This window comes from Rhinolophus hipposideros, assembly GCF_964194185.1.
Source record: "Rhinolophus hipposideros genome assembly, chromosome: 5".
In the NCBI taxonomy this organism is placed as follows: Eukaryota; Metazoa; Chordata; class Mammalia; order Chiroptera; family Rhinolophidae; genus Rhinolophus; species Rhinolophus hipposideros.
The window spans coordinates 29,984,135-30,055,139 of NC_138051.1; the positions used below are offsets into that span (position 1 = coordinate 29,984,135).

The following is a 71,005-nucleotide window of genomic DNA, read 5'->3' on the forward strand; positions in this document are numbered from 1 at the left end:
AGTGGAATATTGTTCAGGCAGGGGAGGGAATGGGTTCTTGCCATCTGCGGTGGCATGGATGGACCTGGAGAGTATTGTGCTGAGTGGAGTATATAAGACAGTGATTTTGTTATATATGGAATCTAAAGAACAAAATAAACAAACAAAACAGAAACAGTCTCATAGACACAGAGAATATTTTATCCATTTTTATTTTTATTTTTTTGAGAGCCTACTGGCCCATGTGGGAATCGAACAGGCAGCCTTCGGAGTTAGGAGCATGGAGCTCTAACCGCCTGAGCCACCAGGCCGGCCCCACAGAGAATATTTTGATGGTTGCCAGATGGAAGGGGGATTGGGATAGTGGGTGAAAAAGGGGAAAAGATTAAGTACAAGTTGGTTGTAACAAAATAGTCATGGGGATATAGGGTATAGCATCAGGATTATAGTCAATAATATTGTAATAATTACATATGGTGTCAGACGGGTACTAGATTTATCTGGGTGATAGATGGGGGGGCTTGGAAGGCAGGATGAAAAAGGGGAAGGGATTAAGAAGTACAAATTGGTGGTTACAAAATAATCATGGGAATATAGTCAATAATATGGTAATAACTATGTATAGCACCAGGTGGGTACCAGACTGGGGGATCACTTTTTAAATTATATCAATGTCTAACCATATGCTGTACACCTGAAATTCATATAAAATAATTGTGGGGACACTGTCCCAGAGAGCAGTTTCCAGGCTCAGCCTCCTGGGGAGGTGCTGGCTCTGGTAGTGAATGACCATTAACTGTGATTGGTTGGCTGTCAGCTGTAACCTGTTAGCCAATTGGCTATTGATGTAACTGCCGGGACTGCATTGATTAGTCGGTTGGTTGGCAGGCAGAAGAAGCAAATGGAGGAGTGCCAATTGTGTGGATCCTACTGCATGTGTCTTGCCCTGCCACCAGCGAGAATATAGTGGTATGACTTCCCTATTTTTCCCTTTTGGCCTCACCATATCCTGCGTTCTTATGTGGGTAGAGGGACCAGAGACCCTGCATGACTCCCTTAATATTGAATGTCAACTGAAACTGAAAAAATTAAAAAGGGGGACAGATGAAGGGCAATTGTGATCCAAATTTCCAAGTATAAAACAAGTCAAGGGGATATAATGTACAGCATAGGGAATATAGTCAACATATCATGATAGTATTGTATGCTGTCAGATGGTTGCTGGATTTATCATGGTGATCACTTCTTTAGGTATATAAATATTGAGTAACTACTGTGTACACCTGAAAGTAGTATAGTATTACATGCTAACTATATTTTTAATAAAAATCTTAAAAATACATACAACTTTTTAAGTTGACTACACCTACAGAGACGTGCACATACCAAAATGTTTGGCTCAGTTGATTTTCACCAATGACATACTCATGCAAACAGCATCCAGAGAAGAAACAATGCAACCTCAACCGCAGAAGCCCCCTTTGTCTCCCCTTATGAGGACTGTATCTCAATGTATTACACATGATACTTGTAGATGTCATATAATTAAGAAGAGTGAAAATATGTATTTGTAGACTCCTTATATTACCATTGATCCATCAGTCTTCCTTCTCTCTGAGAAGCGTGCCCACGCACACACATCCATAGAGCGGAAACGAATGTAATAGCTCTTTGCAAATGAATGCATGAAACCATAAACCCACTACACCTTCAGTGGAAAAGGTATGTATCAAACTTGGCCGAGAGGAATTAGTGATCCTTCATTTTAAATACCCGTACTACACGTGCTGCTGTACCAATGCTATTTTAAGATCAACCCTCAGGAAGCATCTCCTTATGCTCAAACACGGCCGCATGCGCGCCTATAAGCAACATGGCCTCTTTGCCGGGCACCAACATGGCAACCACAGCCTCATTGCTCCCGAAAGGACGCAAAAGGGCCAATTAAAAAATATGTCCTCCATCCTGCCAATACCTAAGATGGCTTTCGTTTCAGCTTCAAAGCGAGCGCTAAACCGGAAGTGACTTTTCCGTCTAGGGCATCTCTCGGGATCTCTTTCCGGCTCGCCTTGGGGTGTCCGCGAGAGAATTGAATATTTCCTGGAATTCCGGCTGGGAGGTGCTAGTCCGCCGCGCCTGATTCGAGACTTGTCCAGGCTGTGCGACTAGGATGTCGGACACGTGGAGCTCCATCCAGGCCCACAAAAAGCAGCTGGACTCGCTGCGGGAGAGGCTGCAGCGGAGGCGGAAGCAGGACTCGGGGCACCTGGGTGAGGCGCGGGGCTATCCTGGCCCGTGCGTAGCCGGGGTGTGCGGGAGGGATCCCTGTAGAAAAAGACCGCTCCCGAGTGAGCGCCCTTCTGCAAGCGGCTGTTTCTTTAATGCCGGGTTCATTGGTACGCTCTTTCGTCCCTCAGTAGCACAGATGCTTCGCCCCTCTGCAAGTAGTTGAGGTTCCTTCCCACCCTGGGCTTTGGTTCCTTACGTTCGCTTTCCTGGGTTTGACGCCTGGGCCCCACCCCCGTCCCCTGGCTGATTCCTCTTAAGTCTTGAAGAACGTCGCGTTTGCCAGGTCTCAGCCCCGTCTCTCGAAGTAGCAAGCCCTCTTTTTTTTGTTGCTCCTATGGCGCTTTGTTCCTGTCGGTAACAGCGACTGGTTGGTAGTGGTCGTTTATCTGTGACTGGGCACCGAGAGTGCAAGCACCGAGTCCTAATCTCCACAGTGCCCATCTCAGGGGCCCTCACAGAGTTGCACTCGGTTTTACTAAATGAGAAGAGGAACTGACATTGTTTCAGTCATTTACATACCGAGCAGGAATCTGACAACGGTTTGTTTGTTTTTAAACTTTTTCTCTCCTCCCGTTTCCCCGGTGTCAGTCCTAAAACGAAGGAGCCTCAAAAGATTTCAAGTCCTACCCATCACCCCTCCCCAGCATGAGCCCTGAATGATTTAAGGCAAATCAGTTTTGAAGATCTACAAACATAGTGACTCTACACCACGACTGTGGTAGTCTGTCCAAATGTTACCTATATATTCTAGTCCATCACTAAATCTCGTCTTGATACATATCAGGTCCACGCAGACATGCTCTTGTGCCTGGAACTAGCAAATGCCCTGGCAGGACTCTCACACCAAAATAAATAATAAACAAACATCTATTGAGTTGCTACAGTGTGCATGAGTCTAGTTAGACAAAAATAAGTATGACATTGACTTGTTACAAGCATCAATTCTTTAACCCCAACTAAATTTCAAATTCCTTGAGGGCAGTGTCAATGCCATACTTATTTTTGTCTAACTAGACTCGTGCACACTGTAGCAACTCAATAGATGTTTTTAATATAATGTTTTTATTAGAAAAATATTTTTAAACAGTATCTTAAAATTTCTAAGTAATAGCATGATGGGTTCCTTTTGCACTGTAGAAAGATGTGACAGCCTTGGGTAAGTGCATTTCTTCTAGAGATATTTATTTAATTGTAGTATGGAGTAATTTGTTTTCCCTTCAGCAGTAGCAATTTGAAGGGGACTTGAGGATTCAAGTAGTTGTATCCTTTAACAAAATGATCTATGTTTAAAAACGTAAATTTTTAATTTTTATTGGGGAATATTGGGGAACAGTGTGTTTTTCCAGGACCCATCCGCTCCAAGTCAAGTCGTCCTTCAATCTATTTGAGGGTGCAGTTCATCTCCAAGTTCAGTTGCCGTTTTCAGTCTTAGTTGCAGGGGGCGCAGTCCACCATCCCATGCGGGAATTGAATCAGCAACCTTGTTGTTGAGAGCTCCTGCTCTAACCAGCTGAGCCATCTGGCCGCCCTAAAGTACAACTTTTTAAAAATTTGTGTCAAAATACACATAATAAAGACACATAACAAGTCTTTAGGACTTTTCATCTTGCAAAACTGAAACTCTGTACCCCGTGAACAATGCCCTATTCTCCTTTACCCCCAGTTCCTGGCAACGCTTTCTGTTTCTATGAATTTGATGATTCTAGGTACCGCATGTGAATGAATCATAAATTATTTGTCTTTTTATGACTGGCCTGTTTCACTTAGTATAATGTTCTCAAGGTTCATCATGCATGTTGTAACATTTGTCAGAATTTCCTTTTTAAGACTGAATAGTATTCCATTGTGTGTCTATACCACATTTTGTTTGTCCATTTATTCATTGGTGGACACTTTTGGCCATTGTGAATAATGCTGCTGTCAGCATGGGCGTACAAATACCTCTTTGAGACTCTACTTTCAAATTTTTTAGATATATACACAGAAGTGGAAATGCTGGATCTTATGGTATATCCTCCCTCCTCCATCCAAAAGTAGAGCATTCCTGTGAAACCTTTTGTAAGCCACAGTGGCATAAAGTGAAAAAGCAATTGCCTTAGGGACACATCACGCTATATTTGCTTTTCGCCTTTTTTTCATAAAAGTGAAAATCTTCAGATTTTTTTTTGGTTAGCAAGAATAGGTACTAATGTAAATCTTTCATAAAAGCAAAGTGGCATAAAGTGAACTTTCATGAAGCTGTGGAATACCTATAATTTTCAGTTTTTTGAGGAACCACCATACTCTTTTCCATAAAGTACAGCTTTTTGAAATGAAGGCTTACTCTCAATAAATCTTTATTTTAATCGAAACAAAATTTCATGCCCAAGCTTAGCAGATGGTAAATATGTGAACTGCTCATTGTATTTCATTAGTGAGATTGAAGATGTGCATAAAGATGTTGATGTATTTTAGGGGTCAGCAAATTAGTAGACTGGACATATTTTTCTATCTTCAAGCTAACATTTTGTTTATATGCAGTGGAGCTCTTAACCAAAGAATAAACTCAAGTATTATGTATTATTTTGCTGAACCCAACACATACAATTTTCATTAGATTAGAAGTACGCGTTAAGATTGTTGCCAGCCTAGTGAAAATGGTCAGGAAATGTATTGAATTAAAAAATGAACAAATACTTTTTGAAGAAGTTGGAACCCAGCTGTTCTTAATCTTTTTTTGGATAGTAACCTATTTTAAGAATGATAAAACATTGGAATCTTTCCCCCAAATAAATAAATAAATATATGCATTTATTATTATTATTATTATTTGTATATATACACACCTACAAAAATTTGGATGTGATTTCAGGGAATTCAGAGTGATTAAAGCCCATCCATAAATAAGTTGCATTAATTAGCTATTAAAATTTTCCACAACATTAAATATGATCCACTCTCCTTCTAGTAACCTTAAAAGAGGTATTTTCAGCTCCAGTGTCCTGGTTGTCATGAAAAGAAAACTCCCAGGAAGTGTTACTAACACAAAGATTCATAACCAGAATCACATCATCAGGTTGTTGTTTTTTTAAAAGATTTTATTGGGGAAGGGGAACAGGACTTTATTGGGGAACAGTGTGTACTTCCAGGACTTTTTTCCAAGTCAAGTTGTTGTCCTTTCAAACTTAGTTGTGGAGGGCGCAGCTCAGCTCCAGGTCCAGTTGCCATTGTTAGTTGCAGGGGGCACAGCCCATCATCTCTTGGGGGAGTAGAGGAGTCAAACTGGCAGCCTTGTGGTTGAGAGCCCACTGGCCCATGTAGGAATCGAATTGGCAGCCTTTGGCTTTAGGAGCATGGAGCTCCAATGGCCTGAGCCACCGGGCCAGCCCCAGGTTGTTTTTTTTAAAAGAGCAGTATTAAAGCAAGTGATTAGTCAAATAATCAAACGGGAAAAAAAATCTAGTTCCAGAGATTGAAAATGTATGTTTAGTGGTTCCTTTTATATAGATTTCTTGCTTACTTGAAGAAACATTACTCAAAGAACATCTAAATTCTGTTACTCTATAAGACGAAATGTTCAGATGATTACATTCTTGATAGTATCAGTAGTTAATTATAAAAAGCACATTTTCTTGAGCACACAATGGAATACACAGTTGTATTATAAAGGTGTACTTCTGAAACTTACACGTTATTAACCAACGTTGCCCAATTTAATTTTAAAAACACATTTTCAGTTTATTAACACTAAAATCAGAGCAAAATTAGTGCTTTTTCTCAGAGATAATGTCTGATAGGGTGTAGAAAGTCTAGATGAAAAAAGTGTAGTCTGTTTTAGAAATAGCAAATAACATTTGCATGTAAAGTTGGTAGGAAAGAAATCAAGAGCATTATTAACATCTAATCAAATGTATATATTATTATTTTAAATATAATAGCAGATGTAATGATGTAAAGTGGAATGTTATTTTTCTTTGAACTGTTAGCTCCTGGACTTCATTAAAAATAAACTTAATAGAGAAAATGTTTATAAAAAAAATAATGTGGTATTATTGCATATTTAAACCCAGTGTCTCAAGAACAATTTTTTTTTTTTTTGGCAGTAATGAAAAAATAGAATGGTAGTGAATAAGTATGTTCCTAAACAGAATTTGGATTAGATTACATTAATAAGAATGTTTCTGAAGCACTGATTGAAAATTTGAAATCGTAGAAAATGCTCAGTAATTTGACATTTATTTTAATTACTGACAACACTCATTATTTTCTTTTGCATTCCATTGCAAGAAACAAGCAGAATATGCAAAATCAAGATGTAATATAAGTCTCTAAAGAGCACAGAGAGATGTAAGCAGGTATACAACAAGGTATTCAACATCACTAATCAGGGACATGCGCATCAAAACCATAATGAGATATTACCTCATGCTTGTTAGGATGGCTATTATTAAAAAATTGAAAGATAGCAAATGTTGGTAAAGAGAAAAGGTAACTCTGATTCACTGTTGGTGGGAATGTAAATTGGTAGAGCCATTATGGAAGACAGTATGGAGGTTCCTCAAAAAATAAACAGAGTTGCCATACGATCCAACAGTCCTACTTCTGTGTACTCAAAAGAATTGAAATCAGGATCCAGAAGAGATACCTGTACACCCATGTTCACTGCAGCGTGACGATCAATAGCCAAGATACGGAAACAACCAAATGTCCATTGATGGATGAATGGATCAAATGTGGAATATACATACAGTGGAATATTATTCAGCCATTTAAAGAAAGACATCCTGCCAGAGTGGACCTGGAGGACGTTACATTAAGTGAAATAAGTCAGTCAGACACAGAAAGACAAATATTATATGATCTCACTTAGAATATATTTGAGATGTACAATCTAAAATAGTCAAAGTCATAGAAGCAGAGAGCGAGATGGAGATTGCCAGGGACTGGGGGGCTGGGAAATGGGGAGGTGATGGTCAAAGGGTACAAAGTTTCAGTTCGCAAGATCAATAGGTTCTAGAGGTCTGTGTGGCATAGTGCCTATAGCTAACAATACTGTAGTGTAAACTTATACATTTTCGAAGAGGGTAAATCTTAGGGTAAGTGGCCTAACCCCATACAAATAATAATAATAAACGCAGCAGAAAGAAACTTGGATGTGCCTTTGGCCTCAATGGTTTTGATGGTTTCATGGTTCTGTATACTTCTCTCCAAAGTCACTGAGTTGTATACATTAAATACATACAGCTTTTTACATGTCAGTCATACCTCAATAAAGTGGTTTAAAAAAAAAGATGTAATAGGAATTGTCTTTGTGAGCTTAGGCCTTTATTAACAAAATAAAACTCATACTAATGACAACAGCATATTACAAGGTGCCTGGCACAAAGTTTGAACATAGAGTGTGTATGGGCGGTTGGATAATTTATGGCTTAAAATATTAAAAATTTCAAAACTGCATAACATAGTAAAGGATCTATATGCTAAGTATTGATTTAGGACTTACCTATATCTTCCTTTAGCCCGTTTCTATTATCAGAATCTTTATATTAATAGCTTAACATAATTTACTTCCTTTGGCATCCTTTACAAGGGTCAATATATAATGTATAAAACAATTTGTGGATGTAACGCCTGAAATCCTAATTTTTTTTTTCTTTTGAAATCCTAATTTTAAAACACCTTGTATTTCTTTTTCTTCTGCCTTAATGAAATTTATCGTTGAGTGTGCATAGTTAGGTTGCTTAATGAAATAAATTTTTGGTTACTTCAAAAAAATTTTAAACTTGACTGACACAAAACTCAGTTTGACCGTAGTGTAAATTATAATTGTGGTACTTTAACTCAAATTTATTAAACTTGTAAAATCTCTGAATTACAAGGGACTTCGGTAGTCACTGAGTCAATCCTGTACAGTGCAGGATTTTTGCCTGTAGTCTTCCAAGTAAGCTGAGTAGTAATTGTCACTTATATTTCTTACGTATTTTTAGCAGAGGTCAGTTGCTCTCAAACTCTTTCTCATCCAGACCTTCATAGTGTTTCTATGATACTTCCATGTGTACAACACCTCTTTACTAAAACATGGAGCCTTTATCTCTTCATGTGGCAAAAGTTCTAGCCTAAGATTGAGCAGAACATAAAGAGATCATAAGTAAGCAAGGTGAAGAAAGTTATGTCAATTATTTAACATTTCCAGCTAATGTGGAGTTGTGGAGTCTGTTTTCCAAATAAAATGTAAATTATTTTCATAAAATGTAATTGTTTCAGCAAGGTGTTTGGTGTAGTTCAGCTCCATTGTCCTTGGAATCTCTCAGTCAAATTTTACTAAAGTCAGTTCCTAGAGTGGAAATTTCTAAGTAACCAAAAATATTTTTGAATGTTAACTAATGGCTCACTTATATCCAGTACAAGTCCTGAGAGTTTAATATGTCACTTGTATTTTAACTGAATAATCCCAGGTATTAGGCTCTTCCAATGGTAATATTTTGTCCTAATTTTATATTCTTAAGTCTTGGCTACCCAGCTTGTGAAGTAGTCGAGTAGGTGATAAAAATGGTTAGGAAATATCATGTGACCAGGGCTTCAGCAAAGTTTTAGAAGATACTTGTGTTTGATGTTAAAGCTTACATCATTCTAACATCCAACACTGTCATTTTTGTATACCCTCTGATGTCCAGTGGCCTTAATTCATATAAATTCAAACTCCATTTCTCAAGATCTGATTACAGCTTAGGTTGTTGAAAATATTTCTGGCTTTTAAATTTAGGTTGATTTTCATCAGTTGTCATTTAGAATGACTTGAATGGAAGTGCTGTGGACATTTTTATCTACTGTGTTGCTCATTTATTTCTTTTGAAGCGTGCAAGGACAAGGAATTAGGAAAATACTTCTTATCCAGTAGAGAAAAGGTAAGCTGTTCCCAGAAAATGTGAGGATTATATTGGGAAAGCAGTGAATTCTTGAGTATGATTAAGCAAAAGTTATCTCGTTCTAAATGTGGTCAGGGGATTTCTTACATGAAATGAAAGAACTGTATCCTGTGAATGCTGGAGAATTTGACTCCTGGTGAATGTATGTAGTGACAGTGGTTGCCCTTTTTCATTTTCACTTCTCTTCACGCCTAGATCTACGGAATCCAGAGGCAGCATTGTCGCCAACCTTCCGCAGTGACAGCCCAGTGCCTGCTGCACCCACTTCTGGTGGCTCTAAGCCCAGCACAGCTTCAGCAGTTCCTGAATTAGCTACAGACCCCGAATTAGAGAAGAAGTTGCTACACCACCTCTCCGATCTAGCCCTAACATTGCCCACTGATGCTGTGTCCATCCGTCTTGCCATCTCCACGGTAATGACCTGATAAGACAGGGTTGGGTTCTAGCACATCTTTTCTTGGGTTCATGGCCAGTGTCTTACTGCTCTCCCCTCCTTCCCTAGCCAGATGCCCCTGCTACTCAAGATGGGGTGGAAAGCCTGCTACAGAAGTTTGCAGCTCAGGAGTTGATTGAGGTAAAACGAGGTCTCTTACAAGATGATGCACATCCCACTCTTGTGACCTATGCAGATCATTCCAAGCTCTCTGCCATGATGGGCGCTGTGGCAGAAAAGAAGGGCCCTGGGGAGGTCACAGGGACTATTACAGGGCAGAAGCGACGTGCAGAACAGGACTCAACCACAGCAGCTGCCTTCGCGAGCTCTTTGGCCTGTGGTCTGGCGTCTTCAGCATCAGAAGCAGCTAAGGAGCCAGCCAAGAAATCAAGAAAACATGCTGCATCAGATGTTGATCTGGAGATAGAAAGCCTTCTGAACCAACAATCTACTAAGGAACAACAGAGCAAGAAGGTAGGCGCAGATGGAATTGCTTTTACACATTCACTTTGAATTATAGCTTTGGTTGAGAGGAATTTACTCCTAGGGCAAGTAACAATTACTAGAATTGAAGGTTTAGAGCAGCGGTTCTCACCTGGGGAGGATTTTGTCCCTCTTCTTCCCCAGAGAGTTCCCCATTTTTGGTTGTCACAACATGGGAGTGCTACCGGCATCTAGTTGGTAGGTGCAAGTGAAGCATCCTACAGTCATAGTAGGGCAACCCCCACACAACAAAGAATTATCTGGCCCAAAATGTGAATAATGCCATTGTTGAGAAATTGATTTAGAGAATCTTTGTCATCTGTGTGGAAGAACCATGAGATCAAGAGAAGAGGAATCCAAATATAGAAATAGAGGGAGACGAATGGAGACGAATACTGGAGGATAGTCATATGGACCAGTAATTAGGAAATTGATTCGACAATGTGAATTGCCAGTACAGCAGGTCCTTGAATAAGGTCGTTTCGTTCAAAGTGATTTCGTCACGTTTAATGAGATGCTGTAGGAACTCTTGTTTGTATCAATTAGGCTGTGGTAAAATTGGTTTCATTATACATCATTTTGCTTAAAGTCATAGAACCTATCGATGACGTTAAGTAAGAACTTATTGTATTGTAGTTGTGAGTATAAATATTGGACCCACATGAATTCCCATCCATTTGCTACTTCTAGCTGTGTGCATTTGAACAAGTTACCTTCTCTTGAGCCTTAGTCTTCTCATCTGTAACATGAGGATAACCAGGGTACCCTCCCTTATAGAATTATTGTGTAGACTTGGAGCTAAACAGTAAAGTGCTTAGCACTGTTACTGGGTTTGGTACCTAATAAATATAAGTAGTTTTGGTGGGCATTATTGTCAAGTAGTTTATAGCGATGGCTTAGGGCTCATTTTATCTACAGACCCTTTGAAGTCTAAGGCTTCTTCTGTCACAGGTCAGTCAGGAGATCCTAGAGCTATTGAATACTACAACAGCCAAGGAACAATCCATTGTTGAAAAGTTTCGGTCACGAGGTCGGGCCCAAGTGCAAGAGTTCTGTGACTATGGAACCAAGGAGGAGTGCATGAAAGCCAGTGATGCTGATGGGCCCTGTCGCAAGCTGCACTTCAGGTCTCTTGGGAGGGGAGAGATGGGATGGGTCTCCAAGAAGTAGTCATTCCTTTTCAGCACATTCCTTCTAGTCTTTGGGGTTATGTCTTTAATCTTGTTGTTAAAAGGTTTTCATATGGTTTGTCTAACACCTCCAGACTCTGAAGGTATACTTTTAGAAGTAGTGTTCTGTGGGAGGGAATACAAGCTGTACTCCCAAATAGATGAGAGGTTTTTTGGTTTTTTTTTAAATGCCCCTTTCTTCTTGCAATAGCAAGGCATCTCTGTCTCTGAGCCACAGTGAAAGTTCTCTGGAAGGAAGATGATCCCAGGAGAAAGAGGACCCTGGGCTCTTAGGTCAGTGTTTTGGACCGCTATAACCAGTGAGCCCTCCGCCCTTCCTGTTGTAAGATACCGCAGTTATGTCTTGGCTCAGAGAGGAATCAAATCTCTTCTTTAGTGTGAATTATGGATTTCCACGTCACCTGCCTTCCTCTTCTCTGAAAACTCTTAGAGAAAGCTCTAACGATAGAGAAAATTAGGAGAAGGTTAAAAATGGGAAATTTTGAAACAATTTGGAATTTAAACTATGGGACCTAACTCTGGAACACCATCTTGATTCTGCTTCTCCCTTTTTATTTCCCCAGACGAATCATTAATAAACACACTGATGAGTCATTAGGTGACTGCTCTTTCCTTAACACATGTTTCCACATGGATACCTGCAAGTATGTTCACTATGAAATTGATGCTTGCATGGATTCTGAGGCTCCTGGGAGCAAAGACCATACACCAAGCCAAGAGCTTGCTCTTACACAGAGTGTTGGAGGTGACTCCAGTGCAGATCGACTCTTCCCACCTCAGGTACTTGTCGTCTCAGAAAATTTACCTCAGTTTATGGACTTATGTCTAAGTAGGGCAGCCATACATGTAGGAGAGCAGGGCATAATCAGTACTCTGTCTTGCTGATTGGGAATGGAGTGGGAGAGATATGCTTAGAAGGGAGTAGGAAAATCAAATGGCAAAGAGGGACTGGGGCCATGAATCTGAGAGTGGAGGAAGGGAAGATGACCAAATACCACCTCATGCAGTGGATCTGTTGTGATATCCGCTACCTGGACGTCAGTATCTTGGGCAAGTTTGCAGTTGTGATGGCTGACCCACCCTGGGATATTCACATGGAGCTGCCCTATGGGACCCTGACAGATGATGAGATGCGCAGGCTCAACATACCAGTACTGCAGGATGATGGCTTTCTCTTCCTCTGGGTCACAGGCAGGTAATGCAGTTCAAAGATACGTAGTTATGGGCAGATATAGTACAGAGTGAGTACTGGGTGGGCATAAAACCCTGGGTTTTCCTACTCATGCTATTAAATACATGATTGAGTCAGCCTTGTTTTCTACTGAGACCAAATGCCTATTTATAACATAAATTATACCTTGAATTCTATTTAATTCTCCATTCGTTCCTTGTGAAAGGTAAGACCATTGAGAATAGATATGTTTTATCTTTACATTCTTAGATCCATCCTTTGCCCTAGTGGTGTCTTGCATGTAAATGTTCACTGAATGTCTACTGAAAAGAACACTTACATATCTTGAAGGAAGGAAAAAATATGGGCATGGAAGTAGCTGTTTAACCCTTATTTCTTTCTAGGGCCATGGAACTGGGCAGAGAATGTCTGAACCTCTGGGGGTAAGTAGCAATCATCCTGTTGGTTTCTTTTGAGGGAACTAAATACATACATTGCTATAGTTGAGATATGTATATCTTCTCCCATTGATTCCTTGCCTCTGTAAATGGTATTACTCGTAAACTGAAAGCCTGATTAAAGCTCTAGTTCTCTTTCTTATGCCCCACAGTTACGAACGGGTAGATGAAATTATCTGGGTGAAGACAAATCAACTGCAACGTATCATTCGGACGGGCCGTACAGGTCACTGGTTGAATCATGGGAAGGAGCACTGCTTGGTGAGCAGCAGTCGGACCCAGTTCATTAGGTGGAGGAAAAAGAGGAATTATTTGATTTCTTATTGAGAAAAAGTTCATATACTGGGGTTTCATAAGGTAATCTTTTCTCTGTGGTGAGCAGGTTGGTGTCAAAGGAAATCCCCAAGGCTTCAACCAGGGTCTGGATTGTGATGTGATCGTAGCTGAGGTATGTGTTGTCCCAGGCATCTACAGCTTCCACATTTTAATTGGTATCAGTTATTCAGTTCAGGTGTATTCTTATCATTTGGATCATACATGATGGAAAGGGCTAGAATTGCAATTTTGGGTAACTGAAAAGTAGCTAGAGCCTTTATTTCCTAGGTTCGTTCCACCAGTCATAAACCAGATGAAATCTATGGCATGATTGAGAGACTATCCCCTGGCACTCGGAAGATTGAGTTATTTGGACGACCACACAATGTGCAACCCAACTGGTAGGTGACCAGAGAACATGCATGTCTCCAAGAGCAAAACTATTTATCGTCAAGGACAAGTTAGTAGAGCTTTGCCTCATATTGCAGTAGTCTGTAAATGGGTTTCGGAGGATTCATAAACCATTTAAGCTTATATTTCAGCTGTTTTATGGGATTCTGCAACACTCATTAGAAACCCAACTGGTTTTAGGACTCAAACCACTGCTTTCTAGGGTCTCCAGTCTCTTGCCACCTAAAGATCTTCTTCAGTTATGTTAGGGATGTTTTGAATCTGCCCCCTGGTGGTTAACTAAGAATCTATTTAATGTAGCAACAATTTTAGTATCTTTCATCGGGTAGTAGAGCTTTAAAAGACAAGCTGCTAGCATTTTACTTTTCCAAAGAATACTCACTGGCAGCAACAGCTTTGTGAAGTAGGCCTGGTTAGCCATCAATTATTAACCCTTCCGCAATACAGATCCTGCCTGTTTTAATACCAGAATCTGTGCCCAATTCCTAACCATTCTTGCTACCATATCTTAATCTAATATCAAGGTCTTTTTAAAATAATTGGCATGAATATTCAATGAAATGATAGGCAGTATTAATAAAAGGTATGCATCTTTTAACAATATTAAGCATTTTAATTCCAGTATTTTGGTTTGCTCCATCTTTCCCCTTGCTTCAGGATCACCCTTGGAAACCAACTGGATGGGATCCACCTATTAGATCCAGATGTGGTTGCCCGATTCAAGCAACGATATCCAGATGGTATCATCTCTAAACCTAAAAATCTATAGAAGCACTTCCTCACAAAGCTAAGCGTCCATAGCCATGGCTCTACAGGCTGCACCTGAAGAGCAATATTTGTACAATAGCTTTTTTCCTTATTTAAATAAAAGTTTATATTGTAGTTGGGATTTCAAGGTCAAATTTTAGCTTTGCCACTGAATAGTATGTGATCTTATGTAACTCATCTCTCTCAGTACGATTCCTGATATATGAACTGGGAATATTACCTACCTCGTGGGTTGTTGTAAGGGTTCAAACTAAATGAATGCATGGAAAGCATTAAAATGTTGATTATACAGTATATGATCAAAGTTATTAGCAATTAGTATATGAAGATGGTAATCAAGAAGGGGGTTCCCAGGACAGCATTTCTCAAGGTAAGATCTGAGTTAAGGTTATCACTAGGGCTATCATGCTCTAAACACTTGTTTATTCTGTTACAACTGTGTGGCTTTGCTAGTGTCTTACTCGTTCATTTCCAAGAAAAATGAAATAAGCACATTGTAGATTTAAATAAGTGCCATATGTGCAGAGAATTAGCCTACATGTATTATGTAAGTGAAAACACCTCTGGTCTATCTTTTAAAAGTTATTTCATCAAACACAAGTGAACACAACTTCTGTACACTTTGGTAAAACCCCTTATTAACCCCTTATTAATTTAAGGATGAAGAGTTCTGCTTGTTACACTCATAAACTGTGATAACTGAGATAAGGAGGGACACTGACTACAGAAATGCTATTTGTAAAGAGGAATTAAAAAACTGGGTGATGTTATTGTCCCTACAGCCCAGTGTGCCTACTGTGTTGAAAACCTTTGTCCTCAAAGCAATGTATAGATATGATGATAAAAACTCTGTTTAGGAGTGTATGTAACTTTTAATTCAACCTTCTAGTCCCTTTAAAATGGATGCACACAATGACAGGTTCAAAGCTGATGTGTACTCTTCCATAATTTTAATAATCTTTTAGAGAAGTCCTATGACAATTATACCAACAAGTTTCTTTAAACAACCCCACCACCACCACCCCTATGTTCTGCTTGTCCATATTCCCTTCACCCTTTCTTCTGCTATTATTACTGGCATTTCTGCTTGTACTTGAAAGTAAAAAGCAATTCCAGATTACAGCAAACTCAATGGCCCTGCTCCACAGCCCGGCCCGTTGTTGAAATAAAAAAGGGGAGAAGCACGAAGAAGCATCATGGCTTGAGATCAGGCACTACCAGAAAGCCAGACTGAGTTTTAAAAACAGGCTCTTGTACATGTTCCTAGCAGATAAATCTTCACTGGCTTGGAGAACAGGAAGGACTATTTTACAAACACCACTGTGTTTGAATTTCTAGAGGCTACCCAGGCCAAGAAGACATCCCTAAGAGAGAAAAAGACACACAAACTTAGAATTGCAGCTTAGATAGATTCTTTTTTATCTTTTTTTTCTTTCAATTTTTTAAAATTAAAGTTTATTGGGGTGACAGTTGTTAGTAAAGTTACATAAATTTCAGGTATACAATTCTGTATTTTTTTAAACTATCTTAAAGAAGTTCCCAGTTAATTTCTTGTAGCATCAAGGTCTGATGGTATCACCCAGTAGGAATATTAGGGCAATGGGCCTAAAAGTCAGAAGTATAGGCAATCCTAGTTTACTGAAGAGGATTTGGGATAGGAAATACCAATGCTTCGTTTCATGGATGTAGGTAAATCTCAGGAAAACTTGAGGAGATGGGCAAAATCTTCAGGACCTCTCCCCAACTCTTCCCACTCCTGCCATACTTTGCACCTTACTGTGCTACTTACCACTTACCCATTTCTCCTCAAATTCTAATTCCCTAAATGGTCTGATTTGCACTAAGGAGATAGCCTAATCTTCCTAGTCACTAACTGCTTAATGCATCATCATACATTTAAAGAGCATACATAAAAGTAATGTATCTGAAAAGTGGGAACGGCTCATTTTGTCATCTTTGTCTATGTGACAAATGTAAGCTTTTTTTAGGCTAGAGAACCTTTCTATAATAGCCTCTATAATCAGACATATATATAGCAACCTACTCTACCTAAGATCAGGTAACACTGATATGCTCAGGGTTATCACGTTTTCCAACAATGAATTTAGCAATACTTACATGACGAGGAGAGAAACGAACTCACCTGCAGTGCTTCACCACACACTCGTTGCTGCAGTACTCACTGTCCCAGTCCTTACTCACAACCGGAGGGTTCTCACAACCAGACCTCACACATCGTGGCTGCGGTGAGAGTGTCATAGGAGACCCGCTTACCAATTCAACATCCATTTGAGAAGGAGACTCAACCTAGGAGAGGAAGAGAGCACCAAAGATGGATTAGGTTTTCTACCTACTCGTCAGCCACTAGTCAAGTCTGGGACCCAATGGAGGAACAGGTGTTAAAATCCCTCACATATGGCGGTAACGTTCCACAAGGTGAAATCTTGGTCTCCACCTCTACATCTGGCTTTAGAACTTTGCCAAGCAGACTGATAAGATTCTTCCCATCAGGGGGATGCTGGCCATATGCTCCTACAGTTGACCCTTTAATAAGTCAGGTTTGAGCTGCGCTGGTCCACTCATACGTATGCAGATTTACCTGTGCAGTTCAAAGGTGAACTGAATTTTCAATCCACAGCTGGGAATCTGTGTAAGTGGAGGGCCGACTACTGTGTTTCCCAGAAAATAAGACCTAGCCAGACCATCAGCTCTGATGTCTTTTGGAGCAAAAATTAACATAAGACCTGGTATTTTAATATAAGACTGGGTTATTATAATAATGATATGATATAAGGTCTTGTATTAATTTTTGCTCCAAAACATGCATTAGAGCTGATGGTCCAGCTAGGTCTTATTTTCGGGGAAACACGGTAGTAGTTTTACATGTGCATGGTGGGTCACTGCACTCTTTAGTCTTACTCATCACTGACTTTATTCTACATTTGAATGACATTCCTCTTTAAATGTCAAAAGAATGTGAGTAGAGGTTGGGTCACCTCAACTAAGATCGTAGGGCTAAGAGAAGACAAAATGTGCCATTAGCAAAAGGAAAAAACAACTTGGAGATTCAGTTTCTTCCTGACGGGTATTATTTTCTTTAAAATTATTGCTTCAATTGTGATACTATTTAAAAGTATCACAAAGACCCATATTTTAAAATGACTACTGGTTATGTACAAGTTAAAACTAGGGTAATTGGCATCTGTTTATATCACTTTGGATTCACTGATATGAATCAATTGAATTTTTCTAGCTATATCCCCTATCCATCCCCCACTTTTAAAAACATCAAGCCAAGCAGTCCAGATATAGGAGAAATGGAAGGACTTGCATCCAAAGCGTAGCATTCTTGGGTAGATACCACCAAAAAATAACTCTGGGCCTCTAGTCGAACTACAGTACTCTGCTTAGTTAAGGAGTAGTCTAGGACAGGAGGCCCTTTTAATGCTTCTCACGAAGAACACTACATAGTATCATGGGTGGGACAGTCACAGTCGAGAAGCAACCCCCCTTTTATTGGATCAACCAAAAATGCTCTTAGACATTTCCACTGGTCTAAAGACTTGAAAACAGGCTCACCTCAGGAACGACGTCTGTGATCATCTCACAGATTGTCTCAGGAGAGGTTTCCTCCACTGTATGGGCCTCAGGGCTGTTGTTCATGGGCCGCTCAGGACTACTTTCCACAGCTGGTGGGACTAAAGTAGTCTGCATTTTCAGAGTGGGTCCAGGCACAATCTTGATCTGCAGAGGAGGTGGCTGTTGCTGTAAATTGATTCGAGCTTTCTGAGGTGGAGGCTGTTGCATGGCCTGGAGTGGGGGAGGCTGCTGCAGAATGGTCACTTGCTGCTGAGTGGGGGGCTGAGGCATCTGTTGCAATGGAGGGGGTTGTAGCCGGGGTGGAGGCAGTTGCATAGAAGCAGCGGCTGCTGCCGCTGCCTGCAACACTGACCGAGTGACAATCTGGGCTTGTTGACTGGGCTGGATAGTAGCTGTGCTGGTTTGGCCTAATTGGATCCCCCGGGAGGTCACCACTGTGGCTGGGATAACGGTAACCATCCCTCCTTGAGACATGGTGATAGATGAGGGCAACATCTGTTTGGTAATAATCAACTTGGTGATATTAGGCTGACCCCCAGCCCCAGAAGATGCCTGGTTTGCCACATAGGATGAAAGAGTAGAGTTAACAACAATGGAAGGGGACAAGGCAGGGGGCTCTGTTGAAGCTGGTGCTGGAGACGCTGGGTCAACGGTAGCCACAGGAGGTGGAGAAGGAGTCTGTGATGGCGGCACTGGATCCAACTCCACTGTTTCTACAGTGGCCTAAAAAACAACAACAAAACGTCACTGGGAAATTGACTGTCTTCCCTAGGACACAGTTACTCTAATCACCCTCAAAATTTACATCACTGATTTTTTTGTTTTTTGAGATGCATCACAGATTTAAAAAAAAGAAAAAAGAAAGGGAAAAAGCAGGTGTTACCCTGTAGGTGTTACCCTGGCTAAAGTAAACAATGGGATAAACTCAGAATGACTGTTTGGCAAGATTTATGATGAAAACAATGGTAAACCACATTACATACTTTTAAGCTTTTACTACACAGTATTAATAGGTTCCACAGGTTTTTGGTAGCATTCTAATAACTGCTAATAAACAGCTCAAAAAATTTTTTTTATTGGTTTAAATAAATATCCACCCACCCTAACCCTCATACCTGACACTCTTGATTGTCTTTATATGCAGCCAGAGCTTTCAGATACTCTTTCTTGGCAGCCTCAGTTTTCCTCTTATACACCTGCAGGAAAGACAGTTTAAAAAGCCCATATTCCTAGAAAAGACTGATAATTCTATTCATCAATGAATGGCAATTCATCTCAATCTAAATACTGACAACTCCTTTTAGTAAATACACTTCTGAAAGCTAGTAATCAAGACCGTCTCCATGGCAGACTTTCCAGTGACCGTGCCATCTGAAAGCCAGCCAATCAACAGGAGTCGTGGTGGAATAACTCCTCTTCCAAAGCTAGCACCAGCCAGTGCCCACATCTATTACCCAAACAAATCCTGACCCAAATCCTACCAAAACTATATGAGGAGTCTGCTTAGCCTGGGATTGTGTATAACCAGTGTACTCTCCCTTAAGGAATGTGTTAAATTCTTTGAAATGATAGCCGCAAGATTTTTCCCATCTTTCATGCCTCTTCCATTAAAAGCTGAAACCTATTTCCCCTTCCTTTGAATCTGAGTTAACTCTATCAATTATTTTGAACATTAAAATGTGAAGTGACACAAAGAGACATTGAGACATCTTTTGTTCTGTTGGCACATTGCTATATGTCTGCCATACTGTAAAGAAGCCAGTCTAGTCTATTTGGAAGATGAGAGGCCATGTGAAGGAGAACCAAGGCATCTGAGCCAACAGGTAGCACATACTGCAAGACATGGGAACAAGGTCACCTTGGCCAGCCATACCAGCTTGTCATTTGACTACAAACACAGGAATGAGCCCAGGCAAGAACACCAGGAAGACCACCCAACCAATTTACAGAATTATGAGAAGTAATACATTGCCATTGTTTTAAGCCATTAAATTTGTGGTGCTTTAAGTAGCAATAGAAAACTGATACACATTATCTATAATATATCTGTTTCTTTCAAATATTAAGTAGTATAATTATAGCCACCTTCAATTTCAATTGTATCTTTTCATTTCTTTGAAATCCAGATTAAATTCAGGGAGATTAACAATGGTTTTCAAGTTTATAAAGTAAGCCAATGAAAAAATCCTAACCTAAATTCTAAATCCAAACTTGATAGTGGATTTTAGAGTTAGCCACAGCATGCAACCTACCAAGGAATAGCCTAATTTTACAGAGGAAAAAAACAAAGCTTAGAAAAGTTAGATATAATCACTGATTAATAATTTTTATATGGGTATTCTGGACTCTATGGCTGCAGCTTCTAAGACAAAGGATAGTCCAGGAATGCCATTAATAAAGAGCAGGTATTAAATAAGACGTAAGAAAGTTAAAAGAAAACTTAGTTTTTATTCCCTTAAAAACTTTTAGAACATTCACTATCTACTAGTTCCTCATTATTTGCTCACCTGTTTTTGCTCCTCTCCAAGACTATCCCACATGGAGGCCACAATTTTGGAAACTTCCCCAAAAGTGGCATTGGGATTCTGTCCCTTGATGGCAGCCTGTGTATCACGGAAGAATAAAGCATATGCTGAAACTGGTTTCTGAGGCTCATTAGGATCTTTCTTTTTTCTCTTCTTTGGGGTCTTCTGCTTTTTCCCTGATTCTACCACAACTGTCTTCTGGCTGGGAAGTTGCTGCAGGGAAGAAAAGAGAATTACAAGAAGGAAGAGGGGAAGTATTGTATCTAGAGAACTGTAAGAAAAGGACTTTTATTTGGGGGAAGTGATCTAGCCACATGGATGGAATTTTTAGAAGTGCTAAAAATAGAGGCAATAGGATTAAGACATTAGTAAACTATGTGAAAACCAATAAGATGGAGACTGAGAGGAGCATTATAAACTGTGAATTGAGAGGCAGGACCCCATACCCAAAGAAGAGCAGAGGAGATGGTAAGGCAGGAGTGAAGATAGAGTAGCTTTGTATGCCAAGAATTTTATCCCAGAATATCATGGCAAATTTGATTTTTGGCAGGGAATGCCTCACCCTCCGGAAATCCTCAACACCATCCTCATGAAGTGAACTAGTAGGTGAAGGGGTGGTTGAAAGACGATCCTCAGGTGATTGGGCAGGTGGCAGGATGGTGCCACCCCCTAAGCTCAAACCAAGTTGAGAACTCAGTTCTGACTGATCAATGGTGGTCAACTGGCTATGCCCCATCAAGCCAGATGTCATGTCTGTCATTGGTACATCAATTGTAACAGGTGGGTTGGCGCTATACTGAGTTCCTATGGAATGGTCCAAGTCCTGAGAGAAGCAGAAGGACTCATTAAACACTAAATATAAAAAACACCACTCTTCCCCCCAACCCTGACTTCAGGACAGTTTCTAAATCCCCCGCTCACCCACACTGTATCATCGTTTAAACTCTAAACATCAAATAATTTGTCTACATATAAAACATATTAAGCTTTTAAATAAAGTATAGAAATTAGTAAAGTCATTTCTTGCACTCAAAGGCCTATTCTAAAATAACTAAAAATAACCATGGAAGTCTTAATTTTGGACAAGTTCATTTAAAGAGCAAATAAATTATTCAGTAATCTGGAGGTAGTGATGATACACAGGGTGATGAAAACCTTCCTCCTACAACCTTCCTAAAATAATGACTTTTAAAGTTACAATACACGGGCAAACAGTAAATAAGGCTAATGGTAGGGATGTTTGGTATCAAATATAATGTATGGAGACGTGCTACTGATGAGATGTGCTGGAAGCCCAATACACTGATCCGTGTAACTCATACTAATTCACAGTCAATATGTTTGGTTGAGAACGTTTCTGAATAAATCTCTCAATGTGCCAGCTCTCACACTCATATTGGAATATGGATGTGAAGGCCATATTAGAAGCGGTGGGGAAAAACCTTTTCCTTTTTCCAAAAATCACAATAAATCACTTTTCATTTCAGAGTTAACATTAGACATTTTATAATTTTAAACCATTTTTAAAGTACAATTGATTCAGATGATAAATTTCATTCATTCAGAAGAAATTAAGTCTTTGTTGATGAGCCTTTGGCCACAAGAATGAGGAACAAGTAATACCCACATGGCGCAGGGAAGGAAGAGAGAGTCACTTTTGTCCCCCTAACATCATGACAATAAGCTTGGGTAAGCCTGAAAATGTTTTGCCCCTTACCATGGTCAAGCCCCCACTCAGGAGCCCCCCGCCCTGCTCCATCAAGCCATGGGTCATGCCCACAGGCATGTCCAATGTCTGGACCCCATACTGGGCTGAAAAACTGCCATCCTGAGAGGACGAAGGGTCTGCCAGGTCATCAAAGTGGCCAACCACATCTGAGACAGCCAGTGAAGGATCAGAATCCAAGGAGATAGGCGGGATTTCAAATTCTTCATCACCCAAGCTTGGTGTATGGAATGTCTATAGAGAAGAAAAAGGAAAAAGATTTAGAGGAAAAAGGAGGACTTGCATACTGTTAAATGAACAACATGGCTAGGTACTGGAGATTCTCAGTGTACCTCTTTCCAGTTTGGATCCTGTTTTTGTCATCAATTTCTTAGGACATATTTAATTGTACAAACAAGACTCTTCTTCATACCCTTGCTCATAGGCACATACAAGGATGCCAACATTGTCACAGTTTTTAATTCTTGTATCCTTTTTCTACCTTTATCATCTTGGTTGTCTTAAACTATTATGCCTGTTGTTCTAATGAACGATTCTTTCAGCACCATTAGTAAGGACCCAGATTTTATAACCTGTTTAGTTATGATGCTTAAAATCTCTCTAAAGATTCTGATAGCAGTTATTTCATGACTACTACATCTGAGCTGTTAAACCACAGCAATTCATTGTCAACCAGACAATTATACTTTGTTGTTTTAGGTTTCTTTGAAGCAGATCCTAAAAGGTAATGTCATCAGAACCTTATCCCCCTCTAAAATGTATGCACTTATTTCCTACCTCTTTTCCATTTTAGAAATTATGATGTTAACAACAAATAAGATTCCCATTTGCACAGAATTTTCGGAAAAAACCAACAATGCCAAGATAAGGATTATAGTGAAGAGAAAAACCTTCATAATAGGTACAGCCAAAAGTCAAACTGGTTTTCTAACAGTTCCTGAGCACATTTCTAGTCTTGCTCTGACCAAGCCTTTCTGCAAGTGAGGAAGAAAAAGATTACTCCAGCTGGCTAAAGACTCAAGCACTTCTTCTCAATCCAAGTACAATAATAATATATTCATTCTTTTTCTGAATGGGGCCACCATTCAAGGAGCTAACAGACCAATGTCTGACATAAAGATAAAATGCTATGGTTCCTTTTTGACACTAAAAAACTACAATGGCATCTGAAGCAACAGAGCATTATAAATAATAGCAAGAGACATTGGTGTCAGAGATGTGGGTTCAAGTCCCAGCTCTGCCATTTACAATATGACCTTGAATGACCTTTCCTCATCTATAAAATGGGAATTGTAATGGTAATCTTATATTTTTCTTATGAGGATTAATGGGATTTAGTACACAATTGCTTATTACATTGCCTGATATATATAAGTTTAATAACGGTTATTAACCATTGTTATTAATGATAATATTAATATCCTAATTATTATTAACTTGCCATCTGTCCCAACCAATTGTAGGTATTTGAAATTTTAGAAACTTTCAATTCTATCAATCTGTCATATGGCATAGTAAATATCAAGTGATTCGATCAAATTCAATAGGCACCCACATTGAGCCTGACCGGTAGCTCGGGCAGTTAGAGCTCCGTGCTCCTAACTCCAAAGGCTGCCAGTTCGATTCCCACATGGACAAGTGGGCTCTCAACCACAAGGTTGCTGGTTCAACTCCTCTCTTCCCACAAGGGATGGTGGGCTCCGCCCCCTGCAACTAAGATTGAACACGGCACCTTGAGCTGAGCTGCCTCCCGAATAGCTCAGTTGGTTGGAGCGCGCCTATCAACCACAAGGTTGACAGTTCAATTCCTCGACTCTCGCAATTGATGGTGGGCTGTGCCCCCTGCAACTAGAAAACAGCAACTGGACCTGGAGCTGAGCTGCGCCCTCAACAACTAAGACTGAAAGGACAACTTAAAGCTGAACAGCACCCTTCACAACTAAGATTGAAAGGACAACAACTTGACTTGGAAAAAAGGCCTGGAAGTACACACTGTTTTCCAATAAAGTCCTGTTCCCCTTCCCCAATAAAATTTAAAAAAAAAAAAAAAAAAAAGAGTTCCTTGAGGTCTTTCTAGACCCAGGAAGGATCTCACTAATATCATTTTTATTTTAATGAAGATATTGCTAAAAAGAATATTTCCAGTTAATAGAAAGTAAGGGGGGATAAAGTCTATGAAATGCCCAATCTCTGAATCACATTTGCAAACAGAAATACGTTTCCTAGAATACAAAAGGATATATATATATAGCTTCATTTCTACATTTTTCTCCCCGACAAAAGGATCCTTCTATTTTACTTAGAATGGTAAAAATTTGGTAGTTGTCTGGGCTCTAACATGACAGTAGCATAAGGAACATAGGAGCAGGCAGTTCTTGATGGGAAGAAACTAAAACTCTCCCCATGAGCTGAACTTTTCTCAGCACACAAGTCATCATTTTTACTATTGTGTGGAAGTTCTTAACTTCAGATCCATGACTCTGAAATTTCAATTTAGATTCAGGTGAGCATTTTTCAGGAAAGGGGTACAACAATTTTTTTAAACCAAATTCTCATGCAAACAAACAAAAATGCTACAGGGACAGAAAAAAAGGATCAGGGAAAACATTTACTGTAACAGATTAATAGTTACATGATAGTGGTTTTCAATTCTTTTAAAAGATACAGGTTGATTGGACAAAGCAAAATGTGCCTACCCTTTTCTGCTTATCACAATAAATAAAAAAGCAACTCTGCTGAAATGTGAAAACGATACTATTTGTTAATTAGATCTGAAAGAGAATAAAAATTCGTATCCAAAACAAAAGACCAGTGTTCTACAAAGGACTACCCCTCACAAACCATCTGCAGTGCTCATTGACTAAACTGAAAAAAAAAAAAAACCAAGACATGCAGAGATTCCATTGTATGCAATCAACAAGGCATTCTTTCTGTGCACCACCCCCTGGAAACAGCTTTGTTATTCAGTATCCATGGCTTTCATGGTATTTTTGGAGGCGGATATTTGGTTTATTTGTTTCTTCCTTAAAGAAGAGTAAAATAATGACAATGATTAATTTGCTGCGACATCGACATTCGGATATGTTTTCCTGTGGCTTGCACTATCAACAACAAAGATGTTTTGTGTGCCATATTGTGTAACACTTTGTAATAAATTTTTTCATATCATCAATGGCATTAGATCCTAATTTATCTATACTTAAATCTAATTGATAACACTTAATATGTTTTGAGTATTTTTTGCTAAAATTCAATATAATGGTAAATTTATTACCATATAACAAAGGTTTAAAATAAAATAAAAATAATGTCGTTTATGTACAAAGCAGCTCAAAATGTTATTAAATGCATAAAATAGTCAAAATATCAACTTTCTATTTTTTTGTGGATTTTTGACACATTTTCAAAAAAACCGAAATCAATTAACGCAGTGAAAGAGTTACGAATACAGAAGGGCAAAGCACATGCTAGAATAAACAGAGACTGATTCTAAATCTCGTTTAATATCACAAATGATCTGTAGGATTATCGGAAGTTATTTTATTTCAGCACATCTACTACTAGAGCATACCCTAGACTGTCAAATATAAAACAAAACTGTAGCAAATATTAAAGTAAAAAGAAATGATGTGGACACAAAAGAACATAGGAACATGATGTAGCTACCTTCTCACTCAGCTTTCTTTTCCTTCTCTGCTAAATTCCTGGGCCTTGGGGGGGGGGGACAAAGCAATTCGGGAATTACAGTTTATAAACAAAGGTGCTTACATATTGAGAGAACCAAAAAACAAAAAATTCGGCCGGTCCAGTGGCTCAGATGGTTAGAGCTCCATGCTCCTAACTCCAAAGGCTGCCGGTTCGATTCTCACATGGGCCAGTGGGCTCTCAACCACAAGGTTGCCTGTTCAATTCCTCGAGTCCCGCAAGGGATGGTGGGCAGTGCCCCCTGCAACTAAGATTGGGATGGTGGGCAGCGCCCCCTGCAACTAAGATTGAACACGGCACCTTGAGCTGCAGCTGAGCTCCTGGACGGCTCAGTTGGTTGGAGCGCGGTCTCTCAACCACAAGGTTGCCGGTTCGACTCCCGCAAGGGATGGTGGGCTATGCCCCCTGCAACTAGCAACAGCAACTGGCCCTGGACCTGAGCTGCGCCCTCCACAACTAAGACTGAAAGGACAACAACTTGACTTGGAAAGAAGTCCTGGAAGTACACACTGTTCCCCCAAAAGTTCTGTTCCCCTTCCCCAATAAAATCTTAAATAAATAAAATAAAAAATTCTATTTCCCTCCTATTTCACATTGCCCCATATCAAAACACACATTTCAGTATTTCTTTAAATAGTTTCTTGTGTAGATTATTCATTTAAAAATTTGTTCTAATCCAACACCTATTTATTCAACAGTACACTGATATGGTGGGTTATTAAAATAATTGCTCTTGGGGCAGCTGGATGGCTCACCTGGTTAGAGCTCGAGCTCTCAACAATAGGGTTGCCGGTTCAATTCCTGCATGGGATGGTGGGCTGTGCCCCCTGCAACTAAAGATTGAAAATGGCAACTGGACTTGGAGCTGAGCTGTGCCCTCCACAACTAGATTGACAGACGACGACTTGAAACTGATGGGCCCTGGAGAAACACACTGTTCCCCAATATGCCCCAATAAAATAATAATAATAATAATAGCTCTTACAGACTGTTATGGTAGTGAAATTTTTAATAATTCAGCCTAAAATCATTACGTGCTTCTAATGTTATAAATACTTTTTCTACTTAAGGATAGGTGTATTTATGACATTATTTCCCCAAAGTGCTCAAAGCACAGCATCATTATATAAAAGTCAAGACGAATGAAACAGAAAGATTAAACTCCCGTCAAATTATACAGCTTTCCTATTTCAAGCAGTGCTGTAACAAATGCTAAGCATGCCTCTCTGGACACCTACACTTTAAAAATTATTATTCCTTATTTTATTGAGGTATAACTTATGTATACAAATTTTAAGTGTATAGCTCAATGAATTTTTAACATATGTAAACAACCCAGATCAAAGGTACAGGACATTTCCATCACTCTAAAACACTTTTCTCCTACTCCTTCCCAGTCAATACTCCTTCCCTTCTGGAACAGACACAACTATTTTAATTTCTATTACCATAGTTTAGCATTGTATATTCTTTTTTTTTAAGGTCTTTTAAAAAATTATTAGTTTCAGATGTACAAAACAACATAGTTGTCATTAGACATTTACACCCCTCACAAAGGGGTGTAAGTCTACTACCGCTCTGACATCGTACATAGCTGTTACAGTACCATTGACTATATTTCCTATGCTGTACTTTACATAGTGTAACTACATATTTTTAAAAATTATAGTTGACATTCAATATTATTTTGTTAGATTCAGGTGTACAGCGCAGCGTTAGACATTGATATAATTTATGAAGTGATCCCCCTGATAAGTCTAGTAACCATTTGAGACTCTAGTTTTTATACTACTATGACTATATTCCCCATACTGTATTTCACGTCCCATGACTATTTTGTATCTACCAATTTGTACTTGCTATCCCTTCACCTTTCTCACCTACCCGCCACCTCGTTCCTATCTAGCAACCATCAGTTTGTTCTATCTCTGAGTCTATTTCTGTTTCAATTGGTCGTTTATTCTGTTCTTTAGATTCCACTTGTAAGTGAGATCATATGGTATTTGTCTTTCTCTGTGACTTATTTCACTTAGCATAATACTCTCTAGGTCCATCCATGTTGTTGCAAATGGTAAGATTTCATTCTTTTTTATGACAGAGTAAGATTCCATTGAATAAATATACCACAATTTCTTTATCCACTCATCTGTTGATGGACATTTCAGTTGTTTCCACATCTTGGCTATTGTGGGTAGTGTGTAGTAAACATAGGGGTGCATATATCATTTCAAATTAGTGTTTTGGATTTCCTAGATAAATACCCAGGAGGGAAATGCTGGGTCATAAGGTAGTTCTATTTTTAAGTTTTTTGAGGAAACTCCATAGTATTTTGCGTAGTGGCTGCACCAATTTTCAATCCCACCAACAGTGCACAAAGGTTCCCTTTTCTCTACATCCTCGCCAACTCTTGTTTGTTTAGTGTTGTATATATTTTTTTTAATTTTTATTATGTTTTTTGTTGGGAAACAGTGTGTTTTTCCAGGGCCCGCCAGCTCCAAGTCAAGTCGTTGTCTTTCAATCTAGTTGTGGAGAGCGCAGCTCAGCTCCAAGTCCAGTTGCTGTTTTCAATCTTAATTGCAGGGGGCGCAGCCCACCGTCCTGCTCGTGCTCTAACCAACTGAGCCGTCTGGCCGCCCCCTAGTGCTGCATATTCCTCGCCTTCACTACAAAATGAACTCATATAGTGTCTACTTTTATGTCTGGCTTCTGTTATTCAACAATATATTTTTGAGATCACCCAAGCTGCATTTATTAGTAGTTCATTCTTTTTTATTGCTGTGTAGTATTCCTAGATATCTGGGTTGTTTCCAGTGTTCGGCTACTATGAATAAAGTTGCTGTGAATACACATATTTGTGTGTGTGTATATGTGTGTGTGTATATATGTGTGTGTATATATATATATATATATATATATATATATATATATATATATATATATGTCAAGGAGTGGAATTATTGGGTCACAGGGTAGATGAGGTAGGTTTATCTTTTTCTTTTTTATAAGGAGGGCGCAGCTCACAGTGGCCCACGCGAGGATCAAACCGGTAACCTTGGTGTTATTAGCACCACACTAACCAACTGAGCTAACCGGCCACCCCTAGATATGTTTATCTTTAGTAGATACTGCCAGTTTTCAAAAGTGGTTGAAATCAATTTACACTCTCACCAGCAATGATTAAGACTTATCCAACATCCTTTTCAACTCTTTAATTCTCTTGGAATTGTCAGTATTTTTAATTTTAACCATTCTGGTGGCTGTGCAATGGTATCTCATTATGATTTTATTTCTCTGGTGAGTGATGACACTTTTTCATATGCCTAATGGCAATCTGGATAACCTCTTTTATGAAGTACGTGTTCAAATCTTTTGTCCTTACTAAGACTTATCAGGGTGATCACTTCATAAGTTATATAAATGTGTAATCACTATGTTGTACACGTGAAACATATAATATGTAGCTCTAACTGAAAAAAGAACAACTCTAGTGATAACCAAAAAAAAAAGTTAATAAGAAACAGAGATAGGATTTGAACAGAAGTCTTTCCATCACTGTGCACTGCCTCCCATCGTGACATTGCAAAGAATTCAGCACTTAGAAAGTATTCAATAAATATATCCCTAACATTAACCAAAAAAAATTTCTTGTGCCCATTTTAAAATTGGATTCTTTCTTTTATTGTGCAGAAGTATTTGATATATTCTGAATATAAGTTAGATACATGCATTAAACTATCTTCTTGCAGTCTGTGGAGTGCCTATTTAGTTTCTTAATGATATCTTTCGATGAAAAGAAGCTACTAATTTCAAAGAAATACTATTTTTCAATTTTTTTAAGGTCAATACTTTTCTGGACATCTTTTTCTTGCAAGAAAACTCTAAAAATCACTCTTCTTCTAAAAGAAAAATTTTTAAATATTACCTTTACCTACTTCTATGAGTCTCACAGTAAGACCAGATACAACAAAAACCACAAACCAATTAAAATAAAGGTTAAAAAAAACCCACAAAAAACGGGAAGGGAAGGTGAAGAAATTGTAATGAGGAGAACTGTTAACAATGACAGAGTCCTAGGCTAAAGGAAGCCACTGAAATTTAGTTATGAGCTTGGCAAAAGTTTTGTTTTTTTAAATTGCTCAAAGTCATAAAAGCAAAAACAAAGGATAGACTCAAACCTGGAAAATTTCTTGATGAGGCCAATGTGAAATTTACAAACACTCTAAATAAAAAATTTAAATTCGGGAGACCTGATTTAGAAGAAATTGGCAATGATGGACTTTTCATGTGGATATGGCCAATGTGAGATTTACAATACTCCTAATAATGAAATTAAACCATGGAGATATCACTCAGAAGAAACTGGCAATGAGACTATAAAGCATCAGACAGATTTCAGTTTTATATCGTTTCTAAATTTGCTGCTCATTTGATTCACCCTTTCCTCTGCTTAGTTAAATAATAATAATAGCAATAAAGAAGTTTAAAACTAGCAATTGCCCCATGCCGATTTAATTCTCATCCATGAAACCGTTAAGATTTATTACAGGATAAGCCCATTCAACAGCAATTGAGAATTCTTGGTACAAAAAAACAGAAAACTGATGCAAATGGTTCACACCACTTTTGGGGGGAAAAAATTAAAGTCCTCAAAAGACAGTAGAAAGCTCAAGATTTCAGAGTTTCTCAAAGAACAGGAAATTTATTCTTGTCTATTTCGTCTTTCTCTTTGCCTTGCCTAAGTCAACGACACATATCTATATTATGACAATTATTTCAACCAAAACTTTTCCACAAATACTGAAGGACCTCACTATAATCATCACCTCTACTTCACAACATCGTAATTATTATTATAGCTATTTGACAGCTGGGGAAACTGACATACAAAGGTGACCTAACCTCCCACAATGAGTCACTGGCAAACAGAAACACGTTCCACTTCCTTCATGTTTTCTGGCAACTACGTATTTCCTTTCATCCTTCACTAGCAAAACAAGCTAATACCATGTACGTTAACATAACTATTAACTTTTTTTTTTCTCTCATTGAGTAGGAAATTAATATGAAACAAAGACCCCTAACGAAGTTTGGTTCAAGAATGAACAATGCTCACAGTTAACTCCTGCTGGGTAAACTCCTCTCATCCCAATTTCTTTACCTAAAATATTCTCCTCCTTCTCCAAACCCCCAAGATTGTCGTAGTTATTTCTCCCCAACGTAAAGAGACAGACAATTCCACTCAGTCTTCAAATCCAGAATCATTCTGAAATACGCTAGCGCTTTCCGACGTCCTGCTTTTCTGATGACAGCAGCTTCCTGGGTCTACCCCTTAGTCCTCATAGGCTCTAGAAGCAGCTGCCACTTTTCTCTAAACACCAATCGCGGCCCCTGGTTCCCATCCCCCGGTCCCTGGCGCCCTCTCCTCCCCACCGCCCTCCCCCCCACCCCCAGCATCGGCACCTCGTGCTCACCTCGGCCCCTGACAGGAAGGGGTGCGAGGGCCCTGTGATCGTCAGGTAATTGTCATTTCCTCCGGGAAACTGGAAACCAAAAGAAAGCCGCGGGGATAAGTTAGGGGGAGCAGGGAGTTAGCTTGTAGCGACGGATTCTGACCCCGACATTCTGACAACACTCCCCAAATCCCGCTCTCTCCCGCCCTGTCAGCCGCCTCTCCGCCCAGCTTCCCGCCTCTGCTTCAACCCGGTCCGTCGCACTCTCTTGTCAGCCTTCTTAGCGCTCAGCTTCCTACCTCCATTTTCACACAACGGCTCTCACCGTCTCAGTCCCCTCATCGCTCCCACCGCCCCCACAAGACTCGGAACTGCCGTCACTTCCGCAAGGCCATGCGTCGCTCTTCGCTGATTGGAAGGGGCGCGGTAGGGCTGTTACGAGTCAGACCCGGGAAGGCTAGCTATCGCCCCCTGGAGCTTGGTGGTATAATGGCACATAAGAGTGTTACAGGCGTCCCTGGAATGGGTGTCTGGGTATTACCGTTGCTCCGACCAAGAGAGGATTTCTGGGGAGAGCAATAGAGATGTGATCTGGGCTAGAGGGGCTGGAGGTCGGCGGATTGAGTGGCTAGACCGGCCGGAGGTAAGTGGCTGTAGAAGTCGGGCGGACCCGGAATCCAGAGGAAACGGGACCATGACTTACGCTTATCTTTTCAAATATATCATTATCGGGGACACAGGTAAACAGCGGGCGAGTGCCCTCATAGCTGGGGCGGGGACTCGAAGTTCCCAATTCGGGTCGTGGGGGCGGGGCTCAGTGGGCTGGGCGGTTAGGTGAAGAGGGGGCGGGGGCAGGGCGGCCGGGGGCGGGGCTCGGGGCTCCCGGCTCCCCTTCCCCAGTCCCGGACACCCCAACACGGGACCGCTCCCGGGAGGCGTGACTCCTTGAGCGTGCGTCCTCCTCTTTAAGGTGTGGGGAAGTCATGTCTCCTCCTGCAGTTTACAGACAAGCGGTTCCAGCCTGTTCATGACCTCACAATAGGTAAGTGCATCTACCTGTGCCTGAACAGATAATGAAATATGACTAGCTAAAGTGAAAAGTTAGCAGCCTTCAGGGTTCAAAAGAAAAAGTTAGCTCCCCCTACTTTTAAAATAGTCCGAAGTTGTGTTAAATGAAGAGTGACCAATCAAATGCTGTAAATGGGGAGTAGTGTAATGGGGAGCAAATAATTGAAAAGTAACTTTAGAGATGAGCATGAGGTATGAATAAGTTTTTTTTTTCTTTTCCAAATGCAATTTGAATGTTTGGAAAATCCCACGAAAGCTAACTAATTCAAAAACTCACCTTGCTTTGCCGTAAATTAGTGCTAGCCTCACGTGTGTGTGTGTGTGTGTGTGTGTGTGTGTGTTAAGTAATTACCAATATACAGATTTTTGTGTGTGTTGGAAAGGAAGAAGAAAATTCAAGAGTCATCCTAGACTTAAAAGGTAGCTGAAACTAAGAACTTTTTAAAAAAAGTGTGAGAGAGTTCCAGGAGATTCTGGAAAGTATAAATGTTTCCCACATATTTGTGATAAGGCATGGCCTGATGGGGCTTTAGCAACCCTTTCCCCATAATATCGATAACCTCAGCCGAAATAAAGAATGCATACAAAACTAGCCTTCTTGCCATGCAAATACAGTTTCTGAATAAAATCCCTAGCTCCCATTCTTACCATATTGCCATCTACAGTCCCACCTTATTGAGATCTGAAGATACTACTGCTCCCACAGGACTTATTCAGAGCCAAATAACTAATGGTGTTAGAAAATAATTTAGAGGGTAGCATCAACAGGAAAATACTTTTCTGGAAATGAATGTTAAGTGGACGCCCACACTGTGATAAACTAATGATACAGTGTGTAAAAAGGCAAACATTGTGCCTGCCCTTAAGTAGCTTATAGTCTTCTGGTGTAGCAGGTGGGGCTGGGGGTAGATACAGTATACTGACAAGTAAATTTGTGTTGCAAAAAGGGAGGAGAGGATGCCACCTTTATCAGGAAAGGCTGAAAACTGAAGAATGAGCAGGACTTAGCCAGGCAAAGGGGATATAGAGATGAGGGAAAAGTGATCAGGGCAGGAAAGAACATATGCAGAAGCTTATGAATAACAGAGATCAGGCTACCTTTGGAAAACTGAAAGTAATTTAACACGTTTGGAGCATGAAATTTGAAGTGGAGAATGACAAAAAATAAAGCTAGAAAATAAAATAGAGACCAAGTTTTGAGACACCTGAAGGCAATAGGATTAAATGACAAGTTTTAAAGCGGAGGAATGACGTGATCAAGTTTTCCCCAGAGTCCAATATATGCTGTTTCTTTCTGAAGTCAATCCTTTGTACCAAAATAAACAAGGAAGTTGGATAGAAAATATGTGCAAAATGAAGGGTCTCTGAGTGCATAACTAGAGAAAGTTGCATAAAAGCAGACAAAGTTTTATTTTTCAATTCTTCCCCATTGAAATTCCATTCCTATTGTCCAGAAGGAAAAAAAAAGTGACTTTTTGCAGTAGCTATCACTATTCTTGATGAAGCAGTCTAGAGTAGTAAGAAACATTTTTTTTTTATATCTTACTGACTTCAGCACCTTAGAGTTGAGGGCGATATTTTGATATATTGTATGTGGGACCACTGAATAGGTGCATGTCAGCCCATTAGTAAAAGCTAGATTAGTCCTCTTTCTTACTTGGAAATCAGAATTCCTCAAGTAAAGTACTGTATAAAAAATAGGAAATAGGACAAATTGTCTGACATATGATCAAGTGTTTTTAATGTAAGTGACCTTTGATTTTTAATCTTTGTCCTGATCTTACCTTGAAAGAAGATGCCAGGTAAACCAAAGTCTTTATTGAGACTGTCAGTTTCCATACTCCTATGAGGAAGGCTATTTTCTGATGAACTCTGGGAATTATTGGAGATCTGAAATATATCATTTTTGAGAACTTATTTCTTAGATAGGCTCTTTTCTCAAAAAATCTAGAATTGCAAAAAAATATTGTTCCATATAGAGAAGTAGAGAGTGACTTTGAGAAAAATGCTAGGAAATATTTTTTTAAATTTTAGAAGTTTTTTAAAAAGTTACAAAAGTAAACATTATCAAGTTAAGCATTAATTAACATTGCTAAAAATTTACTCACCTTTTCTATTTGACTTCTTAATTCCTTTTATCTCCATATCTGCTTTTTGGTTACATTCTTGAAGTCATTATCACCTAGAACACAGTTTTTAATTCTAGAAAAGAAATGAGACTTCAAGAAACAAAAAACTAATTGGCTCAAACAGTGGTAATAGGCTTAGTGGCACTGAGTGCAGACAGGACAAGTCACTAGCACATTGAAAAATAGCATGAACTTCTCACTCAACATGGCTGTTCATGACAATCACATTTTTTCTCTTGGTCTTCACTGACAGGTGTGGAGTTTGGGGCCCGTATGGTCAACATTGATGGAAAACAAATCAAACTGCAAATCTGGGATACGGTGAGAGAGGACAAAATAATTTACTCCCTGACCAAGATTCAAATACAACACTAAAGTCTGATGGAGGGGGAAGGGCTATGAGGTTGGGAGCTAATGGTGGAGATCAGAGTAGGGGTAGAGTGAAGTTGAAGATATAGGGAAGCTTTCATTTTCTTCTGTTACAGTTACAGATGAATGTCACATTTTTAAATTTTTGTTTTAAATTACCTACATAATATATGAGTCTGTTCTAGTAAAAAATAAAAGCAAACAATATAAGTGTATAGAGTAAAAAGTTAAATTCCCCTTTGCGCACATAAACCTCTCTCCCTCCCAATCTTGGTTTCTGCGTTACCAGAGTAAACCACTATCATTGATTCAGACTTTTTCTCTGTATTTAGATACATAAATAGAAACAAATATATGGTAGTGGTTTTGCTTTTGTTAGTTTTTAGAATTGTGAGAAAACAGACCTAGCTTTGTGACTAAGGTATTTTTTTTTTTTTAGCAATCTTTATGTTTTGTAGACTTTCCCATGTCAGTACATACAAATCTACCTTATTTCTTTTTTTAATTTTTTTAAATTTTAAAGTCACTTTATTTTATTTCTTTTTAAATTAGTTTTAGGTGTGCAAAACAATGTAATAGTTAAATATTTACACCCCTCACAAAGTGATAACCTCCTCCAGTCTAATATCCCTCTGACATCGTGTATTGCTGTTACAATTCCATTGACTGTATTCCCTATGCTGTACTCAGCATTTTGTGACTACACACACACACACACACACACACACACACACACTTATTTATTTATTTATTTATTTATTTATTTATTTATTTATTTATAGTTGACATTCAATATTATTCAGCTTCAGCCTCAGGTGTATAGTACAGTGGTCAGGACTCTACCCAGTCCATGAAGTGGTCTTCCTAATAAGAGAAGTGCCACCATACAAAATTTTACAACATTATTGATTGTATTTCCCAAACTGTCTTTCATATCCCCATGGCAATATTGTGTCTACTAATTTGTACTTCCTAATTCGTTTACCTTCTCTCCCATCCCCACCCCCTCCCATCTAGCAACCATCAGTTTGTTTGTTTTTCTCTTATATCTCTGAGTCCATTTCCATTTTGTTTGTTCATTTATTCTGTTCTTTAGATTCTACATGTAAGTGAAATCATATGTTATTTGTCTTTCTCCATCTGACTTATTTCACATAATATTCTCTAGGTCCATCCATGTTGTAGCAATTGGTAAGATTTCATTGTTGTTTATGGCCATTGTATAAATGTACCATAGTTTCTTTATCCAGTCATCTACTGATGGGCATTTCGATTGTTTCCATGTCTTGGCTATTGTGACTAACACTGCAATAAACATAGGGGTGCATATATTTTTTCGAATTAGTGTTTTGGATTTCTCTGGATAGATACCCAACAGTGGAATTGCTGGGTCATAAGGTAATTCCATTCTACCTCATTTTTAAAAATCACTGCATAGGATCATAGAATGTCTGTTCCATAATTTATTTAACCATCCTCCCATTGATGAAAATTTCGGTTTCCAATTTTTCACCACTGCAAAGTTTCATTGATCATTCTTATTTATTACATCTTTATGCAAATATTTGAGGATTTCTGTGGGCTTCCTGCCCAGAAATGGAAATTCTGGGTCAAGGTTATGCATATTTTAAAATTTGACAAATGTAGTACTGCCAAAATTTAGTTTGACTTAATGTAATTTTGCTTTATCCACATAAATTGTTTTCATGTGCATTATCTCAATTTGGTTTGTACTTTTGTTTTCTTTAAGAAAAATAATGTTCAGTCTCTATTTCAAGTTTAAGGGAGGTAGCACATATTCCTACTATTCAGCTAAAATCTCTTCCTGTTTTTGATTAATTCATAGTATTTGATTCTATTTCTTCTCAGAATTGAGAGCTGAAGCCCTTATATCTACAAGCCGTTCACAAGTGATTTTTTTCTTTTTTTCCACCCTTTCCCCTCTACCTACCCGATGTTACCCAACACATGCAGGTGTCTGTCTTAAAAGTAGTTACTTGGTGCTCTAGACCCTTTTTGCACAGAGTCCTTTTCTGTTAGCCTCATTACCACTTTTGGATGCACTGACTGATCAGCTGCTTTTAACTGGCATGATATTGTCCTGTGCATTTGAAGTTGTATTTGCAAGCGTTTTAATAACCTTTTGCCCTTCTAATCAGATTTTTCATTTTAACCATATTGGCTTGCCCTAATTAGAGGAAGATGAGTCACTTCACAGCCCTGATAGTAGTAGCACTAGCCAGATAACTCTAAAACTTCCAAACTTGCTTCTTTTGGCCAGTTTTGTCTCTAGCTTTTTCCTCCCAATAAAGCCTAAATGGTATTACTCTATATCTGTTGTTCAAAGTTAAGTTTATATATTTCTTAAACAGCTGCCACTTATTTCCTTCTCCTTTTATTGTTGGGGTCCAACGTTTTTTGGTCATTATTAATCCAAGTAAGTTTTGCAACTCCTTTTTTATTATCCCTTGGTTTTTGTATTTCCCACAAAGATATATTTGGCCCGCTAAGAAGTCCACAGGACAAATTCTGAGGAGGTGACAAAGAGTGGAGCCTGTGGGTGTCAAGACTGGTACTAGCTAGATTCTGCCTTCTTAACTTAAACCTCTGTCATTTCCAAAACTGTATCTTTTGACGCCAGGAGACATAGTAGCTGCCAGTTAGAGGTACGGTCATGGTCATAGAGTGTCTGAGTGTTGGCTTGCTGACCTTTTTCCCCTTAAGTGGTAATGTGAAACATGATGGACCATAAAATAAGAAAGTTGAGAGCCATTGCTCTGTTGAGATGATCCTCAAGAACCATATGGCCTGATAGTCACTTGAGATGCAACTGGCCTGGTTCTTTTCTACTTCCTTTTAGTAATTGCTTTGAGATTGGACTAATCTTTGTTGAGTAATAAAAAAAAAAAAAAATCAGATTTCAGAATACTGGGTTTTTCTATTTATTTTGAAAATTTTAAGAGATTCCTACCTATAATGTATGTGTCCTTACACTCTCCATGTAAGCCAGACGTTTGTCCCTTATCATCTCTGATCCCCTGTCCATTGTGTAGCCCTCTTGGCTTCCCATTTCATTGACTCCATTCTTCACTTCCAAAGCCATCCTACATGCAGATGTTTCAGGATTACCATGAAGGGTATTTTTAAAGAGACCAAGTTACCCAGTTTTTTGTTGTCACTGTTCTGGTTATTGAGAAGGATTTATAGAGCCATGTTACTTCTTTTTCTCTTTCTTCATTCTGTATGTATAGTTACCCAAATAACCATGCTAAATGAAGAGGCATTGTACCATAGCTAATATAAAATAGTGATTAAATAATCCCAAATTCATTTGTGTTTTACTTTGGAATGCATTTTGATTCTTAGGAAATAAGCGTATCTGACTCTATAGGAATTGATACTTCTAACTACATATCTTTATAATATGATGCTTCCACTTGAGAGAAAATAGAAAACTGCTAATTCTCTTTATCAAACCTCCATCTTAGTCTTTGCTGCTTCAGACTTTTTTACTGGGGATGGACAAACGTACCTCAGACTGATGCAGAGCAGCCCAAATTGAACTGCTCACTCTTTCTAGCATATTGGCTCACAAACTTTGGTTTATGAACTGGACTGAGATAAAGAAGTGAAGTGATTTGATTTGAAAAGGCATTTTCTGATGACCCACTGGCAGAATTTTCAGCTGCTAAAATTAAATGCTGCCATGTGATTCAACCATCATGTGGGCCTCCCTTAAGCTTTCTCTTTTAGATCCCAGTAGGCCACAGGGAAAGAGGGTCTTTCAACAATAGCTGGAGAGGGAAAAAAGTCAGTAACAGATAAAAGCAAAACAGGAATTAATTTAAGACATAAAACGATTAGTCAATAAATAAAACTTTGAGTTCTTGGAGGGAAAAAGTATGTTTTATATCTTAAAGCATTACTAATATTACCAACAAATTCTATAGAATTATTTTTGGATTCTCATGTTCTAACTGGTATGCTACTCAACAAAACATCTGTATGATTCTTGTGTTGTGGGAAAGGAAACCTTAGAATTAGTGTGCTGGAATTCTCTTCTCACCTTCAAATCTGGGTTTAGATTATATGATGTAATGGCTACGGGAACAAACATTTGTGCTAGGAAGTACTAGGATCCTAAGTTTAACTTATGTATTCAGCATTAATAGACTTTATAACTTTTGGCTAGTTACTGAACTTATCGCTTTGAGCCTCATTTTTCACACTTGTGTTTTGTTAGTATCATCACTATTATTGTTGTTATACTATAAGAAAGCCATTAATTTTCCCATGTCCACATTTTAGTTTTCACATCTTTAAAATATGAACAGTAGTCTTCCTTCCCTACCTTTATATAGGGATATAAGGATAAGTGACTTCAAGAATGTGAAAACTTTCTTAATAGGGTAGATTCATTGCCCAGGGTATTCATATTATTATTTAAAAGATGTTTTTGCTTCCTTTAAGGGGGAAAAAAAACACCTATTCCATCAGGAAAGCAAAAGTACCCAGTATGTGGGGGCATTAATAAATCGCTCAGTTATGAGAAAAACTTAGTATCTTGACCCCAACTGGAAATGAGATTAGAATGTGAACAGTTGGATTTTTTTAAGAGAAACTCTGTCCTGGGCCCTGGGCTTCTTTCCCTGTTCCTTATTCCTATTTGCCATGACAAAAATCTCAGCAAAGGGACATTTTGGTAGTCCTGCTTTTATTAGTGGAACACTAAAGGTCAATTAGCATATGCCCAATTTAAGTGCTTGGTATCTGACTAATTTTCTAGGTTGATCCATTAAAATGAAATTTCCATTGGACGGGATATTGGCATTCTAAGATAATTCTCTTTTTTACAGATAAAGGAATAGAAACAGAAAAGAAATATTAATTTCATGTGTTCAACATCATGTTTGGATTGACAGTACAACACACTCTGAGTTTCTAGTCCTGTTTCCAGTTTTTCTTTGCTAGGGGATATTAGGAAATGTATGGAAATGTGTCTGATTATCACACGGACTGTGGGGTGCTATGGCACTTAGTGGCTGGGAACCAGGGGTGTTAGTCAGCAATTTGATAGGTGGTCTTACAGGAAGAATTGACCTACCCAAAATATCAATTGCATTCCCTTTGAAAAATATTAATTTCCCACCTGGGTTTCTCTGTGGGCGGTCATGTTTCCTTTCCCTGATTCTCTTTTCTTAATAGGAATTATTTAAAAAATTAAGTCCTTTGTGTTAGTGGCATGTGATCACAGTTCTCTGGAAATAACCTGGTTTTGTTGGGATTTTTTTGTTGCCATGTTGGTGGGAAAGGCTGGGCAAGAATCCTTCCGTTCTATCACCCGTTCCTACTACAGGGGAGCAGCTGGAGCACTGCTGGTGTACGACATTACGAGGTGAGTCAGATCTGATGAGGGGGAGGGAGGCTCTTCCCTATGGTCTCAAAATCTTTTTCTTTTCTGTCTACTGATGCTGGTAAGAATGCTGAAGAAGAATGGCCTAATATTTTTCTTTACACATATAGCCTTTCTCCTTTTCCCATACATTTGGAATTTCTTTGTCATCTTGAAATGGGCCTCAGACCCACTTTCTAAACTTTTCTGCTGTAGGCGTGAAACCTTCAACCATCTGACCTCATGGTTGGAAGATGCTCGGCAACATTCTAGCTCCAACATGGTTATCATGCTGATCGGGAATAAAAGGTAAAATTTTATTTGAATAAATAGTACGAATCGTCATCTAGGTACTCTATAGACATTGAATCACTTGGTCCCCAAACTCTTTTAGTATACGGTGCTCTTAATACCTCAGTAAAAAAAAATATTGTGGTGAAATATCTATAACATAAAATTTACCCTTTGAATCATTTCTGAGTGTACTGTTCTTTGGAATTAAGAATGTTCATGTTGTTCTGCAACTACCACCACCATCCATCTCCAGAACTTTTTCATCTTCCCAAACTGAAACTGTGTTCCCATAAAACAATAATTCCATATCCTCCATCTCACCGGCCTTAGCAACTACCATTCTACTTTCTGTCTCTGTGAATCTGACTACTTTAGGCACCTCATATAAGTGAAATCATACAGTATTTGTTCCTTTGTGACTGGCTTATTTCTTTTAGCATAATGCTCTCCAGGTTTATCCATATTGTTGCATGTGTCAGAATTTCCTTCTTTCTTAAGGCTGAATAGTATTCCATTGAATGTGTTTACCACATTACCACATTTTGTTTATTCGAACAAAATGTGGTAAACACATTGATGGACACTTGGGTTGCTTCCACCTTTTGGCTATTGTGAATAATGCTGCTGTCAACATGGGTGTACAAATATCTATCCCTGCTTTCGATTCTTTTTGGTATATACCCAGAAGTAGAATTGTTGGATCTTATTGTAATTCTATGTTTAATTTTTGGAGGTACTGCCATACTGTTTTTCATAGTGGCTATACCATTTTACATCCCTACCAGCAATGCACAAGGGGTCTAGTTTCTCCACAGCTTCCTCAATACTTTTTATTTTCAGTAAATTTTTCTATGGCACTCATAAGCCAAAACAAATAACAGTTTTGTTATTAAATAGATCTAAACAACGTAAGTGTTTTTGTCATAACAACTTAATAACTGTTTGAAAAATGGAAAGCATAAATTAAAACAAAATTTAAAAAAAATTTTTTTTTCTTAAATAGTCATAATTACTACCAGTAATGACCTGTGTGTATCTGTTGGGCATTGCATAGCTTATTAAACCTTGAAATCAAGATTGGACACTTTTACTCTCACTTGCTGTTCCAAATTGATTTTTGCACAATGCTTGCTTTTTATCACAGCAGCTGCCAAAAATTCAGCTTCACAAAGATATGAAGCAATAAATGGCATCTACTGTGGTCTGATATTGACACTGAACTATCTTAAGCTTGTAATTCATGTGGCGGTCTGATGCTGAATGTTGCTGTGGATGTGGCAGCCTTGTGAGTTTGTGTAGTGCCTGCATCGCACTGTTTGAGAACTGCGGCCACAGACTAATTGTACTCATTTATTGGGTCAACCAATTTATGGAAAACCTACTCCGTCCTAGACACTGTGCCAGACTTTGAGTGCTCAAGGTTAAAAAAAAACAACCTCTTACCCATCTTCCCATAGAGCTTCCCAGGGAGGATCTAGTGGGGACGTAGATACTAAATATAAAATGATTTGTATCTTATTATAAATTGTGATAAGTGCAGTGAAGGGAAAAAAGGCTGCTATGAAAGGATTAACAAGATACCTATTTTTGATTAAGAGTGATATTTAAGCTGGAATCCAAAGGATGGTAAGAGTTCGGTGGGCAAAGATTTAAAAAAGAAAAACATCAGAAAGGGGAAAAAAACTTCGCGAAAGCCCTAACCTGGGAAGAAGCTGAGCAAGTTAGGGTATTGAAAGAAACCTGGTCTGGTTGGACTGAATCAAGGGGGAATGGTGCACGATGAGGTTGCAGAGTAGGCAGGGGACAGATCTCTTAGCACTAACAGGATTTAGGAAGGAGTTTGGGTTTTATTCTAAACACAGTAGGAAGCATTTAAGAGTCTTAAGCAGAAAAGTGGCTTGATCAAATTTTCAAAGATCTCTCTGGAGGGGAGGAGGGTTGAAGTGGGATCCCAGTTGCAGTACTCCAGGTGAGAGTACTAGGGTGATGATGCTGGAGAGAGAAAAGGATGATTTTAAGGTACATTTTGGAAATACCCCACTGGGGGATGGAGTGGGTATTTGGAGTGAAGGAGGGAAAGGTGTTAATAATGACATCTTGGTTTTTGGCTTGTGCCGTTGACTGAGATGCGGTAGCCTGGGGCAGAAGCAAGTTGGGAGGAAGAGATCAAGTTCCATTTTGATGTAAGTTTGAGGTGTTTTTTACACATCAGAGTGCAAAAGAAGATCAGACTATTGAACAAACAGATTTAGAGCTTAAAGGAGCATCTGGGCTAGAAATACACATTGGTGAGTGTTGACATTTAGATGGACAGTTCTTTCCTAGTCTTCACAGAGCTGATGAATAATAAATATACATTTTGTAGATTTGTTGTTCTTTAGTGGACTTACTCCTTGATGTTTATTTATCTTCATGGTTGAAAAACTGGAAACCTCCCAAATGAAAATTCCCAGTTTGAAAAGTGAAAATCAAACACTTCATCCTTAGTTATTCTGCAGCCTTTTATCCTGTCTTTCATAAAGTCTTTACATGCAACCCTGTTCCCTTTCTCAGTCCTTGACTGTATCTGCTTTCCCCTGTATCACCAAATTTTATCGTTTTCTCTGAATCCTTCGTTTCCCTGATAGCAAGCTGCTATTATACATGTTAGTAATGAGACTAGTAAGAGTTAAGGCGACTGTACTCTCCTTATTCCTGGTTCTCTCTCTCCTTGTGGAGTGATTCCAGTAAAGGAGGAAGATCCCATCACTATGGGATGGGCCATCTATCACTTTGTTCCTTTCTAACAACTGGAATTTCCCTTTCATCTTTTTTCCTTTGCTCTCACTGAATCTCATTCGAAAAAGAAGCTTAGAGCAAAGGCCTTGAGTATCTATGGGGCTTGCCTAACACTTTACACTTTTCTCTGTAATAGAGTAAGGTATTATCCCCAGGGATGCTGCAGCTGTCATGGGTCTGAAGAATATTTTCCAAGAGACCACAGAAATTACTAACCCTACATAAGAGAATACCATATAGTATCTACATTCTTTGTGTATTAACTGACAGTTGAAACAGCTATCGTATTCTTTTAGAACAAGGGTTTCTTCTTTCACTTGGATCTTCTTTCACTTTCACTTAGTTTTCTCCCCAATCAATCTCTTGCAGTGATTTAGAATCTCGCAGGGATGTGAAGAGAGAAGAAGGAGAGGCTTTTGCTCGGGAGCATGGACTTATATTCATGGAAACTTCAGCCAAAACAGCCTGCAATGTTGAAGAGGTACTATTTAGAAAAAATAGGGAAAGCTTTTCAGAGACTACACCGTATCTTTGTCCTTTTATTCAGAATTATCTTCTATAAGACACATCCTTTCCTTAAAGGATGTCTTTTGGTCATAGTGATTATATGTCTCTCTGTAAGGGAATCTCCCATTTCTTTTACCTTGATTTCTAAGGTTTTACTTTTGCTTTGGGTAACATTGTTTGTAAGTGTGGATTAGATTCCACTGTTACTTGTAAATCACTTTAGATGGAGGCACTAATGGGTTCCTGCTATAGTCATTTCTAAGCCTGGTGTTGACTGTATCTTCAGTAATTAATTGAGAGGAGAACCTGTTTTGTATGCAATGGGTGCCAACCTAGGAACCTTAGAGACATCTTGGGTCCATACCAAAACACCATATAATTCCCTTTTCTTTCTGAAACTACTCTCAATGGCTTTTGCAGAGACTTTGGGGAACCTTTTGTATTTTACTCTGTGTTCTCCTAAGGGTTCCTAATTCACCTTCAAAATCCAAATTGGAATAACATTTGTATTCAATTTCTCTACCTAAATAATAATAATAATATGATTTATGTCTCCCTTAGGCTTTCATTAATACAGCCAAAGAAATATATAGGAAGATCCAGCAGGGTTTATTTGATGTCCACAATGAGGTGAGAAAGGGCAGGGGTCTTTGTCTTAAACAGGACAGGAAGCTCCCTAGAATGTGAGCATTCCTTGTCTAACATCATACTATTTGAAGCTCTGCCGGGTCATACATGGTTTTTTTAATGTAGGTACACATAAATCTGTCCTCATTGTCTGTTTTTCTCTCAAGTCTGAGACCTAGAATGCTTAAAGCGATTTTAGTTGGTGATCCGAAAGGCTTATACAGTATGGGAGGTTTTCTTCGCAACCTCAGTTTTTTACGAATCCAGAGCATGGAGGAGGTGTAATTCTTAATTACTCAGCAGGGCCATTTCTATAAAGCAAATTCTAGGGCAAAACAAAAAAAATTATATACTACTTCTACTCTTTTTGCCTGCTCCTACTTTTATCTAATCACATCGTGATTCTGCATATAGCTATGAAACTTATAACAGTCACTTTAAAAATGGGCACAAAAGCCATTTCTAGTCGTCTATAATACTCATACACAGCTGGTCGTCTCATCTTTATTGTCACAGATTATTGTTCTACAGCAATCTGGATAGGGCACGAGGTAACTTGCCAAGCGCATATCTGCTTCTAGAAAATATAATGAATGATTTCTCCTTTTATCCCTCTCCTTTCTCCCATTTACTTTAGCACTTGAAGTGGGAACTGTTGCTTCTTTTCTTTTATAGGCAAATGGCATCAAGATCGGTCCCCAACAGTGTATTTCATCATCAGTGGGACCCAGCACCACCCAGAGGAACTCTGGTGATGTAGAGTCCAACTCTGGCTGCTGCTGAACATCTGGCCTGGACTCTTTTTTTTTTTTCCTTCCTGGAACAGCTTCAGATCAATAGGCTTAAAGAAAGAGGCCTTACTTGTAGCTGAGAAAAGCCTCTTTAAAGGTGTGATGTTTTACCTTTCCATTTAAAGACCTGGGAAGAATTTGGGCCCTTACTGACCTGTCCCTCTTCAGGGACGTGAGCATTCCCTATAGATTAGGGCTCTTCTCATCCTCCTGTTTTAATTTCTAAAAAGTTAGGATCAAAGTTGATTGTCATGATATTTCAAAAATAAATTCTTTTATAACTATATACAATCCGCTCCCCATGAAGAATTAGTAAAAGGGTCTAGGGCATTCCACTTGAGTAGTTTAGATTACTGGGATCTGGCTGGCCTTTGGACGATAGATCCTCCGTCTAGGAGTTTCACTGAGATTTTTTCACTTTCCACGTGGTAAGAGTTCTTGCAGAAGGCAATTCCTTCTACTTGAACTGCTCTTTATCATCCTATTGCTAGTTTCTCTGTCTTAGAGTAACTACAAAACTTTTGAGAGCAGTGGAGTTGCTCCTGGACCTGTGGCCACTTACCATAATTACTTGAAGCAAACATCTTTCCATGTTCGTTTTGTTTTAGGGGCCAGACCTAACATTGCAACCTCTCTCACCAAATAGACCCTTAGTTTCATCACACTCACTTCTTAATGAGACCTATTTAGATTTTTTATCCTAATCAAGCTGATCTGCTTACTTACTGGACATGACATATTTATTTGCACTTCTATGCCTTTGCACATGTGCCCTGCTCTCTGCTAACATTATACTCAAAGTCCAAAAATTTTCCTTCAGGAAGCCTCCTTTGACTGACCTTAGGACTTCTAAACAATTATTGACATAGTACCCCTTAGCTTTCATATATTATTTACCCATATGTATATTTATGTTACTTTGTAAATATGTTTTGTAGTTGTTTTGTGTGTGGAATTTGTCTTCCCATAAAGATTGTAAGCTCCTTGAGAGCAGGGACCATGTTATCCCTTTACTTTTGTAAACCACTCCTGCCATTCCTTCATAGTGCCTAGTGCTATTTACATGGTCATTGAATTTAACTGACATACTTAAAGACTTGGAACAGGTGTATTTTAGACAGCAGAGGAAGCAAAAGGCCTTAGAGTCATCCCTTTGCAACCCTGTCTCAATCTCTTCCATCTGCTTACCCTGGATTCTATATTGATCTTCTCCCTCTCCTCTCCCTTCCCTGGCTGTTTTCCTCCATCCCATGCAGCATGCCGTAAGGCTGCCTGCTTCTAAGCAGTCAAGTAAGTGGGTACTTCTCCAGCCATTCTTCTTTTCAAGAGCATGTGTACTATCCTAGCCAAATTTGCCTTTGCTTCCCTCATCATGCAGCCTTCTGGGTCAATTGCTATATCTTTTTTTTTTTTTTGCCTTGACATCCCATTCTCTTCCACAGCACTGAGGTCTCATAAATTTTTTAATTTTGTTATTGTTGATGAATTGTTTCATTATTAAATATATGCATGTATCCAAGCTGCTCATATTTCATGCGTCATTTCTGATTGTATCCCATACATAAGTAGACACTCTCCTTCTAGGAAATTGTATCAAAGATACTGGAAGAAGACTCCTTGAGATATGTTGATTTTGTACTGGATTCTTTCCCCATTAGTAGTAGTAATAGTTAACATTGCACCACAGGAAGTTGGAAGACATTTGGGGTATTGCTTTGATTATGCTTTTGTTTTGTTTTAAAAAATCCTACCTGATTCCAAAAAGGATTTGAGACTGTTGAATGTGGGGTTAGCCCCTCACACCAGAGATAAAACTAAAGTAAATATAACTTTATAGTTTCTGTATAGTTCTTTACCAACAAAATATCTTTAGTGATTGGGAAGCATCAGAGCATTGATCAAAGATAGAATTCTGCCTAATGCTGGTGCTTTCAGTCATTAAAGGATACCATTTTGATATTTTGGAGCGTATCTTTTCAATCCAAAATTCCACAACCAGTTCTACCATCCAAACCATTTATAACCTTCTGTACTTGGGTACTTCACCAATTCTGAGGGAAGCATGAGAAACAAAAATATCTGGGCAAATTCATGATCTGTGTAGATCACTGCTGATGTACTGAGTGCAATGCTTGTGAATTATGGAAAGTGGATCTCCCACCTCCATGTGAAGAATGGCAGTTATGATATAATATGGTATTGATTGGTTTTGAAGGTCAGGACCATTGGAAACCATATTATTTATAGCAGTCTAAGCCGTATAATTTATAGGTTATTGCAGATAGCAGAAATTACTAGACCAGGCATACTATTTCCCCTTTCTACAAGTCGGACAATTAAGTTTGCAACCTTTCTATGGTGTGCTTTCCACCTAATGCCTTTAACTGGTTCCTTTGATGGCAGGTTTATTTTGTATCAAACAAGCAGAAGAATAAAAGGTTCTGATTCTAGAAACTATGAATAAGATAATATCTGCATATACATTTACATACAAACACATTGTTCTGATAATCGTAACACTAACCTCAAATTTGATATAATGATAGCTGTCGCCAGGGGAGAATTTGGCCAACAGGCTTTGTTCAATATATAGAGAAATGTATTTGGCCCACTCTTATCATTTTTGTGATAAAATATTGACTCATATGACTCCTTAAGGTCTCTGAGCTCCTACCTTGTGTGATCATACGAATATGTTATTCCTTGAGAAATTCCTTTAATGATTTGGAAAGATTCCCGTCATTCACGAGTTCAAAAAACAAAAACTTCTTGTAGAATGCAGCGATTTAGACTAGAAAACACAGGAAAATGTTTCTCATTAAGCACAAGAGAATTTCAGTCATAATAAAATTATTTCCTTTCCAACTTAAAGTCGGTTATTAGAAATTGCTCTCTGCAGCCAGTGTTTTTAAGGCTGCCCCTAATGGCCCTCTTCCTTACATATAATTTCTCCTTTAAGGCTTCCATCATTTGCTTTATCTGTATCCACAAGTAGTTTGAGTCTATTGATGAATTTAGGCCTTTTTAAAAACAAAGTTCTTCCCTAAATCCTATTTGTACTGTCAAAGTCAGAACACTGGAAAACTTGAAAGTGAAGCATACGGATTAGATGCATCTAGAATACATACATTAACCTACGTTGGTCTTATGCTGATATCCCGAGGAGTGAGGTGTCTATAAAGGATTATTTCAGGAACTGGGAAAACTGTCATTCTAAGAATTCATTTTTATTAATAGCTTCTTTGATTTGGTAGGATCGCTTTACTCCTGTGGGGGGGGGGTGGTTGCCTCTTACCACAGTCAGCATTATCCCAGAGTTTCTCCCCATCATAACTGAGGGACATTCTGATTATATAAAGGAGACTATGTTGGCGCTGGACCTAAGTAGTCCGACAGAACGCCGAAAAGAGCTTCAAATTCTTTAAGCACTCCCTCCTCCCTCTCTCCAAGGCACCAGCCCGATCCAAGATGGCTTCCCAGAAACAGGTAACTAAATGTTTTAGTTTAGAGCGCCCCCAACTGCGGGGGTCAAAAAAAAAAAAAAACGCCAAAGAGGACTGAACCCCTGCGAACTGAACCTTCGGAAGCGAGCTACCGCCAGATTTTTATTTTCAATCAGGCATATCTGTGGTTGCCTACGTACCCTTCTCAGCCCTTTAGGACCTCCCACCCTCGAGAGACTTCCTGGATGGCACTCACACTACCGTGCTTGGAGAGGCCGGGCGTCGGCCCTGCCATTGGTGGGAGGGAGCGTAGGTGGGCGGAGCCGAGCTAGAACGGACTACTAGCAAGCTGGATTGAGGCGAGGGCTGGCCATGCTCCGCCGGAAGGCGCCTTGTTCTCCGAAAGGGTGAGTTGAAACGCTGGCTGGAAAGCAAACACCAGGACTGGTTCAGGTAGGCTTCCCGCTCACGCCTGCTCCTCAGTGCTAGCCCAAGGGTATTTGCAAAAGCTAAGGCTCTTAGAATTAGTTTCAGTAACTCATCCTCCTCGCTCCCCCGCCCTTTGCCCGTCCGCCAGTTGTTGAGGGATCGGGTGCTGGGTGATGCTCTGGACTGAACCATTCTCCTTTGTGAGAGGCCGGGGGAGAGGCCAGCTGCCGGGCCGCGGGGCCCCAGCCGCGCGGAGCCGCGAAGGGATCGGCCCCGGCCGCTGTGGAGTTTTAGGGCTTGTCATTGCAGTGCTGGGCGTGGTGTAGATTGGAGGCAGCTCCTTGTTCTCCTTGCCCCTTCAGAGGACGGAAAACTCCCTGACTCCGTTTGGTTACTCCATACTTTGGACTCAAGTGGGAGGTTAGGGTTTTGTGTTTTTTTTTTTTCTTTTCTCTTTTATTAATAATAAAAGTGGGTAGGAACGTGTGCAGGTTGTTATACATTATTAAGTGTAATTTCTTGGGTCTTTGGGAGATTAGCAGGCTTTTGGAGAGTGTTTAGGGATGGTGGGAAGAGAGGAGCTCAAGCCTTGGATCTCCGTTGACAGGTCTGCAGAGCTTACTGGTTTTCTGTTGCATTATGTAAACTCTTCACTGGCAGAAGACCCCTCCCCCTGCCTCAGAGCGAATGCAATTTCTTTATTTACCTGTCTCTAGTGTCGCAGGGAATTTCCCTGCCATTGCAGCAGCTGTGCAAATGCAGCAGCTAGCTCCTACCTTAAAGGGGGCAGTCCTGAAGTGATTAAGGTCTTCAAAGAAGAGGGGTATAGCGGAAGTGTATAGGTGTACAGATGTTTAGTGGACCAATCTCTTTTCAATGACAGCATAGTAAGCCAAAAAAGTGGAAGACTTAGAACTCGATGTCTTTTTCTTTTAAAGAATAGACATAGTGGAACGGCCCAAACACACGCCAAAAGGAGCTGCATTATCGTTGTCTACTGCATCCGACCATCGCACCCGCAGCCGCAGATTATTTATTTACTCTTCCTGTCGTTCTGAGCCTGTCAGTTCAGTCAGGAATTCTCTGACTGGGTTAGCTTGAGCGTCAGCTAAGGTCCTACCTGGTGTGAGGAAGTTTAGATACTAGAAGGTGAGTTTGTGATGTGAATAATGTCCTCTGTTAATTAGATAATGACTTCTGCTTAAGAATTTTATTTGTATTGGTCACCAAATAGGTTTCAGAACGAATTGTGGTCAACCTCTTAGTGCCAGAACGTGGGAAGCTTCTCATTCCAAGTGTTTTGGAATTATTCTGCTCCTTAAAAGGAAAAAAGAGTTATGATAAAAAAGCAACATTTTCCCTTTAGGAAGACCTGGGTTGCAAGAGTGGCCTGCCAGTGGATCTGCAAGGCAAAAAGAAGGACACTGGCCAAAGAGAGGGTAGGCATGTGTGTGAAGAGACAGGCTTGGGGGGAGGTTTAAAACTGAAATAGCAAAGGAGCAATGGATTGGGATAAGGGATTCGATGCAGCGATGTATGGGTGCTTACACAAGTCTCACCTTTCCAATATTTGCTCTATCCTGTGCATCGGCCTTTTGATTTTGTCAATTCTCAAATTGACAAAATTGATTTAGACGTGGATAGAAAATGACAGAAATCTGCTGAGCTGATTGTCAATCACTAGGAAACATCTTGTATTTCCCAGGACAGCCTTCTTTGTTGGAGTAGAAGAATCCTGGGTGTTGGGGTGGAAGAATCCGAGCATTGTGGTAACCACCACTGCAAAGTTTTGGTTGTAACAGGAAAAAAATTGACATTTTGGTGAAATGTTAAGTTTCTGATAGGCAAGGTAGGATGGTGAGGGAGATCAGACTTGAAAGGAAACCATTGTATACATCTCCTTTGAAAAGGGTGGGGTTTTTCTAAGCACAACTACTGCTTAAGATTAATTTGTGAGTGCCAAGAACTGTGCTTGCTTACTGAATGAGATTTTATATTCTCATCTATTGAAAGACTGACATTTTCAGAGCATTCAGATGGATACTAAATGCTTTGAAGCCCTGCAAGAGTTAAGCTATCTTCTGAGCTTACATTGTGCCTAATACCTTGGGAATAAACAGAAGACAAATATTTTTCTGGACCTTCCACCCTCAGTCTGGACTTGGCATTTGAGCAAGTCCCTGATCTGCAGATCTTTGCATGACCTACCCTTGCACCACTGTGACCAACGTCGTACCGTATTTACTACTTTACCTTTAACATTCGATTCCTTGATAGACTTATTTCATATCTTACTCAGTTTATATATCTCCTCTTTAATTCGTTTTTTATTCTTTTCCTCACAAAGTTGGTGGTCTTCCTGTCATCCTTCCACTATGATTTTGTTCACTTTGCTTTTTGTTATTATTCACTGACATTGAAACTTTTTGCTTCTGTCTTCCTGAAGCCTTTTAAGGAATGTAAGGAAACCTTAATTTTCAAGATGTGGTTCCTTTGGTACCTAACACCCAAGTGAAAGTTGTATTTCTACTTAAAACTGTTATGTGAACTGTTTACCATTGTCTAAAAGTTTATTTACCCATTTGTTACACTCTAAATTTTATCCTAAATAACCTTTCCCCCTCTTAACCTCTCAGTTTTGTCTTGTGGTATTAAGTTGTAATTTAGCTCTTTTTTTTTGTTTGTTTTCTAACTCTTATTTCATATTGCCTTTGAGATTTTCATCGTTTTTGTATTGCAAAATAATGCACCTTTTTGTAGTTACTGGTGTTTTAAATTTAAACTACAAAGTATGTTAGTCTCTGAGATTTCTCATTAATCTGTTCTTTAGGTATCTTTTTTTTTCCCTTTTACCATCTATTATTTTCTGTCCTTCACCAAGCTCTTGGTTGTTTAATGTCACCTGAAGCGAAATGGTCAATTTAAAAAATACCTTAATTCTTGCCTCCATATTGTAGTTGGAGACTTTAAAAAATAAAACACTTAATTTCTATCTACCACTGTATGTTGCATGATAATCAGAAATCCACCAGGCATAAACAGAAATTGGAGTGTCATAGATAATTGCTTTACATTCGTCTTCAGCAGGGATGGCCAGGAATATATTCCAAGCAGTGCAAAGAAACCAGACAATGCTCTAGTTTCTTCAATTTCAAACTGTATATTCTTACTAGTTTGTTTGCAGAGAGTTCCCAGAACATTAGACCCACTCCTATTCAAATAAAAATACGAATAATTTCAAAGACAAACCAAGGATTTTTCAAATTATTCACTCTTAAACACAATTATTAAGAAAAGATTGGGTTTGTCATTGAAAGAATGAAATATCCCTTATTTTATTTCCTCTGTACATTTTCATAGAACTTTGTTGTATATGGCTTCATTTTATTTGGCATTTTCAAACTTTATTTCATTTTAAAAAGGTAATTAAATGACATGCTACTGAAACTACTAGGTAATAATAGGACTGTGTTTCTTTTCTCTCCTGTATGTCAGCATGTTAAATGTGATAGTTCTAATCCTTTGGGTAATGTCCCAATATTCCAATAATTAGTAATTCTGTAGTAACACCTTTTTGTTTTGAGTCTGTAATTCTCTTAAAACTATGTCAGTACTTTTCTGAGAAAGGATGCATATTAACTTAATTCTTTATTTCATCTGAGAGGAAGGACATTCAAGAGCTGTAAAGTCTTTCAGATTTCTTAAATTGTCTCTGTGCTCAGTATAGAAACCTTTGGAATATCCTGCTTTCATTTTTTCTTCCACAACATACTTTGGGTATCCACTACATCTTTGGGAATTATTCCTTTGGGACATGGGTATTCAGAAATACAATGTCCCATTAGTGATACGAGAATTTCTTCTTTGTTGGTTCTAGAAGAAACCAGTTATTTTGGTCGTTTGGTTGCCTATTTAGAGCCTAAATCATAGGAAGATTTTATAATGGAACGTTATTTTATCAGATATACATGTACATAAGTAAACTGAATGACTGGGAAGATTTTCCTGGATTTTTGAATAAGGGCTACCAAGTTGCATGAACACTAAACTTTCACTCAGTGGTTTATTCTTCATTGCTTCTCAGTACTCAGTACTCAGTCATTCTCTTTTTTTTACCCCTAATGTGTCTGGGGAGCAGAGCACATTAGTCAGCTCTTTGTTTATTATTAACATTTAATTTCTCCAGTAAATACAGTGCTTTTGCCTGTTTTTCAGGTATGCCTCCTGTTGAGGCCACATTGCGAGGTCTTAAATATATATAGTACATGTTATGATCACTTCCATTCACTGCTCTTCTGTAAGTCTTGGGAGTCAAAAGTTGAGGCAGTTGAATCTGGGCATGTGAACTACCAAAGGATAGCCTAGTCAGTTGGAGAACTGTTAAGTTCCCACAAGTAGGCATTGAGAAAGTAAATGAAGTACTATAAGATAGACTCTGGTTTTGGGGCTCCACACAGGAAAGATGGCGCCTGCCTGCCGGCTGCGGGGAAGGAGGGCCCCACGCAGGGAAAATGGGGACTGTCCCTCCAGTGCTCGCCCCGAAGTTACACAACTCAGTCTTTCCCCATATGTCTCTGACACCCCCAGAGTCACTGTCTGTCTGCCAAGCCCAGGCCTCCTTTCCTTGGATTTAAGGTCCCCAGTAAATTCTGGTGCTGCTGTTCACTGTCTGACCTTGGGCAAGTTTGTTGGCCTCCCGGAACCTCATTTGTAAAATGGAGAAAACACTGGTAGAACTACTGAATGAGATAACTGATGAAAAGAACTTAGCACACTTCCAGGCACATGATTCAGCCCATCAGTCCAGCCTGTCTAGAGCCATCTGGTTCCTGTTGATGTTTTTGCAATCTATCTTTTTTTTTTCAAATTCAACTACAAATTTGGTAAATAGGTGTTTTATATTTTCAACTAGGTCATTAATAAAAATGTACAGGTCAAAAAAAAAAAGATACTCTGTTTTCATCCCTACAAATACAAAAATGATTAATTAAATTACCTAGATGTTGCCCTAGACACCAGTGCTGGTCGGTCAGTTATTTGTTTATTTATTTATTTATTTTAGTTTCAGGTGTACAAAACAACATAGTGATTAGACATTTACACCCCTCACAAAGTGATAACCCCCTCTAAGTCTACTACCCCTGTGACATGGTGCACAGCTATCACAATACCATTGACTATATTCCCTGTGCTGTGCTTTACATACCAGGACTACTGTATTTCCCTGAAAATAAGACCTAACTGGAAAATAAGCCCTGGCATGATTTTTCAGGATGACATCCCCTGAACATAAGCCCTAATACATCTTTTGGAGCAAAACTTAATATAAGACCTGGTCGTATTTTCGGTGTGTGTGTGTGTGTGTGTGTGTGTGTGTGTGTGTGTTATTGATTGGATACTATTTTACATTAGTTTCAGGTGTACATCGCATTTTATATAAATGGTTAGGCATTTATATAATCGATGAAGTGATCCCCCAATAAGTCCAGTACCCATCAGACACCCTACATAGTCCATGGTTTTCAGGTTAAAAGGTTGTACTGCTTTCTCAGCCCAGTAGTACTAGAGTCCTTTCATCCTGCCCAGCAGTCCTGCTATCCTAATTGTGAAACTTTGACATCTATTTCAGTATCCCACCATTCTGCTTAGCAGATCAGCTCCGCCAAGTCTCTAAGGAGTAATTTTGCTTTGAGAGAAACCTTTAGTGGTACTCTTTTAAATTATTGGACAGGGGATAATAAACTCCTCTTTATTTGCCTACAGTGTGCCAAACATTGTACATTATCTTTTAATCTTCAGAATAATCCTGAAATGTATGTGATGTTAGCTTCATTTTACAGAAGCAAGCAAAATAAGACTTAGGCTTGGTAGCTTAACTAGGAGTAGGACTCCAGTCTGTTGGACTTCAAAGCCCATTCCTTGTCCAGTCTCCCCCCATTTAAAAGTTCAGTGCTGACTCCTGTTGGAGAAAGGTCTTTGACTTATAACTCCTCAGGCAGCTCATTGGGGAAGAGTGTGTACTTCCAGGACTTTTTTTCCAAGTCAAGTCGTTGTCCTTACAATCTTAGTTGTGGAGGGCGCAGCTCAGCTCCAGGTCCAGTTGCCCTTGCTAGTTGCAGGAGGCGGAGCCCACCATCCCTTGTGGGAGTCGAGGAATCGAATTGGCAACCTTGTGATTGACAGTAGCCTGCTGCAGTGTACCTTTAGCAGTTGGAGAGCCTTGAGAATGTAAAATTTCTTTTTGTCTTTGTATCTCTGATAAAAGGCAAAAAAGAATAGTTTGTTTCTTTTCATTTAACTTAGTTATTTTGAAGAAGATTATGTGAACTACTTTAAGCTCTACAGAGGAAAATCACTTGGTCAGTCTTGCAAATAACTCTCATTTTTCAGCCAATGGAAGTCAAACTAACGCACTAAATTTTCATAAATCCCATGTCACTGGGTTATTTTTTTGTGCCTGGAGGCACAAGTGTGATAATAACAGTGCTTTATAATGTTTTTCCTCCTCCCCTCCTACACACTTTTTTAACATAAATGTTGCAATGAAAACAATTCCTCATAAATAATTAAGTAAATACTTGTATTTTTCTGTCAGGCTGAGCAAATGTATGTATACTTGGCCCCGTTAAAGTAGGGCATGCAAGAGTGGTATGGGGGAGCATACAGAGGACCGGGACTGTTACCTAAATTTTATACACATAGGTAGTTACTTATGCTGATGCCCCAAAGTGGCTTCATACAAGGTGAATATCTTGATCCAGTTAGATATTTCTCACTTGGAACCCTGAATATTCTTTCGCTTTGGTGACCATGTGCCATGAAGAGGAACTTCTCTAGATCCTGCCTAATTTGACCTAAGGGCAGTGATCCTTAAAGATTAGGCTCTTATTTTCTGTCTTCAGACTCAGGCCAAAACTCTAAGGTTTTACTGGAAAAATATCTACAATGAGGCTGACTTAAAAATGAATCCATGCCCTATTTTTCAAGTCATATGGGTATAGTGTCATCCATTCGCTTCTTGCCACAGCTTTAAATTGGCCACCACTGAGGCTTTATGGTCCCAAACCTAAAAGAGATAACTGAAATTTTATTACTTTCAACAGTGATTATCACACTATAGAAAATAGTCTTTAATATGTATTGCAGCCCCTTGTGCTGTATGTAAAAACTGTGTCTGCTGCAGGTCCTAAAAAGTGAAGATGCTTATGATTTTATAATGCTTCTGAATGTTTCTGGTAGGATATGTGCCACTGCCCATTAATTTGTTACTGTCTCTGTAGTCCGAGGGAGTCCTTGGTTTTGCTCAGAAACTTCCGTTAGCCCTCCACAGCCCCACTCCCACACACCTTTGGCTGGAAGTTGAAAATTCATTCCTTCAACAAAAGTAAATGGAATACCCAATACCACCTGATAAACAAAGGGAATGTTGTAATGAATAAGTTGTATACAGTCCCTTGTCCTGTGGAACTTACATTCTAATATGGGGTGGTGGGAGACATCAATTACCTGTATAATCAGTTACTCAATTTCTATTACAAAAAAGGAGTTACGGATGTGACAAGAGAATTTATGATAGAGGCATGTAACCTAGAGCCTGGTGCTGTAGGGTGGTTAAGTTTGTGACTTCTAAAGCCACACTGCCCAAATTTGAAACTGGCACCACTTTTCACTAGCTACGGGATGTTGGGCAAAAATTACTTGTATCTCTGTACCTCAGTTTCCTCATCTGTAAAAATAAAGATAGTTATTTCAGGCTTAAGAAAATTAAAAGGATCATACATTTTCATTGTTTAGAAGAGTGCCTGCATGTAATGTACACTGCATAAATTTGGCTGTTTTTTGTCTGGGAGGTCAGGAAAATTTTTTTTTTTTTATTTTTTTTTTTTATGATGTTGAAGTGAGCTTTGAAGAATAAGAATTAAATAGGCAGAATGGAAGGGGATCAGTTGGAAGTCAGTTGCATTAGTTTGGGGAAGTGAGGATGGTAAATTGACCCAGAATGTCAATAGAGGCAGGAGTGGATGTATTTGAGGGCTATTTATGAGGTAAAAGTAGGATTTAAAATATTGCCTATAGGTGGTAAGATAAGGAAGAGGCTTTCTGGTCTCTGCAGCCATGACCGAATAGGAGATGCTGGGGGACGATTACCACTTTTGCGTGTGTGCGTGCATGGCGGTGGGGATGCAGGAAACCAGATAGACTACCAAGGAATCCGTGCCCGTGGGGTTATACGCCTCTTACAGGGGAGTTGGACGAGGGGGTCAGCCAAGGGGACTGGGGAGACTACCAAGAAGAGCTACGACATAAGCAAGTGGATGTACAGGTCTGGAGCTCAAAGTTGACTCCTGGCCCAAAGATATAAATGAGAGACATAAGCATATAGATCATTTGTTGAAAAAAATAATAATTGAGGTCATATATGTGAATTAGACATTCTCAAAAAGAAAATATAGAATGAGAAGGAACGAGGGCTCTAAGGACCAAAGTTTGGTGAACTTGAACAATGAAAGGCTGGTAGAGGAGAATAATAGCTAAGGAGAAGTGGTAGAAGAAGGGGCAGAAGGAAAACCAGAAAAGTGTGGTGTCTTGGAAACCATCCAAAAAAAGTGTCTGAGGGCAGGACTGGTTTTGCTGAAATCCTTATGACCTTCCTTGGATCCCTGAGAGTCTTGACTTAGGTCTCATCGCTCAAAGTTGGAGACTAGTGATTTAGAACATCCACAGCAGGTTCAGGCTGACTGAGACCAATTAGTTAAACATTATCTTCATACTCTGGAATCTAAAGTGTAGTTATTCCTGTTTGCTTTAAATTAGATTTACTATAGAGGAAAAAACTAAAGTGTACATTCAAGTTCCTAGGTATTAATGAATTATTTGGGAGGCCATTGATCTGAGTGGTGATCCCCTCTAAGGCTGATTAACATTTCTTAAGTAGGTAGACTCACTGGCAAAACCAATTTTTCTCCAACTATCCAGCAACATTTGTTGAGTACCTCCGAGGACATAGTGGTTATATGCCGCTATGCTAGGTGTTTCCTTAATCCTCATTAGTGGGCTTGTAACTTGATCCTCCATTGTAGAAAGAACTAGACTCAGAAAGGTTAATTTACTTGGAGGGACAGAAATTTGAACCCAGATCACTCTTCTGACTTCAAAGTTCATTATACTTCTGTGTACAAATATAAATAAAATACAAAGTAGAAGATAATTATCCTAAAAAAATACTTTGCAAAAATGCTATGAAAGCTTATGTGGGACTGATTACTTTTGGCTTGACGATGAAAAGTAGGGCTCAAAAAGGCTTCCAATTATTAAATCCAATGGACATTTTAAAGTTCTTGTATTATTGGACATTTTTGCTTTGTTCAACAAAACTGATCACTCTTTCCCCTTGTAATACTCTATTCTTTACTTCTGTTTCATGGTACTCTCTGCTTCTCTAATTTTCTTTCTCAACCTGCTTGGTAGGTGTAGCTTATTCTGCTTCTATTTTTTTTTTTTTTTTTTTAAGATTTTATTGGGGAAGGGGAACAGGACTTTATTGGGGAACAGTGTGCACTTCCAGGACTTTTTTTTCCAAGTCAAGTTGTCCTTTCAATCTTTGTTGTGGAGGGTGCTGTTCAACTTCAAGTTGTTGTCCTTTCAGTCTTAGTTGTGGAGGGCGCAGCTCAGCTCCAGGTCCAGTTGCCGTTGCTAGTTGCAGGGGATGCAGCCCACCATCCCTTGCGGGAGTCAGACCAGCAACCTTGTGGTTGAGAGGACGTGCTCCAACCTACTGGGCCATCCTGGAGCTCAGCGGCAGCTCAGCTCAAGGTGCTGTGTTCAATCTTAGTTGCAGGGAGTGCTGCCCACCATCCCTTGCGGGACTCGAGGAATTGAACTGGCAACGTTGTGGTTGAGAGCCCACTGGCCCATGTGGGAATCGAACCGGCAGCCTTTGGAGTTAGAAGCATGGATCTCTAACTGCCTGAGCCACAGGGCCGGCCCCCTTATTCTGCTTCTTAAATCTTGATGTTCTCCTGTGTTCCTCCTTAGCTTTTCTCACTTTGCACCAAAAATCTCAACGAGGTTTCAGCTAAGCATTTTGTTTAGCCTGTATAATGTTTAAAAAATTTACTGAAAAATTAGTTATCTACATATAAAACCCAGAAGATTTACGTAAGACTGTATTTCTGGCTTTTGAAAAATCTGAATTTCTCTCTCAATCTTGGATGTGTGTTTCCACGTGGCCCAACTTAACTGGAGCTGAATAGCAGCCACTCTCTTTGAAATGGACGTGGGTTCTCCAAGTCTTCCTAGATCCCAACATTCTCTATTGTCTCCCCATCAGTATTGGTGCAGTTTTTCATATTCTTGCTCTGCTCTTCACACTCTCTGGGTAATCTTCAACTCTTAAAACTACCATTTAGATGCTGATAACTCTAAATCTATCACTGAGCCAATGTTTAGATTTATACGTTCAACCTCCTATTGAATATCACTACCTAACATACTGTAAGTGACTTGGACTCAACATGGCTGAACTCATCTTTGCTTCTGAACTCTGGGTTCTACTGATTTTTATCCCCAAAGTATTGCTTAGCTCTGTCCCTTCCTTCCCATCATTATCTTTTGAACCATCTTGCCGTGATTCAGGCCCTAATCATCTTGTTAGGATTCTTGTTTGCAAACAGCAAAAATCATCTTTTGGCTTATGTAAGCAGAAAGGGAATTTATTGGAAGGATGTTGTATGGTTCACAAAATCAACGGGAATGCTGGAGAATTTGGTTTAGAAAATGATCTGAAACCAAGGGTGGTTAGAGACATGGAGAACTTGGCCAAGGTCACACCAGTGAACAGTCTGTTTAGGATGCTCAGTGGAACCCTGGTGTCTGCCATTGCTGAATATTGTATAACTGGTTGCTTCTGGGTCTTTGCATTACCTCTTCAAAGTCAAAGTTCCCCATGGGCGTGTGTACTTCAACTAGCCTACTAGGTCATGTGTGTACTTGGTCTCTGCCAGGAAGAAGAAGCAAGCTCTAATCCCACCCCAGCCCCTGGCTCTATAGTGGGAGGTAAGATCCAGCCTCCATTTGAAGACTTTTACCTTGAATTATTCCCCCCAAAATAGTAAGGGGGCTTTTGGCGGCTGGGCAGAAATAAAAATCAGCAAATATCCACTATACAACCCTTTTCTGGATTACCTTAGCATACTCCTAATTGCTTCTATGTCCTCTGTCCCATCATCCCCCAAATTATTCTCTATCCAACAGTCAGAGTTAGCTACCCAAAATGCAGTTCCGATCATGTCATTCCATGTTTCAGTGACTCCTCATCTGCCTATAAGAAAATGCTTTAACATGGTGTTCAAGGCCCTCCTTACAGGGTCTGCCCTCACCTATCCATTCAATCCCATCTCCCTCTAATTTCTTCTTTGTGATTTACACTTTGGCAAGACTGAACTACAGAACTACTGAAGTGTTTCCGCTACATGTCTCATGTTCTCATTGCTGTGCTTTGTTTTGCCTTTCCTCTTACTGTTCCTGCTGCCTGAATATCCCTTTCTTGTATTCCACTTCCCTTTCCTGGTTAACTCTTCCTCATCCATTAGGAAGCTACTTCTTTGATACCTTTTCCTCCTGAGTTATGAAGTCCCTTGCATCTGTAATAGAGCCCCTACTATTTCATTGCATATGTCACCTTGTATTATAATTGTCTACATTTGTCACTATTGTCATACTTCCTAGTATTCCCCCTCTCTCCACATTTAATACACAAATGTACTCCTACATATTGTGAGTTCTTTGAGGGTAGAGATCATGTCTTACCTTTGGTTCAATAATACTACCACATTACTTGGAATAGCATGTGTTTAATAAGTGTTGAGATAATGAAGAGGCATTTGATACAGATCTTAGATCATAAGTATCTTATCTTTGATAAGGCAAAGAAATGAAATAAGGATGGCATATAATTTGAAGGCAGTAACAGTAACTAGGCCCAGATGAGAAGAAAAATATAACAACAGTAAATTGTCTTTTTTTTGCTAGCATGCAAGTGTATGTGTAGAAAAATAGTTGGAAATAAGACTGAAAAGGCAAAATGTGGTCTTAAGTTATATCTTAAGTAACCGGAACCTTTGAAAGTTTCTAAACGGAACTGATTTGACCAAGCTGTGTTTTAGGAAATTAATCTGGTAGCAGATTGGATTAGTAAGGGGAGAGATCAGTTATGAGGCGCTTACACAAGCAACTGCATAAATAAAGAGATGGCAGCAGAAATAGAAGAGTCAGATATATGAATCCTAATTTTGCCATATAATTTCATAGTTGAATCACCCAACTCTCTAAGCCTCAGTTTTCTCCTCTGTACAACAGGAGGCCTGACTTGATATGATCGCTTGGATTAGTAAGTGATATATTGTAATAGATATACAATATATTGTATATCTATTGTATATCTAATATATCGTATATCTGTGATATATTGTAAGAGAGTCAGTGGAACTTGGCAGATGATTGGATAGTGGATACAGAAGGAGGTTTCAGAGATATCTTTGAGGTTTTGAGCCTGAGTGAATGGGAAAACAGTATTGCTATTTGTTGGGTGTTCCTAGCAATAGTGGTAATGCTAGGATATTTAAAAATGGGAGATCTGCCAAGTTGGTCTTCCTTGTTTGTGTCCTAGAGTACAGAAAGTAGGATTTCATTGTTGAGGATGGTTACATTTCAGGGGAAACTAGTGGTCAGGAGGCAAGCAACTTTCAATAACAATTTACTTTGGGGGGGGGGGGGTTAAGCTTGCATATCTTCATTCTGTGATTGACTAGCCTCCTTGGGAATTAGAGTGATCTCAAGTGGCACTGCAAAGTGGACACTGGCCAGTCTGTCAAAGGGGTTGAGTTTCAACAGAAACGAGGTGGGGGTGGGAGACCAGAGTTGGGGGTGAGGAGTGGGTGTGTGTTTTGGAGGGGAGGAGGCTGGGACTTATTAGAGGGCCCCTGGGGTTAGATTACTTTCTAGAAAGAGATACTGCTGCCCAAGGGTTGGAGTGTCAAAAATGCAAGCCAGCATTTTGGATTGTGGCAGAAAGAGTGTTTTATCTTTTAAGAGTAAAAGGCCCCCATATTCCAGCAACTGGGTTGACTTACTCCCATGATGGAGGGAAGATTTGGCCCTTTTTAATGGATAAGGGAATAAGGTATAGTCACTGCAAGCAGAGGGGTTGACAGAGCTGCTAGAAGGCAGGGGATTCAGGGAAGCAGAGTTGGCCTAGTGTAGATCCCTCCCTCCCGAGTTTATGCTTTTCGGTGTGCAGAATACAGTGTAGGTGGTAGGGAATTTCATCCCTAGGACTAGTTTCCCGCAGCTTGAGACCGTTCCTCTGGCCAGGCCCCTTTTTTTCAAGCAAGCTGCAGGCTTCGCCTCGGCCCTAGAAACCGGATAGGCCTCTCCGTGCGCTCTCAACCTAACCCGCGGTGGCGGGGGAGGGGGAAGTTCTCCCAAGTCCCGCCCTTTGCGCTGTTTTGCGTGTTTGCGCTTCCTGTGAGTGGCAGTGTAGTTTAGCCAATGAAGACGCGGGGCGGGCAGGAGCATCAAGTTGGGTTGCGCAGGAGGAGGGGGAACTGGTGCTGGAGAGACAGCAAGAGGGGCGAACCGGCCCCCCACGCCGCTGCAGGTAAAGGTACCTCTGTTCCCCCAGTGGAATGAGGCACAGCTCCATTTCTCCTTCAGAGCTTGTCCGGTCTTCCAGCCTATAGCTTCCGCCCTAACATTGCTCGGACCCAGGCATCTACACCCCAGCTTCCCCCCGCATCTTCCCCGTCTTGGCCATCCCCACTCTGGAGGGCACCCCGCTAGCTCCCTCCCTCAAGTGCATGTACCTCATCTCCATTTTTGGGTTCCAGTTGCCAGAAATCCCCCGCCTCTGCCGTGTGGGCCTTACTGGCACCAACCCCGGCAGTATGAGCAGGTAATGTACCCGGGTCCCCGCCACCCCCACCCCCATTCGCATTTCACTGTTCATTAACCCCTGACTACCTTACCTTCCCCCTTCCCTTCACTCATGTGAATATATCATTTCTGTAGTTTCTCCTTTATTCTCTGAACATTCGTACATGTTTTTAGCTTTCACAGTTGCCTGTTTTGCGTTTCCTGTTTATTCAGGACACACTTTAACCAGCCACGTTTGCCCCCAAATATCCGTCCCTGATTGAGGTGTGAGTGCTTTTTCCTTAAGTTAATTGGGGAAACAAAAACAGAGTGGCCACATTTAGCAGTGAGAATGGTGAAGATAGAGGAAATGGCCTAGGATTCTGATCTTGAAATCTCATGAGTGGCTCCAAGTTAAAAGCTCCATTTCTTATGGTCTGTGTCCTTCCATCCTGATCCCTTACTGACCCTAAATTGTGATTACATTCACCTTGGGCGTTTATTTCCCAGCTACAGTACAGTTTTTAAATCCTTTTTTTAAAAAATTATGTTGGTGATTTTAGTTGTAGGCCCTCTGATTATTTTATTTTCAAGTGATTTCTCAGTTAAGCTGTGCCCATCTTGAGTTTCAGTAATGGTGTATATGTTTGTCTGCAGCTGATCCTGTAGAAAGGATACAGTTTCCAATAACAATATCTATACTTTGAAGTCAAATAGTTCTTTTCTGAGTCTTTGAGCATTTAGAGGTTAAGCTGGCATGGGTAGTGCTTTGTTAAAATGCATATTATAAAGTGGTCAGCATTTGTCGATATGGCATTTGTTTGTTGTCTTCTAAGAGGATGGGCACTACAGAGAAATCTGTTTAAGTGGAGAATGGATGTCTGCAGTTCAGTTTCTATAATTTTATCTGTTAGGCAACCTGGACTGATCTCTGTTGCAGTATTTCTCATCCATCATAAAACAGTAACTATGATAACTCCCTTTTGAGAGACCATAAGAAATCTCACTCTGCCACAGAGGTGATAACCCTTCCAAGCCAGGCATGCTTTTTCTTTCTCTCCTCTCCCAATTGTCTTTTATAGATCCTCACTAGCCAAGAAGATTTTGTCCAGTTTTACTGAATATAAATAACCTAAACAATGAAACGTGTTTTCCTTTTCCACTTAATAAATATAAAATGATAACATTGAATACGCATTTTCAAACTACACCATATAGCTTCCATCCACCATTGAGAATCACTTCTTTGTTAAAAGGTATGGGGAGATGGAGACAGAAAAGTATAGAGCAGAAATAAAACAAAGTCCTTTATGATCGACAGACAAGTTATTGAAATGGGGAAGGGTGAGGAGACATGTAAAATAACAGGAGAGTTTGGACTCTAGATTTCAAGAAAAACCCACAAACACCCAAGAAGAACGATATTAAAGGTGATAAAGCTGCAGAACAGCAGTTTATACTTACATCAAGGGAAAGAAGTAGTCAGCCCTTTAAGAAGGAGGTGAGGTGAAGGGCTATTATATAAAGCATTTCTTAGTGTTAACTGGCTTGGTATTTGGAGAATATAGGTGTATGGTCTTGGATTTTAACTAAGCTTAACTGACTATTTTGTGCCTCTTCTGCCCAACTCCCACCCCTCAAAATTTTCTGTCATTAGTCTAGTTGTTAGGAATTATTGAAAGTGATTAATTGAAACCATTCAACTCTGTCTTTCCTTTTGAGCATATACATGTGTTTCTTTTTTGGGCAATGGTAGCTACACTGGCTTTTTATTTTCAATATGATAAAAGCCTGCTATGACTTCTTTATCTAGACAGTTGTTTTACTTGAGGTATCCAGGTGTTTCACGCATTTGCACGCTTAACACCTATTTTTACTACCAGGGTTTGAACCATAGAAATAGAATTTCTATGGGGGTAGATGAGCTTGGTATGATAGGCCAGATATGGATACAACTAGGATGACCCATAAGTAGGAATTGAAGCGGCAGGGGGTGTGGGGGAATGAAGAAAGTTGGAGGTATGTTGGGAGGGGTTTAATCTTTTGAGAGTCAAAGACAACTTAAAGATGGGAGTTAGAAAAGAAGCAGGAGACTAGGATTAAAAAATATGTGCAAAAATGAATTAGGTCAGTAGAAGAAATGAGTTGATGGGATCAGACTGAGAAGCAGTGAAACTTGGTAGTGTGGCATTAAGTCAGTGGTGACATTTTTATTTTTATTTATTTAAATGATTATCTTTTTTTAAAAATTTTTATTGGGGAATATTGGGCAACAGTGTGTTTCTCCAGGGCCCATCAGCTCCAAGTCATTGTCCTTCAGTCTAGTTGTGGAGGGCGCAGCTCAGCTCCACGTCCAGTTGCCGTTTTGAATCTTTAGTTGCAGGGGACACAGCCCACCATCCCATGTGGGAATTGAACCGGCAACTCTGTTGTTAAGAGCTCGTGCTCTAACCAACTGAGCTACCCGGCCACCCCCAGTGGTGACATTTTTAAATTGTTGGGCCCATACTGAACCAGGAGAAGCAGAAATTTGGCCCCTAAATTGGGAAGGGAAATAAATGATAAATACATTGATGTTTAGAAACATACTTGAGTCATAGGTAGGTAAGGAAATATTTCAGAAACTGTTATCCTTGTTTCTCCTATTAAAAAATAAGATCTTTTTCTGCCTGAGATTGGGCTGCTGTTGAGGGAAGGAAGAGCATTTGGATGAATAAATAGCAAGGAGTTGTGGAAAGGATGGAACACCCCATGAAAGAAAAGGCAGGTTATAAACTATTATCAGCATAAACTAGTTAAGTGGAAACTTTCACTGTAGTTTTTATACTATACCTGTTAGATATTTAGTGTAACTTCTCTTCAATATTTAGTGTAACTTCTCTTCGATATTTAAGTGTAACTTCTCTGACACTGAATAGGAGATGAAAGATAATAGGTAGCAAAATAAGGGCATAGGTAGAAAAAAGCTGATGATAGTGTTGAAGAAATTTATAAAATTACTGAGTCAATTTTCATGAAATCAAGAAGCTGATAACTTTTTTGATTGCCATTTTGAGTAACTTTGGGGCAGGTTATTAGACAGGAGAGGCTAGAATGAGCTGGAGGAATAGTTTAGCCAGGAGTGGGAAGTGATAGGGATCCTGGGTGAGATGTGAAGGGTATACAATTACTGAAGAAAGGAAGATCTTGTTTAACATTGATGGAGACGCCATGTATACTTTGTAATTTTGACTGATGTGCCAACTATTGATGAGTCTGTTCTATTTATCTATGTCTTACGTTTCTGGGATATTTAACCACACTACTATATTGTTTTATAAGGATAAGTAGAATGGGTTAAGGAAGGGAAATAATAGTTTGGGTGTTGTGTGGAAAACATGCCTTCTTTACTCAAGTCTACAGTGTGTCACTGACAAATTTCTTCTCTGGTACCTTCTAAAAATTAGGAGAAATTGTCTTGTCAATTAAGGCTTTTCTGGGTTGTCAAATATTGACATCACATACAAAGACATATACAACTTTTTTATATAGTTTAGTTATCGGTGATGTACTTACAATTCCTTGTCCTAGTTTTTACTTTTTCTAGCACTTTCATGAACTTGAAGCTTCAGACACGGCTTTAGTAAACATATTTCAGTTACTTGTAGAATAGTTTTTCAAGATGGGAAGCCTTCTACTGTCTCGCCTTGGAATCAGGGAATACCGTTTAGTTTCTGTGAGGACTGAATGGTTTCATTCTAGATACTGCAAGCAAATGTGTTAATTCATTAAGTATTTTTTGAGTAGGTATTGTATATGTGCTATCCTGCTGGTTCTTTAGGGGTCACAGATAGATGAGACGTGGTCCCCGTCATCCAGGAACTTTGCGTCTCTTGGGGAAAGAGGAGCTGAGCCACCTTGCAGGACTGTGTAGGCTCTGCATTGAACATACTCATGATCATCATTGATAATATGATTAATATGACAATTTTCCAGCAGATGGCAGACAGGCATCTTGAGAAGCTGGCAGCTTTTTATAATTTACACGGAGGAACCATTTGGGCCTTCAGAGGATATGGACAAGAGACTCATCATTTTAGTAAAATATTAAATATAAGTGCTTTCAATAAGGTGCAAACAGTGCTGTGGTATTTAAAAAAGAAGAAGGGACCAAGTCATCACAAATTACTCTATTGTTGAAGGGGCAGTTTCAGGGCTCACCTTGCAGAGCAGAAGACGTTTGAGGGTGGGAAAGATTTCAGCTGGGAGAGATGTTTGGGAAGGTGGGTGTTCCAGGCAGAAGCTAATAGCATACTGGGCAAAGACCTGCAGACAGGAATCACGTTAAGGCAACTGTAGTCTAGTTGGACTGGAATATAAGAAATGATGAGAGAAAGTTGGGAATATAAACTGCAACTGAAATGTAGAATTCTTTGAATCTCTTGCAAAGGAAGTTTTTGATCTTAAATATGGGAAAGGGAGAAGGGGATTCAGAACAGAAATACTATGTATGGATTAATTGATATGTTACCTAGAATAAAGTTTGTGAAACTTCCTGGGTAAAATTATACTATAAGCTTAGCAAGATTGTACTATGAGCTTGGTTAAAGGTGTTGTTTTTTCCAGTAGTAAGTAAAAGTGTCTAAAATACAAGGAAAATTTATAAAATACAATATATCCAGAAATCTTTATCTACAGTTATTGAAATGCTGCTGATGATAGTGTTCAGTTCTGTGAACTTAAGAATCCTAAATAGAAGGTGAATGACTTAAATTTCCTGATCTTTACCCAAAAATGGTAAATGTAAAAAGAAATGGACATAGACAGCTGAATGATCTTGACAGAAGTTTCAAAGTGTGTAGGTGTACGCGGAGTCCAAAAAGGGGGTTGATTTATTTATTTATTATTGAGTTTCAGTTTTGAAGCAAAAATGTGGGTGTTATTTCTGCTTCATCTCTGTCCTCAGATTATCTCGTATTTCCCTATTCTCTTACTATTTTGACATGATTTTTTGATGTTGAGGGTAGTATCTAAGAAGGAGAAATTGTCTGAGGTCACCTACTTTGCTTATTTTTAATTTGTCTTCCCACAACAGGAGTTCCACCATCTTCCTCTGAAGACCTAGCCATCTTGCTCCATGAAGGTCAGGACAATCTGACATGCACTTGTTTCTTGCCTCTTTACCTGAAGAGTAGTCTTCTTCCATTGTGTACATTTTTTTCTTAATAGGGGAGGGGAGGGGAGAGCCAGTACCCCCCCTCCCCTTCCCTCCCTAGACCTTGGGGAAGTACCCTCCATTGCTTTCCCAAGATGGCAGACCCCATCATGGATCTGTTTGATGACCCAAATTTATTTGGCCTGGACTCTCTGACTGATGACAGCTTCAACCAAGTCACACAAGACCCCATTGAGGAAGCCCTTGGACTGCCAAGCTCTCTGGACTCCTTGGACCAGATGAACCAGGATGGTGGAGGTGGTGATGTGGGGAATCCATCAGCAAGTGACCTGGTCCCCCCACCAGAGGATACAGCCCCCACAGAACTTCCCAAAGAATCAACAGCTTCAGCTCCAGAATCTTTAACCTTGCATGATTATACCACTCAGCCCGTCAGCCAGGAGCAGCCAGCCCAACCTGTCTTACAGACACCGACGCCAACATCAGGCCGTTTGCAGGTCTCCAAGAGCCAGGAGATCCTGAGCCAAGGGAATCCTTTCATGGGTGTCTCTGCCACAGCTGTGGCCTCCGGCAGTGCTGGAGGGCAGCCGCCTCAGTCAGCCCCTAAGATTGTTATCCTTAAAGCCCCACCAAGCTCCTCAGTCACTGGTGCCCACGTGGCACAAATTCAGGCCCAAGGTATCACCAGCACAGCTCAGCCCCTGGTGGCTGGCACAGCCAATGGTGGAAAAGTCACTTTTACCAAAGTGCTAACCGGCACTCCCCTTCGACCAGGTGTTTCCATTGTCTCTGGTAATACAGTGTTGGCCGCCAAGGTCCCTGGGAACCAGGCTACTGTTCAGCGCATTGTCCAGCCCAGCCGACCTGTAAAGCAGCTGGTCCTACAGCCAGTTAAGGGTTCAGCTCCTGCTGGAAACCCTGGGGCCACAGGGCCCCCACTGAAGCCTGCAGTTACACTGACCTCTACACCTACCCAGGTGACTTGAGTGAAAGGGGGAGGTGAATTTTGGTTTAGTAAAGGGCCCGGCAACTGTGATAGAGAACGCACACGAGAGCTAGCTCTAGGAAATCCTGTTTAAATTCCATCTTTGCTTTTTATCAGTTAGTGTTGACAGCCACATACTTACTACTTATCCGATGGAAGCAGTTAGTGTTAACATATTTTTTGAGCTCTTACTACATGTTCACACTACCTAGCTGGTTCCGAACAGGACAGCGACAGCCCTTCTTCTTACAGAGCTCGCAGTCTGCTAGGGAAAGACATTTAGACAAGAATTCACAATAATGTACGAAATAAAGTTTTGTGAGAAATATAGGATGCTATGGGAACAAGAATCATCCTTGCAAAAATATTTGTGAGACTTACAGAAGCTATGTGTATCTTTTCCCTGTTCTTATCGCTAAGATTGTGCTCCTACTTTGCCAGTGAAAAGGCTAATTTCTGTTGTAAGAAAGAGGCTCTAGCCTCTGATTAGAGGACCAAAGAGGTTGGGGGGAGAGCGGCAGTATTAAGGTAATAGCACCAGTATAAAGAAGCTATGAGGAGGCAGGTTTCAGTTCAGTATAAAGATGTTTGTTCTGATAGATTTCCAAAACATAGAATGATTGCCTTAGAAGATAGCCTCACATCAGTTTTTCAAAAATAGTCTAATATCTACTGGGCAGAAGTGTTGCAGAGAAAACTATCAGGACAGATGGGAGAATGAACAAAGTGAATTGTACTGTCTTCTCACCCTCAGTTTTTATGATTCTAGGATGAGGAAAACTGGTCTAAATATTTAAGTGTATACCATTCTTTAATGTTGTACCTCTTGCAATTTCCTTTCTTTAGGGTGAATCGAAACGCATCACCCTGGTCCTCCAGCAGCCACAGTCTGGAGGTCCCCAAGGACACCGGCATGTCGTGCTAGGGAGTCTACCAGGCAAGATAGTGTTACAGGGCAACCAGCTGGCAGCCCTCACTCAAGCCAAGAATGCCCAGGGGCAGCCCGCCAAAGTAGTAACTATCCAGCTGCAGGTGCAGCAGCCACAGCAGAAAATCCAGATTGTACCACAGCCTCCATCATCACAGCCGCAGCCCCAGCAGCCACCCTCAGCACAGCCAGTGACTCTCTCCTCTGTGCAGCAGGCTCAGATAATGGGACCAGGACAGAGCCCGGGACAAAGACTTTCAGTTCCGCTGAAGGTGGTGCTGCAGCCACAGGTGAGACACACTGTTAGGAAGGAAAACAGACCTCTCAGTCCCTCGCTGTTTCCCTCCACACCACTCATTGTGAATGTGGGGCCAGTCTGGAGTGATACCTCTGAAGTGAGATGTAGCCTTTTCTTTCTTTCACCCATGGAAACCTGGTTTTAATTATATCATGAAAATATTTGAGAGTTATTGTTGGGTTTGGGATAACAGATGAGTATTTGTATTTGAACTGTTTCATTTACAATCTTTTCCTAATCTTGTGAAATAAAAATGGTTTAAAATACCCTCTCATTTGAAAGATAAAGAAATAGTCTTAAAAAGGTCAAGTGATTATCAATCCTTCCATCCCCCAGGCAGATAAAGGTAGGCCAAGAGTGGAATTTAAATTTTTTTATTTTTAGCCCAGAAACTAGTATGGCTATATTGTTTGAAATTTTTCTGGAACAGTGGAGATGGGTATCGATATTTAATTTGGCACAATTCTTGCCTTTTCTTAGCCCGTTCCCACCA

The 71,005-nt window shown here is 39.6% G+C and overlaps 4 protein-coding genes across 8 annotated transcripts in view; 3 read left to right on the top strand and 1 right to left on the bottom strand.

Moving 5' to 3' along the window:
• Positions 1-2,038: 2,038 nt before the first annotated feature.
• METTL3 (methyltransferase 3, N6-adenosine-methyltransferase complex catalytic subunit) lies at positions 2,039-14,516 on the top strand. Of its 2 annotated transcripts, none has more exons than XR_013993464.1 (11): positions 2,039-2,249; positions 9,369-9,586; positions 9,676-10,080; positions 11,041-11,216; positions 11,843-12,059; positions 12,287-12,474; positions 12,855-12,893; positions 13,061-13,198; positions 13,291-13,356; positions 13,512-13,624; positions 14,292-14,516. XR_013993464.1 is itself a non-coding variant. In XM_081050250.1 (11 exons), the coding sequence occupies exons 1-11, from the start codon at positions 2,150-2,152 to the stop codon at positions 14,401-14,403; spliced, it is 1,743 nt and encodes a 580-aa protein (XP_080906376.1). In that variant the 5' UTR covers positions 2,041-2,149; the 3' UTR covers positions 14,404-14,516. The 2 variants fall into 2 exon arrangements, 1 of the variants encoding a protein (XP_080906376.1); XM_081050250.1 differs by having other exon boundaries at positions 2,041-2,249; positions 13,061-13,169.
• An 821-nt stretch (positions 14,517-15,337) lies between these two features.
• On the bottom strand, positions 15,338-31,827 carry TOX4 (TOX high mobility group box family member 4). The gene is made up of 9 exons (XM_081050249.1): positions 31,708-31,827; positions 31,430-31,498; positions 22,245-22,487; positions 21,090-21,350; positions 20,510-20,740; positions 19,118-19,198; positions 17,982-18,725; positions 16,546-16,709; positions 15,338-15,766 (listed from the first exon to the last, which is right to left on the bottom strand). Exons 1-9 carry the CDS (start codon positions 31,711-31,713, stop codon positions 15,706-15,708), a joined length of 1,860 nt encoding a protein of 619 aa, XP_080906375.1. The 5' UTR covers positions 31,714-31,827; the 3' UTR covers positions 15,338-15,705.
• A 44-nt stretch (positions 31,828-31,871) lies between these two features.
• RAB2B (RAB2B, member RAS oncogene family) lies at positions 31,872-48,231 on the top strand. 2 transcript variants are annotated; one of them, XM_081050309.1, is made up of 8 exons: positions 31,872-32,051; positions 32,379-32,450; positions 34,859-34,926; positions 40,287-40,369; positions 40,583-40,675; positions 43,808-43,919; positions 44,507-44,575; positions 45,248-48,231. In XM_081050309.1, exons 3-8 carry the CDS (start codon positions 34,879-34,881, stop codon positions 45,353-45,355), a joined length of 513 nt encoding a protein of 170 aa, XP_080906435.1. In that variant the 5' UTR covers positions 31,872-32,051; positions 32,379-32,450; positions 34,859-34,878; the 3' UTR covers positions 45,356-48,231. The 2 variants fall into 2 exon arrangements, with proteins under 2 accessions (XP_080906435.1, XP_080906434.1); XM_081050308.1 differs by having other exon boundaries at positions 32,039-32,148; positions 45,248-48,010.
• A 19,989-nt stretch (positions 48,232-68,220) lies between these two features.
• CHD8 (chromodomain helicase DNA binding protein 8) overlaps positions 68,221-71,005 on the top strand; it is a 39,870-nt gene continuing 37,085 nt past the window's right edge. For 2 of the 3 annotated variants that reach the window (XM_081050242.1, XM_081050243.1), the window contains exons 1-2: positions 68,221-69,278; positions 70,133-70,504. In XM_081050242.1, coding sequence (XP_080906368.1) covers positions 68,436-69,278; positions 70,133-70,504 — 1,215 coding nt within the window. In that variant the 5' untranslated portion in view covers positions 68,221-68,435. The remainder of the gene's footprint in view (positions 69,279-70,132; positions 70,505-71,005) is intronic. The other variant, XM_081050244.1, reaches the window with a different exon arrangement.

Excerpts from the sequence above, each read along its gene's own strand:
- RAB2B (XM_081050308.1), top strand. The coding sequence starts at position 32,103 with ATGACTTACGCTTATCTTTTCAAATATATCATTATCGGGGACACAG. Across the intron at positions 32,149-32,378 it reads TATCATTATCGGGGACACAG|GTGTGGGGAAGTCATGTCTC; the intron begins GTAAACAGCGGG and ends CTCCTCTTTAAG. Across the intron at positions 44,576-45,247 it reads TATTTGATGTCCACAATGAG|GCAAATGGCATCAAGATCGG; the intron begins GTGAGAAAGGGC and ends TTTCTTTTATAG.
- TOX4 (XM_081050249.1), bottom strand. Across the intron at positions 18,726-19,117 it reads AAGACAATCAAGAGTGTCAG|GCCACTGTAGAAACAGTGGA; the intron begins GTATGAGGGTTA and ends GTTGTTTTTTAG. Across the intron at positions 16,710-17,981 it reads TCACAGACGTCGTTCCTGAG|GTTGAGTCTCCTTCTCAAAT; the intron begins GTGAGCCTGTTT and ends TTCCTCTCCTAG.
- METTL3 (XM_081050250.1), top strand. The coding sequence starts at position 2,150 with ATGTCGGACACGTGGAGCTCCATCCAGGCCCACAAAAAGCAGCTGGAC. Across the intron at positions 13,357-13,511 it reads GTGATGTGATCGTAGCTGAG|GTTCGTTCCACCAGTCATAA; the intron begins GTATGTGTTGTC and ends TTTATTTCCTAG. Across the intron at positions 13,625-14,291 it reads CACAATGTGCAACCCAACTG|GATCACCCTTGGAAACCAAC; the intron begins GTAGGTGACCAG and ends CCCTTGCTTCAG.